A 72,089-nucleotide genomic window follows, 5' to 3' on the forward strand; every position below is an offset into this window, starting at 1 on the left:
ACAAATAAAACAAAGAAGCACATGGAGAAGAATGTAGAAGAAAAAACAATAACAGCGCAAACAATTATTTTGCATATACACAAGTTTTTAAGGATGCTTGCTAAAGAGGAAGTAGAAGAAGATAGTGCAAATGAAGAAAGCCCATGATAGTACCTTTGTATTAAAGTCTTTCAACACCATTCAAGCATCAATAAAGACAAGAGATGACATTGGTCAGATGAGAAACAATGTGTTATCCAAGAGTCGATATAAAATTTGATACAATCACCAACAATGATTTGTAAAAAATCGTGGTTTTGGAAATAAAGAATACCCCCTTTCCTCCCTCACATGTCCCCACCCCCACCATCAAGCATTTCACCCCATTTCACCCTCTCACTACAAATTTCTATTCACATCTCCATCTACAAAATCCTTGTTGCAAGGGTCTCCCTCAATCTTTCCTAAATAATGTACCCTTTAGCACAAGTGGGATTGTGCCCACTAGGTCTCCATCATATAGGGTGGGTAAAGGCCTTAGAGAGGCTCTTTAAATATTAAATATTTTTCCCTATTCGAATTAATAAGACCACGGATGGTCTTATTTCACATTTTCTATGCCTTTGGAGTATGTATGTATGTGCACGTGCATGCATGTGTGTGTATAGGCACATCCAAGTGTGTGTGTGTGTGTGTGTGTGTGTGTGTGTGTGTGTGTGTGTGTGTGTGTGTGTGTGTGTGTGTGTGTGTGTGTGTGTGTGTGTGTGTGTGAGAGAGAGAGAGAGAGGGAGGGAGAGGGAGTGTGTGTGTGTGTGTGTGTGTGTGCATGCACGTGCACTTGTGCATATACATAGTTGGTCAGTCCTCCACTCCCAATCCCTTTTTCATAACTAACCTATCAATGCTCAGTCCTCCACTCCCAATGCCTTTTTCATTATATAGTATAAACACTCCGAGTGTACAATGATACCTCCTAATCAAGCACGATCCGCCCTCATATTGAAGTGTTTTAAGACCATACTAAGTGCAAACAAGATTAGTGTATGCTAGCAGCCAAGATTAATGCAAGCCCAATCTCTCTTCATGAAGGGATGTTTGTCTACCTAGCAATTACATATCAAAGTATTATATCCATATTTCAAAATTACACTACATAGGGTGCCCAATGCTCTTAACCCTATGTGATGTACATTAATTTAAAAAATGCAAGGGGTAATCAAGTCAATTCCATAAAACAACGTCACAATGGTTAAGTAATCCCAAAGTAAAGGTAGATCCCAAATTTTTATAAAATGTAGGAATACTGCATTATAAGAGTTACAAGCTTTCCTACAAGCTACCCATAGTACTAGGACTATAAGAAGCAATAAGCGAGTACTTGTCCATATCATAAATTCAAAATCAAGCCACAAAAGACTATCAAGGCCTATGTATTGGAACTAGGGTATTCCTTTCCTTTCCCCCCTGTAGTTCCAAGACAAGAGCTTTCAGCAAGAGTATCACAATTCTCCTTTCATTCCACCAAAGATTCCATAGGTATATTTATGAAAATCTTATAGAGAAGTGCATCAGCTCACTTGCCACCATCCAAAACAACCAACCACAATTAGCTTGTAATGGGAAGGCAGGCTTCAGTACTAGTGCATAGTTTTTATCCATGTCATCCTAAAATATAATCAAAATAAAGTCTTAGAAGCTTTAGATTAGATTACAAAAAAAGGTTAAGTCAAGTTACAACCATAATGAATCCAATGATCCATCGTCTTAGTCAGTGTAATGTGCCTCCTTGCTGCAGAGTCAAGTGCCAAATTCTTCATGAAGATAGCAATTTTATTTGTTTTAAGCATGGATATTTCGTGCTACTTCCAAGGCTCAAGTACATCACATTTATAAGATAAAAAAGGCCTACTTATACAATTCATAACATGCCCTATACTTGCATGGAATGCTTAGAGGGTAATAGTAAACCAAGTAAGTATGTGAAACCAAAGACCCCTTATCAAAAAGTACCAGTTGACAATAGTAAATGCAATATTTTTAGAAAACCTCTTTTCATTGAAAACTCTGATACGTAAATAATATAGAATCATGTACAAGGGAATAACAATATGATTAAGGTGGGGGAAAGTAAATCTTTATCCCTTACTATTTGGTATTAGCCACAACATAAAGGGTGTTGGATAGCTGGCCTCGACCGTTAAGGCTATATCCAAACATTGTTATCAGTTTAGGACTAAAACATTGTAGAATTCTTGGATGTGAAGCATAAGTTGGGTTTTTTTTGTCACAAAGTACGTACCTAGGTGATCCAACCACACATGGGTTCATGGTCCACTACCACTAGTGTGTCATGTCCATGAGTCTTTCAAGTCCCAATCTTCATCTTCCCTAGTCTAAGGTGCCTTCTAGATGAGCAAAAGTAAGAACCTAATCCCATGGAGAGGGACTACAAGGAGAACATGTTACATACCTAGTTGTTTGATATGAACATAGGGAGGGTGAATATTATACTCTTTTTCTTGGTTTCATGAATCATATCCAACTGGCCATAAGCTAGCTTATGATATAGGTTTTTGTGCAGGACATGGTGTAGTCTTGAAGGTATATTAAAAGAGAAGGTGAAGATAAGGAAAAGGAGGAGCACAAGGAGGAGAGATTGTGTGCCTATAAGAAGGTAGAGAATTGTAAGAAGGTGGGGGTGAGACTGTGTGAGGATGTTTGCAAGACTATAGGAGACTAGCCATGAGATCTATCATCGGCTTGCTTTAGAGAGGTCAGTGGAATAGTCAGGATTTTAAAATTCCCCTTATATGTGGGTTTTTGACTCAAAGAAGGGCTAGATTTGTTGTTGCCATCTTTGCTTGACTTAGGCTGGATTGGCCTATGAGCAATGTGGTATGGGGACCTTTGGACTTATGTGTGTGGATAATTGATTCAGGGATTGATCTCTCTCTTGGTTGTCTTGGCATGCTAGTACAACTGGTGTGCTGGTTTTGTTAAATGTCAATGGCAAAGGTATGCATCATTTGATTGGCTGAAGATTTGGTCGCTTACATTATCCTAGGTCACGACCACCACACCATTCCTTCAGCTCAATTTCCTTCCTGTGTTGTTGCGAGGGCTCTAAGGCTCTCAAAAATTGTTGATTTTTAATAAATGTAGTCTCTTTTGTTCAATTTTTTCTCCATGAGGCTCTCAACAATTGCTATCTTTGGATGTAGATGTAATCTCTTTTGTTCAGTTTTTGCTCGATGAGGCTCGGAGCAATTGTTAAGTTGTTATAAGTTATCTTTGGATCTAATCTCTTTGTTCAACTTTTTCTCTTAGTAATGGCTGAGTTGTTATACTCGTTAGGTGTAATCTCTTTTAAGTTTCAATTTTAATATAAATAATACTATTATCGTTAGTCATTGCTGGTTGCAGTCATTACACAAGCAATTGGTGCACGAGGAAACACATTTTTCTTGGTTTTAGCATTATTAGCAAGTAGCACTAAAATAGTTTTAAGAACGAGCATGGTGGTTGCAAGGAAATACATTTTCCTCGATTTGGGATTAACTACAACCTGCACTAAAATAGAACCAACACAATTGTTGCACACAAAAATACATTTTCCTTGGTTTTGGGATTAATTGCAAGAAGCATTGAAATAGTTCCAAGAATGATGTGGTGTTTGCAAGGAAATACATTTTCCTTAGCTTAGAATTAACTCCAACCCCCACTAAAATAGAACCAGTATGGTGGTCGCACAGGGAAACACATTTTCCTTTGTTTAGGTTCACCTTTAAAATAAAGGAAAACATATTTCCTTCATTTAGGATTAGCCTTTAAACAAAGTAAAATGTTCAACTTTGTGTAACCATTGCAATAAAATAGAACCAGCATAGTTGTTGTGAGGAAATACATTTTCCTTGGTTTAGGATTAATTGCAACCCACACAAAAATAGAACCAACGTGGTGGTTGCACAAGGAAATACATTTTCCTTCATTTAGGATTAAATTTTAACCACTTGTTTTAAATTTTATGTGAAATATATGGACAATTAAGGGACTCTAATGTGGGTTTCATTTGACCAAACCAATTAACGTAAATAAATTCTCTTTAGTTTAATTAGGAGTAGCTATAGCCACCTCCAAGAACCAATGTAGTGGTGGTCACACCAAGCCAATGTCAGCACAGTGGTTGCAAATCTAGATCAAGATGGGAGAGCTATGCGTAGATGATAGGTGGTGAGCTATGGGTAGATGACAAGTGGCAAGCTGTGGGGGTAGATGGCAAGTGCGAGTAGTAGGTAGATGATAGGAATGTAGTATAAAATAGAGGGGTTACTTTCATTATCAAAGGCGCATAACCTACCGGGTTTATTGCTTGTTATAGAAGTACTTCTCAAAGTAGACAGTTCAAAATAGAGGTAGCTACTCTTGTTTGGGGCTAGATGTCGGTCCTAGGGTCTTTGAGGTGTTTTTATTGTCCTTTGGGGTCTTGGAGGCAAGAGCATGTGCCCCTCCTTTTTAATCATATCCTGTAAATCTTCAATAACCATCTCCAATAGCTTTACCTCATGCATCACCAAGTATTCAGGATCGAAGTACCTTTCAAATTGGGAAGGAGCTATGCTCCCGGCAGAAGCAGAAGCATGGGATCAACTTCATACTTCATTATCTTGAAACACTGGCAGAACAAAGACTCCAAGGTCGCCACCTATTTTTGGTTTATGCTTGCCATGTGTTGATGTGAGTTTTGCCTATTTTTTGGTGAGGAGAGTTTTGAGGTAGGCAATGGGGAGGAGGATATGCTTGTGATGAACGGCTTCGATGAGCCGCTATTTAATGACATGCTACTAGTAATTAACTTCATTAAAAATAATCAAAAAAAACCTCGGGGATATATAATCTCATACAAGCCCAAGAAGTTGCCATGCTAGTGATGGTTGGTCATTAACTAGGTTGAGGAGAAGCTCATGAATGTAGTTTATTACTTGGTTGCATATATGTGCATAATAAAATTTTGATGTTTTTTAATAAATTGTCATATCCTATACTCTTTAGGATGCATTCTTCACATGTAACATAGCATTTGTAATGCTTTAACAGTTTCATTCTAAATCTTTATTTCTTTTTTTTGTCTCATGTTCAAGATTAGAATTTGTACTACAACTTGAAGACAATTTTTTTTAAATTCCATTGAGCAATGCATAAGTTATGGGTCAAGCAAGATACCTGTATACAAAAAATTCCCTGAACCTTAGCAAAAATGGCTACACCCAAGCAAACAATGAACCTGTCTTTAACAACTTAAAAAGATAAACTCTAAACATATCTAAAATTCAACTCAGATGATAACACACAATTGTTGAGGCAATTGGGTGCCAGCCTTGGTCTTAACAAACTTAAAACACAAATGACATTTAACATTTGAAAACTATGGGAACACATTCAAAATTCAGCTCATATTATAACACAACTATGGAAATATGTTCAAATTTTAACTCAAACTATGGAAACACATTAGAAATTTAACTTGCTCGATGTGTGTGTGTGTGTGTGTGTGTGTGTGTGTGTGTGTGTGTGTGAGAGGAAGAGAGAGTTGAGTGTCAAATTAATTTTTTAAGAACTTAAAATGCAAATAAAATAACATTAAATAAATATATGAACACATCTAAAATTTAACTTAGACTACAACACACAACACAAGAGAGAGTTAAGTGCTAGTTTGAGTTTAAGAACAAGGAAAATGGTTAAAATAGAATCACCTAAGAAAGTCGGAAGTAGTAGGATATGCAATGGAGGGAGTGTATTCTCACAGGAGAGAAAAGATAGCTACAAAGTTGGAGGGTTGTATTTGTGAGAATAAGAAAAATAGTTTTTCCCAATATATACTTTGCTTTATTTGTATGACTAAAAGTTTATCCATACAAGTAAGGGGAAGCCATTCGCTAGAATAGATACTCCTCTAGAATCTACCTCACATACCTAGGTTTTTAAGTTTGGAAGTCTTTTAAAATGACAATTTATGCTTAGAAGCTAAGTTGCATTAATTTGTAGAATTTTTTTAAATTAAAAAAATACAAAACGTTCCTTTTTTAATTAAAAACTATTCAAAAAATTATTCTCTTTTACTAGGATGGTGGAGGATAAAATAGGGCTCCTGTTAGTTCAGCTACCAAAGGCAATAGAACTTGTCACAGGGATCTAGGCAAACAAGGAAACGGAAAGGCTTGTTAGCCCGAGAGGAAATCCATAGGTCTGTGTCCTAATGGACCATAGCCGTAGACTTGCCCAATGCCATTCGAGTCCTAGATGGAGAAGAATGTAAGCTAATACAAAAAGTCTTTTTAAAGAACATCCTGAACTTCTATTTCCTTTGTGGGCTCAGGGGACATTAAATATTTCTCAGCTACAACAAATGGAAGGGAGGAAAAAGAGAACAAAGAGGAGCTTCAACAGGACCAAGGACCAGTTATGAGGGAAGAGAAGGTTGAAACACAATGTGAAAAACAGGTTGCATCAGTGACTCCCAAAAAGGAGGACGTTATAAACGAGAAGGGAAAAGACAAAGTCATTACGGGGGTTGATGAGAAGATGGAGGAGAGTTCAAAAGAGGAGGAAGAATTTGTTGCCAATAGTCAAGAATTTGAAAAACAACTAGCTTAGATAGAACATCGGATTCAGATGCGTCGACAAAGATAGATGGGAATGGGTTGTAGACAAGATCAAGGGCAAGATAGGAAGATGGCAAGTTCTACAACTGTCTCTGTCAAGAAGAAAATTCGTCCTCAATCACTATGTTTACCCTTCGATAATTTGCTTTATTTCATGTTGGTACCCATCAAAAAAACGTTTTCATCAGATCAATGCCCCTTTCAAAAATTTCCTTTGGGGGGGATATGTGGGACCAAAAATTTTGGCTAAGGTCAGGTGGCAAAGTGTGTACACTTCCCAAAGCAGTGGGAGGGTTGGGCATAGTGGATGTAGAAAAGTCTTCAGCTAGATTCCTGGCCCAATGGATCTTAAAAGCATATCAAGAACCAAAATTGAGTTGGGCATTCATCATACGCAAAAATTTTCTAAAGTCAAACTCCTTGGACGTCAACATTGGAGGCATCTTCCGATAAAACTATTTATTTTTGGGAAGGAAACTTGTGTAGCTAAAGTATTGGAGCTATGGAAGGCTTGGGAATCTTTGAAGCCCTACCTTGTCGGGAAAGGTTTTCCTAATAAGACTAGCACATTCTACAGTTTGGATTCCATCTAGTTTTTAATAATCTAAGGGATAGATAGCTAAGGCATGCCTCTCTAAAAATAACTATTAGACTTAATAAAAAAGGCATTAGAGTATGGGGGTACCTATGGGATAAGTGGACAGAAAATGGGACCCTTCGGGTAAGATATAGGTTAAACAGATTTGACCTAATGTTAATACAAGAAAGAAGAAATATTTGGGAGAGAAAGAAGGTTAAACAAATTTGACCTAATGTAATACAAGAAAAAATGAATTTTTGGGAGAGAGAGAGAGAGACTCTTCCCTAGATGGGAGGTCGTCCATCACCCTTCCTCAAAGAATTTAGGTGGGCAAGTAGGAGTAAAATTTTCCCTATACCCACTTGGGCTAATGGCAAGAAGATTTAGTGGGACAACTCAATCAGAAGTGGCACAAGAAAGACTCTGAGAAGGTGTGGGTTACAAGGTGTGAAAGAATCTCAGATAGAGAGATTCCTGGGAAACAATCTTGTCTACTATGCTAATTTTACATAAGGCAATGTGGACTGCGAGCAAGGCAAGAAGGATAGGATAGGGAGACGGGTGGTGCCAGAGGTGTCACAGAGCTCAGGAGGTGACACAAGGATATCCCACATCGTTTTTAAAACTTTTCCTTCTCTAGATGAGTGTGGGACACAATTTAAAAATGTGTAGCCCCTATTGTGCTCAAATTTTCATACATGTTGCTTGGAGACTCTCCTTCACAGGTGCCCCCAAACTAGAATAGTGTGATATCTGGAATCAAAGATGTGCTAAAGTTTTAAGTGATGAAAGGTTAGATGGTAATGCAAGATTTTTAAAGTGGTAGTTGCCTATCGCCGAAGACAATCTGCACCTCTTGGAATAATTCTCCTAGCAAATCCATGACTATGTTAAAAAAGAGGAGGACTATGCTAAAAAACAAGCAAATTTCCTTGCTCAAGCATGGGCCTTCCTAGAAGCAACAAACAAAGAAGAACCTACACAAGCTGAGAACGAGGGCGAAGCTACGAGATTGGGATCATAGAGCCCCTCTTGCCTACAAAAAGGACAAAAAGATATCAATCAACAGATGGACCCTAGGACTGAAGCTCCGACCACTCTTGCCAACAATCCATCAGGAGCCCCCCTAGCCTTTTTCTCTCCCAGTTGCTTTTGTTTGGTGTAGCAGGTCTACACCTATGGCTTTATCTACATCTTCCAAAGGTATTAATTTCTTGACTACATAGACCATGGCAAGATCCTCTCTCTCAGTGGTGGTGTAATTAACTTCGGCCTCATTTAGTTGACACCTTGTAAAGTATACCGGATAATACAAATTATGCTCCCCGGGCTGAGCTAACACACATCCAATGGCGAAGTTAGAGGCATCAATGTGGACATGGAATATTAAATTCCAGTCGGGAGACCTGAGTACTAGGGCGGTGGCTAGAGCTAGCTTGAGAGTTTCAAAGGATGTTTGGCATTCTTCGGTCCACTCAAAGGATACTAGTAGTTTGCTAACAAAGAACCTGTCTCTAGCAAAGACAAATCTAGTGTGTCATACAAAGTGTGGCTTGAAACACAAAAGACATTCGAATCCCAACCTCTAAGCCATCCGCCCAGAACCCGAGGGGAGTGGTCAATTTGCCTTCTACTTCAACTGCTATCCCACAAGATCCTAGTCAAGCAAGGGGCAAACAGAATCTTAGGCTCCCTCCTCCTATTCCAGGGAGAGTTTTTCTTAGGGTGGTTTGTTATCTTGATATGCTGGCACCAAAGGAGGAAGAGTAATCCTGTTTTTTTGTTAAGAGTTTCTATAGCAACGGCGACAATCTTGTTGTCATCGACTAATCATAATTTTTTGGAATTCTTCCCATTTTGTCTTTTTGGGGAAGAGATATCTCCTTCTTTCATCATCTTACACTCCTTTTCAGTTAATACCTGGGGAGGAAGATCCTAGTACCATATATGCACCATCTTTTCATGGTTTCGGAGGTAAGGCAAAAGACCTCTAAACATCTTAGCACATTTTCATCTTTCGATATAATGTAAACCTGCATTTTTTTTTTAAATCCAAATCTCCTCTCTATAAGAAGACATGATAGCATAGCCAAACATTTCATAGCACAGCAATACTCACACTTGTGCATTCAAGGGATATTTAAAAACCCCTTATCTGTCAATTTTGCATGGATGAAAAGACCTCTTTTTCTATCCAAATTTATAGCCTTTTCCCGAAATTCAAAACCTCATGTGTAAATAAAATTCTATAAATCTACTTTAAATTTTTTAATTAAAAAGCCCCTCCCTTTGAACCCATATGATATTCTTATTGATTTCTAGGTGACGTTGTCGATTTGTTTATCACTATGTTAGTAGCTTATGGAGTGTAGAAAAAGGGACGCACCTTGCATAGCAAGAGACAATTGGGAACAACCCAAGTCTTGTACAATAAGACCTAAGTTGCTTAGATTGGTGGACTTCTAAACGAGATTTTTCTTGAAGACAAAACAAAATTAGCTTAATATCTCTCTCTCTCTCTCTCTCTCTCTCTCTCTCTCTCTCTCTCTCTCTCTCTCTCTCTCTCTCTCTCTCACACACACACACACACACACACACACACACACAAAAGTCACAGGTTTACATGTCACACTGCAGTTCAGTTCGATTGCCATAGTTCAATCTGCTTCTGCAGGCCCTCTCTTTTGGTTCTCTTTTAATTTTACTTTAGTTAGATCACTCCATGCAAGGCTAAACCCTTGGCCCAACCTAGAAGTTAGTTCCGACATTGGGGTAGTTAGATATATGTTATCCAACACAAAGCCTCCTAAGCTTCCCAAGCTGAAATCATTTTCTAATACTTAGCCATTGCAACATTATCGACACCCACTCCCTATGCAAAGATTTCTTCATTGAGACAAAGGATCATCTTAGACCCACAAGAGAAAATTTATTATTTGTAGAAGAAGTCAGAGATCTCAAGCTTTAGCTTGCAGCCCTTGGGAGAAAAGTGTAAGATATCGAAAGCAGAAAATTATTGCAAGGGTCATTCACAAATATAATACATCCCCAGTAGCACCGATACTTGTGTCCACGTTAAGGATATGATCACCAATCAAGTGAGCTTCATCAAGTAAGAAAGGGTTGATGATGCTAGCAACAAATGCAATAGAGCAGAGCTTTATGTGGAAGTAAAAGACCAAGAAACTAGAGCATGCAATAAGATGATCTTACGTATTGGGGTATTAAAAGATGGCTACCATCATGATGATAAGGGGAAGACATAGATGACATAATTGTATGCATTAATAAGGAAGTCCACAAGTTGAATTGGACAAAAATTACATATGCAATATTAGTCAAAATGGCACACAAGAACAGGTCTACATAGATGGAAGGTAGCAAGAGTTAAGATCCTCAGACAAACACATAAGTTGAAGGGTACAAAGATTTGGATATCTGAGGAGCTCACTCCAATCCAACTCAAACAAAGAAACAACACAACTCACCAAGAAAAGGAACAGGCAAATGGGTGGTTTATCAAGGTGTCAAACCTTGATTAGGGACTTTAAATCCAAACCTGAAGACCCTCAGCATTAAATGGATTTTATAGAGGCCATATAGAATGTAGCTATGCCCTATAATAACATGGGAGGAGCTAGCTTTAGGCATCCCCCAGATTCTCTGGTTCTCCAAATGTAGTAAGTCACTTTTTTGTGTTTGTACTTTGTCTCATAGATCCATGAGGTCATTTGCAGATCTCTCTCTCTCTCTCTCTCCCTCTCTCTCTCCTCTCTCTCTCTCTCTCTCTCTCTCTCTCTCTCACACACACACACATGATGATGAGAAGAAAGACATAGATGACATAATCATATGCCTTAAGAAGGAAGTACCACAAGTTGAAAGGGACGAGAATGACATACACAATATCAATCAAAATGGTACGCAAGCACAAGTCTACTTCAAAGGGAGGGTAGCAAGAGTTGAGATCCTCAGACAAACACATAAGATGAGGGGTACAAAGATATAGATATATGAGGAGCTCACGTTAATCGAGCTCAAACAAAGAAATAGTGAACTCACCAAAGTAAAGGAAGCACGCAAGCTAGGAAAATGGGCGGTTTATCGAGATGGGCAAATTCAAACCTAAAGACTCTCAATCTTAAACTGATGTTATAAAGGTCACCTTATGATAGTATTAGAATGTAGATATTCCCTATAATAACTTGGGAAAAATTGAGCTTTGTGCACTCCCTCGATTCTTTGGTTATCCAAACGTAGTATGTCCCTTTTTGGTTGTACTTTGTCTCATAGACTTGTGAGGTCTTCTGTAGACGTTAATAGATCTCTCTCTCTCTCTCTCTCTCTCTCTCTCTCTCGTGCGCGCATATGCGCATGCACACACAGCATGCACACATGTGCATGCATGAACAAAAAGGCTTCATGCCATCACATGCTTCTCTCTTGGGATGTCTACTCTAATATCATGTTTGTGAAATGATAACAATAAGGATATCATAACACACGAGAAGACATGAGACATCAATTTTTATATTATTTGGCATGACCCTTTTGTGCAATTCCCCTCTACCTCTAGTTTTACACCTTATCGCCCATTAGTTTTCTTTATGTGCCTATGGTAAATATTGTATTACCATCTATGGTGATTGAATTTATATTCCTTTTAACTATTTGAACCCCCACCCCTTGATCCCCCTTTTTCTCCTTCCTCCTTAGGTGGCCTATAGGCAAACATTAAGCATTTTTAAGGGCTTATTCAAGTGGGAGGGAAATGAAGGCACTCTAGGTAGTCCCTTTTAAGATGAATCGTAAGCGAAAGAGCAAGGGGGCGAAATTGCATGTATAATCCTAAAATGTGTGACTAAGGCTAACTTAATAGTGGTTGGATTAGGTTAATTCAAAAAGCGCTAAAACAGTGAATCTAGGTTGTGGTAATCATGGTTAGGCTAAGTTCATCCAAGATCAAGGTACAATAGTGGCGTAAGTTACATAATCTGTAATATAACTTAATGTCCCCTTAAAAGTTGATAATTACACTGACATGTCCATACAAGCAAACCAAAAGGCTTTCGATTTTTGTGATTGATCTTTTGTGTAGAACTTTTTGTGTCATGCTACTCATATGCTTTTGTATGAATTGGAGGGCTTCAAGTTATTGTGTTGCTTTGCGACCTAAAGAATATATAAAGAAACTAGTTCGATTCATAGCACGGCTTTTTCCATACGACTTTCATATGTGAATAAGCAGCACATTCCACAAAACTCATTGTTTTGATTTTTTTAGATTTGGAATGCACACATTTCATACCGTCATATCCAAAATAGTACAACCCCTCATTATTCATTTATATGATCTCAAGTATAGTTATATTGTATGTAGCTTCGTGTGTAATGCTCTCTTTTATAATTTATATCTATTCAAAATGGTCATCCTTCTTTCATTTGGTTTTCAAGAGACTTTGTAAACTTTTTATCAACCACTTTCTCCCAAAAATACCAATTTAAAAAACTTGGTAACATAAGGTGGTTTATGCTACTTTTTGTCACTCTCCATAAGGCACCCATGAAGTGTGTCAAATTGCATTATCATATAGCATATTTTACGATCTCTGGTTACATTTTTCAAGAGAAGTAGATGATTAGCTGTTCTTCAGGATAACATGCAATAATACTAATGGAACAACCAAATCTTGATGTACGAAGACAATAGAAATAAAATTAAAATAAGAATTCAAAAAAAACACAAGATTATCATTGAATCCTAATGCATAGAAGCCATCATATAGGATTTCTTTACAAAAAATGTGAGAAGGAAGAGTAGTACAATTTGTGAATCAAATGTCAATTTCACTTAGTAAGGAGCATTGTTCATAAGAACACCAAGTCATGAAAGAAATGTTTAGAAAGCAAGCCTTGGGATAGGACAATGTAGAGAAACAATCCCCAACACCATATTAAGGAGAGGTTCACATGATAGGAATTTACATTCGTTTCAAATCATAACTATGACATAAATGCTAATGCAACCACATAATGTTCTAATTATGGGATCTCAAACCTTCAAACTGTTGCTCTCTTTCATCTATATGCACTAGTTCCCACATTAAAATAAAAAGGAAAATACATCATGAAAAAATGAGCTCTTGGTATAGATGAGGGCCTCGCTAGAGTATCTAAGAGCATTCTAAACAAGGAAGTAGCTTCAAGTTAGCACAACCACATCACTCTTCAATAGTATGTATCTTTGCAAGCATCTAAAAAGTAGATGGTGAATAGATTATAAATGGAGGCTGTACTATTATGAATCAACAATAGATAATCAAAAATATGCATGAGTTCTCTTTTAAAGAGTAAGACCCTCTTCAAAACTAGACCTCTTGTTAAATTTGAGAGGGACTTATACATATAGCACTCTAGTGTGTTGATTTGATTTGAAATGATAGAACAATACTTGTATGGATGTATTCGAATGATACTAAGGCATCCAAATTTTGATTGCGGGAACCAATTCTTCAAATGGTAGGCAATGAAGAGAGATGAGAGTGCCCTTACTCCTAAGCAATCCAAATGAATTGAGACACCTGATGTCCCTAAAGGAAGACCCTAGATTGCACAATAAAACAAATGCAACTTTAGGATTCACACTATGTTTAATGATTCCTACCATTATGATAGAATTAAGAAATTGTACATTACGTGAGGTGGAGCCAGAGGAGCATGAAATGATGAGATGCCCCAAGCAATATAAGATCCAAGGCCAATGCCATTGTTTGTTTAGGTGAATAATGTAACAATCCTCCCCAGGTCTGGTCAACCCTAGACCCTAGTGGGGTATCCACGTCAACTTCATAACTAGATACCCTAATTAGAACACAAGCCAAGCCTGCAAGCAACCCATTCAAGTCGAGGCATCCACCCTAGACTCAACCCATAAGGGTTGGTGCTAGCAACTCACCTCCCAACCCTAGGCTCATCCAAGCCACCCTCGAGCTAGAGCTCTAAACCAATTATGCCCACAACTGGAGAAGGACCTTAACCCTAACCCTAAACAATCACAAACTTCTTCATAGATGAGTTCAAGACATTGCAAGAAGCAAAATGTAGATCCCTCTCTCTAAAGATGCCACACTTGCAGGAGGCTGGGCCCATGACGTCGAGCCCTCACCCCATCCAACGTGCCCTCATGCCTCATAGAGCATCAAAGTGCCAGCCAACTCATAACCTCACGGGTTCAGCAGACGACACCAGCAATAGATTTCTGATATATTTCAGACACGGGATTCCCAAAAAGATCTTGATCGAGCCCATACAAAGTTCACTTACGAAAATACATGACCATCTACCTTCGAGGCAGACGCACTCTCACTGTGGGGTGCAATTTCAATTATAGATCCTCTAGGATGTGCTAGACACATCTAGCTCCCCCACAAGAGGATTTCAATCTTGGCCTTTTGCAGCCATCTCTCTCTCTCTCTCTCTCTCTCTCTCTCTCTCACACACACACACACACACGTGAAATCCTGTCTTTACTTACTCTTTATGATTGGCTGGTCTATCTCCCTTAAGAACTCCTAAGAATGGACTACATAAACTCCATTTAAGTAAAGGTGAATCCATCAGTAGCCTTGCATCTCAAGCATATATCTAATGTCATGCTGATAATATACAAAACATCAGAGCTCATTAAACCACTCAACCTAACAACCTCCTAAATTCAGTGTCGCTTCAATTTATATAATGTAGATTCCCTAGTCAAATGAAGGAGTATATACATGAGCCAAATATCCCAGGTACTATGTATTTATACTTTATCGTCATGAAACCACCAGCGTGTCTCCTTGGGAGATCTTCCATTCCTGCAATTCCTGACATAGCGATCATTGTCTGGTGGCCTCGCCTGCAATCACAATTAAAAGCAGAAACTTTATTTGATGTAATCATGGTCATAGAATGTAGAAACATAAAATGTTTGCCACAGCGAGGATACCTTAACAGTAGAACTGGAAAGCATTGAGAGTATGCTGATACAAATGGAGCTGACAGTCATTGCTGGTGACCAAGAATCGTACAAAATATCTGTTTCATCAAAGTAGCAGATGGATTAAACCCAAAAAAACCCTTGCTTGCTTAAAAACCTATCATCCACCCAATATAAAAATAGTTAATGTAGAAATGTTTTCCAATATGAAATGTGCAAAAACAGTGATTTTAGGAAATGTTCCAAACAACAGTAACTAATGAAAAATTTCAGGCAAAACAACACATTCATTCATCAATTTGCTAAATAGGCTGTCTGCATATTTCACGTTCAACCTTTTTTTGAACACATTACAACCACTCTCCCTATATTTATACACGCATGCATGCATACATACATATATCTGTATCTTTATGTATGAACTCATCCACTGAACACAAAAATTGTGCAGTTTTAACCTCATACCAGTCACCCCACAAGATCTAAAAGCATAGCAGGTACTAGCTACTAAGGCATCCCAACTTTAACGATCACTATACTTGAACCTGCTTCATATTGCCAATTCAACGATCAATCACGGGACAGGCACTCAGATTTTCCTCCCAGCCAATCTCAGTGGTAGCAAACTCTCAGAACAGCACCCTACGTGAAAGCTCCAGCTTGCATATTCCACCAAGCCCCAATTCCCTAGATGGATCCAGTATGCCACGTGTCTTCATTCTAGGGTACCTCTTAAATGCATATTTACTACCCCTCTCTTGGGATATCAATTTATTCACTTGCCCCTAGGTACATTTTCCACTCAATGCATTTAAGACCCATAGCCTTAGACCCATCTAGTCAGTGCCTTGTCACCCTCATCAAGGACCTTGACATTAACCCCTTTGACCATTTACATGAAGCCCAAATAAATATAATACAAACATTGATCCTTTACAAAGAAAAATGTCGATTGACCCTTCCAAGGTCATGTTGCCTCAACTTGAGCATAACATTCCTTCCCTCTTCAGGCATCAGCGTCCTTGATCATAAAGTCTGGAAACACTCTCTGTAACTGGTATACGGATTCCCAGGTAGCTTCTGATAGAGGTAAATCATGCCATGCAACCAACACCGTGGGTATCTTCGATTGCATACTTGCATTGTTCCTCGGTCCAGGATTCTTGTTGGTTTGTGTCCTGCATTATCCTCTATCTCCTAAAACAAAACAATACCCTCGATTAGTGAGTCACATGTATGCAAAATTTTCTTTAAACGAGAAACATGAAACACTGAGTATACCTTACAACCCTGTGGTAATTCTAATTTATAGGCCACCTTGCCTATTCTTTTTAGAATTAACCACGGCCCACAATATCCGGGTTATAACTTAGCACACTCTCCTACAGTCAAAGACTTATAGTGCGAAAGAACTCTGAGAAAAACTTCTCCTTCCTTAAATTCTCTAACGGATCTGTTTTCATCCGCGTACGCCTTAGCTCTATCCATAGCTTGGCGGATGTTAGCTCTCGCAAGTGCTAGCATCTCCCGCATCTGAACCACAAAGTTCGAGGCACTAGACACTTTCTGAGGTACTCCAACTGTAATTGGATTCGCTAGTCTATAACCATAGTTCAGCTCAAACGGACTGAACCCTGTAAAGAAATGTTTTCTATCATTGTAGGCAAATTCTAATAGTGGCAACCACTTGTCCCATGTATGTTGCCTCAATGACACATATGCTCTAAAATTTGGTTAATTCTTTCTATCTGACCATCCGTTTCTGGATGATCCCCACTACTCATTCCCAACTCAGTCCTTAGTGTCTCAAACACTGGAGTCCAAAAATGACTGGTAAATTTGACATCCCTGTCTGACGCTATGGATTTGGGTAATCCATGCAAACACAATATATGTTTAATAAACAAATCCACCACTTGCGGGGCACTAACAAACTCTCTAGTTGGAATCAAGTGAGCCATCTTGATACAACGATCAACTACCACAAGGATAGAATCATATCCACCTTGTATCGTAGGCAGACCTACAATAAAGTCCATGGAAATGCTCTCCCACCTACCTACTGGTATTTCCAAAGGTTGTAAAAGTCCGAGTGGCTTCACCTACTCTGCCTTACTTACCTGACATGAAAAAAAACGTGTCACATATTCATGAATATGTTTTTTCATTTTTTGCCAAAAGAAATCTCGCTTCACGAGATCATATGTTTTCTCGACTCCTGAATGTCCCGCACATGGGCTATCATGGCATTGTTGAATGACTCTCTGCCTGAGATCATTCTGATTAGGTACTACTACCTTGCCATTTCTTTTCAGCATACCATCTCTTATGGTATATCTTACATAAGTCTAGCCTTTTCTGAATGCCAGGTCACCCTTTTCTGAATGCCAGGTCACCCTTTTTCCCGAGTTTAAATACATGAGCCTTAGGCCAAAGGCTCTAGACGAACTCGTCCACCTTTTGAGTTTCTCTAATCTCGGTCATTAGAGCACTCTCTAATATTGTGAAACTCATATTATGCATAATGCGTGACAACGCATCAGCAACTTTATTATCCTTCCCTCTTCGGTACCGAATCGTCAAGTTAAACTCCTGCATGAGTTCTACCCACCTAGCTTGGCGGCCTCTCAAGTCAGGTTGTTTATAAAAATGTTTCAGAGTATCATGATCAACATAAACATAAAGCTCCGATCCATATAAATAATGTCTCCATGTTTTCAGAGCATGGATAACAGCATACAACTCTAATTCATGAGTTGGCCAATTTCGTTGAGAGAGAGAAAGCTTCTTGCTTTCAAAGGCTACTGGCCTTCCCTCTTGGAAAAGAACTGCTCCTACCGCAATGCCACTAGCATCGGTTTCAAGGAAAAACGGTTTCTGGGGGTCAACTATTTTTAACACCGGTCCTAAGACCACAGCTTGTTTTATAATGTTAAAACTTTCATGTTGATTCTGTCCCCATATAAAAGGTACTTTATCTGAGGTCAGATCAATCAATGGCGATACTATCTCGGAATATCCTTTGATATGCCTTCGATAAAATTGAACAAATCCCAAGAATGATCGCAAAGCGGTTAAACTCTAAGGGATAGGCCAAGTCAATATCGCAGCCACTTTCTTTGGATCCATTTCTATCCCCTCAGGAGTAATAATGAATCCTAAATATTCAAGTCTTCCCATACACAATACAATTTTCTTTTTATTTACATAAAGACTGGCTTTCCTCAAAGTATTGAACACTATTCTTAAGTGTTCGTGATGCTCAGCAATACTTTTGTTGAACACAAGAATATCATCAATAAAATGTACTACAAACTTCCTGATATACGGGCATAGTAAAGCGTTCATAAGCATGACGAATGTAGCTGGAGCATTGGTAAGTCCAAACGGCATTACCAAAAACCCATAATATTCAAACATGCTTTCTAAAAGCGGTTTTATGTACATCCTCGGCTCTAATACGGATCTGATGGTAGCCACATTTAAGATCTATCTTACTGGAAATTACGGCCCCATGTAACGCATCTAGCAAATCATCAATCCGAGCCATCGGATACCTGTGCTTAATAGTGATATTATTCAATGCTCTATAATCTATACAGAGGCGAAAAGTATCATCTTTCTTTTTTTTTAATATCACTCGCGAAACAAAAGGTAAGAAACTGGGTTAAATCTGCCCCAACTTGAGGTATTCTTCCAATTGTCTTCGTACCTCCGCTTCTTCGGTAAAACTTAATCGATAGGAAGGTCTATTTACAGGTTCTACCCCCGGGATTATTTCAATCTTATGCTGAACATTCCGCTCTGGAGGTAACCCATAAGATAACTCATCCCTAAAACAATCAGAGAACTCCTTTGCTATTTGATCAGCCAGCTTGGCCATCTCTCCATTTTGGGTAACATTAGCGCTAGCCGAAGAACCATCAATCAGCTCTACCGATACTGTACAAAGAAACAAAAACTCTTCTTAAGCTTTTCAAACTTCCATTACGAAAACCAACGGTCCTTGAGGTATATCTTTTTCACCTCGTAAGACATACAGCACATCATTCATCTTGAATTGATAAATGTGCTTTTTCCAATCTATGGCTGGATTCTTCCTAGAATGCCAAGCCTTACTTAGGGCTATATCTGGTGAGCAAGCTTTGTCAAAATCAAACTTCTCTATATAATATAGTCCTGAATTCAAAGTTCCAACTGGGTAACCCTTTAGTCCCATACTTCAGTTGAACTTCCGTCCGCCATTCTGACTGTATATGCATAGTCAGATAGACTAGTCTTTAATTTCAGCCTCTTGTAAGTTGAACTTCCGTCCGCCATTCTGACTATATATGCATAGTCAGATAGACTAGTCTTTAATTTCAGCCTCTTTACAAGCTTGGAGTTAATTACATTGTGTGTTGACGTTGAGTCAAACAACACAATGACATCATGATTGGCTACTTGCCCTTTCATCTTAATTAACTCCGTATCGTTAAAGGTTGTATACCCCGTTGCTGCAGGCTTTAATAGGACATTATCAGGTGCATTAGTTATTAGCTTAGCAACAGATACACATAACAAAACAGGTACTAACCTTTGAGAAGATCCTGCTAGCTGAATCTGCATCTGTTCTGCTCTGAGACTTTCCTTCGTTTCCACGTCGCATTCTGAGATCAACATCTCAGCCATCCAACGATCTTTGTTTCATAGACAATCTTTCCATTGATAAGGCTGAAGGCATCCAAAACACAAGTCTTCTCTCCTCGCTTTTTCTCTTTGCTCTGAGTTCAAAGAAGACTTCGACCAAGCCCGAGCTGCCATTGGTGTTACTTTTCTTTTCACTCCAATGGTGGTACTTGGTTTAGGAGTCTCAACTGGCTTCGCCTACTTGGCTTGACCACTAGGCTGTGAGGCATTCCCTTTGGTAATCCACTTCTTCTTAAACCCCGTTTTCTTTAGGTACTCATACCGAGTCCCAACCTGCACAAACCCACTTAGTCTGTTCCCTTTGGCATCCTCATAGTTCAAGGCTATGGCAATTGCTTCATCTAGCGTGTTCCCATACTTAGCCCGAACTTCCATCTTGATCCGATCATTCAATCCAAAGATGAAATCTTTTACCTGGACTCATTGAGGTAGAGGTTCATAAACTTTCATTACACTTTCTCTGAACTTATCAGTGTATTCTGCCACTGATAAATTTCTCTGACGAAGGTTTCGATACTGATCCCAAGCTCGAGATGCTTCGTCAAGAGGTAAGAAGTGTTTTCTAAATTCTTTTTTAAACCCCTCCCAAGTAGTGGATGCCACTTCATCTTTATGCTGTCTTATCCACCACTTATCTGCTGCCTCATTAAACATATGGGTGGCCTCGCGGATTTTCTTCATATCATTCCTAATTTCACAAATGGCGAAGGCCTCGTCCCATTTGTATAACCAGGTCTCTGTGATATCGGAACTACGGTCAGACATCCGACCAGAATACTTTCTTGGCCTACAATTGGCAATATTAGGCACCTTAGCCCTCCTAGGCTCGACTGTACGAACACTGGATTCAGGCTCCATTGGAGCTTTACCCTTCTCTTCACGAGATGGTCTAGCAGACATACTATGATACCAAATCTAACGATCACTATACTTGAACTTGCTTCATATTGCCAATTCAACGTTCAATCATGGGACAGGCACTCAGATTTTCCTCCCAGTCAATCTCGGTGGTAGCAAACTCTCAGAACAACACCCTACGTGAAAGCTCCAGCTTGCATATTCCACCAAGCCCCAATTCCCTAGATGGATCTAGTATGCCACGTCTTCATTCTAGGATACCTCTTAAATGCATATTTACTACCCCTCTCTTGGAATATCAATTTATTCACTTGCCCCTAGGCACATTTCCCACTTAATGCATTTAAGACCCATAGCCTTAGACCCATCTAGTCAGTGCCTTGTCACCCTCATCAAGGACCTTGACATTAACCCCTTTGACCATTTACATGAAGCCCAAATAAATATAATACAAACATTGATCCTTTACAAAGGAAAATGTCGACTAACCCTTCCGAGGTCATGTTGCCTCAACTTGAGCGTAACACCAACTGAAGTCTATTTCACCTTTTATGGACTTCCAAACGCCGCTGCTTTGTGAGATTTCTATAGATTTTGGAAAAGGCATTACTTTTCTCCCAGTAAATCAGATTGTTGTATACTTGGATAAAGTCATCTAGGAGCCTCTATGGACTAGGCATAGAAGGTGACAAGCAGCTTATGGTATAATGCACTCTCATTATTTGAAGATGGCAAATCTTAAGGAAATCATGCTTAATGAATCCAATCAAATTAGACAGAGCCAATTGTAGCATGTGAAAATTACATCTAGGACCATTCTAATGGCTCCCGATCTTAGGACAAAGTCATTGGTATGGAAATATAGACCCAAGATGAGAGGGAGTCCTAACATTAAAGTGTCTTGAGTGGTGTGAACCAGGCATATATCAACATCTTAGTAAAAGAGAAATGAATAACTCACTTCACGAACCAAAGAGGCACAGGGCATAACGAGTCCAACATTTCTCCCCCGACATGGAAGCTCAGGATTCATTGGTTTCCTATCCTTCAGCACCCAGATTAGAGAGTTTTGGCAATATTGATATTGAGAAGATTAACCACAAATAGTCCCTCCTTAAGCCTCTAGAAATAATCAATTGTAGCTGACAAACCCTCTATAAGCTTGAGGAGCGAAGCTCGAAGTAAAATTCTATTTACAGCTCTAAACTTCGTATGTAAACTAAATTTCACAAGGAATCTCATGTAAACTGATTTTCAAAAGCAATCTCTATCTCACCATACCGATATACCACTCAACGAGGAAAAAACAGGTGTATATAATCCAAAACACAGCAAGTATAAACAACTGGTTTGCCATTGGAATCAATGCTTGAACACAGCTAACTGTCTTTGACAGCAACACATAATCTTAAATAATCGGAAGGCACCCTTTCTGGTTGTGTTAAGTCTCAGACCACCCTCAGAGTGCCAAAAGAGGACAACATTTCAGCTATGGCTTGCTCATTGTGCATGCAATAAAACAGTCATAGCCACAGTACATGTAATAAGTGCAAAGCCCAGGAGGTCACAGCCATTAGCAAGACAAAGAAAGGCATTATTTCAAAGAAGATATGCAGCCGACATATAGATGGTCTGCAATAGCAGCAAGGGTATGTGGGACACCACCCTCAAAAAAGACCTGTAGTAGCCTAAAGAAGATCTGCAGCAGCAAGAGAGAGTGCTGCAGCTTGTAGAGGTAGCAGCCCTTGGCTATAGTGTAGCAGCTCATGGAGGGAGGAGACAGCTCATTGGAAGTATGTAGGCTCTATACAACCCAGGAGAGCTCATGAACAAGCTGTGTGTTACGTTGCATGCCTAATTTGAGTAGGAATCTGTCAACTCCATGTCATCACCTGCACAAGAGAAGAAAGCACAATATCGATGTTCCAAAGTTGAAAGCACGGATGCCAACAAAGAACACTTTGGATAAGATCTAGATCTCTTGAACATATCACCAGTAGAGGGGTCACGATACAGTGTCATGAGTGGAGGGATTCCACCAAAGGAGAACATACCACCAGTAGAAGGGTCACAAGACAAGCACTTGCAAGAAAGCTTCATTTTGTATAGAACAAACAAAAGAACAAAGGAAAGACAAGGAAAAAGGACTTAGTAAGCATAGCTACGCTTATATTCTCATCAGTACCCAAGCATAAGCTGCCATCTGGGTTTTCAAAGATTCCGGAAATCTCTCGAGTAAACCCAGTGCTTACTGAGCTTTGAATCGCCACAACCAAAAACAAAATTCAAAGAGAGAGCTTCATTTTTATGCTTTTCTTCACTTTAGCTTTTCTTGCTGCTTTCTTCATATTCTAGTCTCCCTCCCTCATTCGGTTCTCTCCATAAGAGAAATGCTATTTGATCTGGTGCTAGATCATGCGCTTGCACCACTTGCACGGTACATAATCTCTATTGCTTCTGAATGCCTACTCCCTGCACTAGGACCTCCTGCAGCTAAGCTAGGGAGCGGGGACCTCCCCCCCAGAGTGTGGGTGTAAGGAGGGGCAATTCTATCCACAACTTTATTTATAAGGGGGTTCAGACCAGTTAGAAAAGCGGCCACTACATATGGCCACGCTGTACACTGCAAAAGCAATAGAAGTAACCCCTCATACCATGCCTTATGCTGCCCTAAAAATAATCTCTTTAAAGAGCTCACCAAAACTACCCCTGCTTGATAATCAGAGGACAGCAAGGCTGCTGTCAACAAAAGCTGAGTGTTCTCCTCTCCTTGCGCGCTTGCCGGTGCAAGGCTGGTCAGTGCAAGTGATGAGAAATGAGGGGGGAGTGGGGGGCTTTTTATAGGAGGGCCTGGAGCCCTCAAACTGGCCGACCTGGCCAGTCGGCTTCAGCTTACTGCACCAACCAGGTCAGGGCCCCTTTTGGGGCTGAATATGGGCCGACCAGACCAGGCTGGTCTGGCCTATAAATAGGCCCCTTCTGTGGGCCTTTTGGGTTGCTGATGCCAGGCCCCCAAGTGTACTCCATGCTGCTCCAGCCTCTCCCGTGTCTGCTGGCACAATTCCACGCAGGATACTGCCTCCTGAAAGTCAGGTACTCTCAGCCCCATCCCTCTATAGTCTCCTGCCCGGGGCTCACAGGTGGGGCAGTGACATTTCTAACACCCCCTCTCAATGGCACAACTGTGGGCTGATCCCCATGCGTCGAATGAGGTGTTCCATCTGCTCCCTGGGAAGCGCCTTCGGGAAGACATCCGAGATGTTGTCGTTGGTTGGGCAGTACATCAACTCTATGACATCTTCGTCGATGAGTTCATGAACAAAGTGGTAGTGGACCTCGATGTGCTTCATCCGTGCGTGAAACACGGGTTGTTGGCAATTGCTATGCAACTCTAGTTGTCGCAAATAACCACCGCCGCATCTTCTTGGGTCACATTCCTCCAAGATCCACCTGAGCCACAATGCTTTGCATGCCACTGTACAAGCAGCCCTATACTCCGTCTCTGTAGATGAAAGGGCGATAGTAGGTTGTTTCTTACTCAATCATGACATAGCTCCTGCTGAGAGTAAGAAACAATATCCAAAAGTCGATCTCCGGGTATCAATATCACTTGCCCAATCACTATCGCAGAAACCTCCCAACTCAATGCCTCTCGTATAAGTGATGCGATAGGTGTAGGTACCTTTCAAGTACCTTAGCACCCTCATACCTACGTCCCAATGGGCCTTCTTGAGTGTGGCAGAGAACTGACAGAGCAATCCAACTGAGTAGGAAATATCCGGTCTAGTATTGGTGAGGTAAAGCAAACTCCCCACCATGCGTCGATTCAGAGATGAATCAACCGGTTGAGATGGATCACACACACTCAACTTTAGACCAGTTTCCATGAGAGTCACTGCTGCTTTGCAATTTTCCATCTGAAGGCGTTTGAGCAGCTCCTTGCAATATTTCTCTTGTGAAATAAAGATACAGCTCTTTCCTTGCTTCACCTCAATCCCAAAAAAGTAGTGAAGTATGCCCAAGTTAGTCATCTCGAACTCCTCCATGAGAAGTCTCTTGACCTGATCAATCTTCTTCGTATGATCCTCTGTAATGATGAGGTCATCCACATATAGAATCAATACCAGCCGCCATAAATCCCCCTCTGTGTCGAGATAAAGATTTGCTTCTGAAGGACTCCGTTGGGCCCGATCTTCTAAAAGAAAACATCTATCCGCTAGTACCAAGCTCTGGGGGCCAGTTTCAGCCCGTATAAGGCCTTCTTCAATTTGCATACTTTTGATGGGGATCTTGGAATCTGAAATCCCGGTGGCTGTGCCACATATACCTCCTCCTCCAAGGTTCCATTAAAAAATGCAGACTTGACATCCCTCTAAAAAATAGGCGAACTGTGATGATCAGCCAAGGCAATGACTGTCCGAATGGTCACCGTCTTGGATGTGGGCACGAAGGTCTCGTCGAAGTCAAGTCCTTTTGATTGTGCATAGCCTTTCGCCACCAATCTCGCTTTGTACTTGTCCAAGCCCCCATCTGACTTGAACTTAAGCTTGTATACCCATTTAGTCCCAATGACCTTCCACTTGGTTGGTTTGGACACTAAATCCCAGGTGTCATTTTTCAAAATGACATCCATCTCTGCCTGCATGGCTTCCTACCATTCTGGAAGATCCTTCGCTTCCTCGAAGGAAGGGGGCTCCTCAAGCTGAGCCACCATAGCGTAGTTCACTGAGGGAGTCTTCATGTTGCGTTGTGACCGCCGTACTCCGAAACTGCTCTCGGGAATGTCCGTGACCCGTGAGTCTACTAAAGTCTTCAAATACCACTGAGGTAGCTTCTTCTCTTATGGAAGTGCCTCTGCTGGAGTCGCCTTGGGAGCCGGTTCTGGAATAGCCTGCTCCTCCTCCTCCTCCTCGGGGTCTTCAGTCGTCTCCACCTCTTGGATGGTGACCTTGGGTGGGGGTAATGACAAAAGTTCATGAACCTCTGTTGTAGGCTGTGGCTCTGACTCCTCAAAGATCACGTCCCTGATGATAAGGATCTTCTTCTTTTTCGGATAAAAAAGACGATAGGCCTTGGATTCTTCACTGTATCCCACAAAGATACATCTTCGGCTATGGGAATCAAGCTTCGTCCGCTTATCTTTATGCACATGAACAAATGCATTAGAGCCAAAAATCCTTAAATGAGATATTGTTGGCTTCTTACCATTGTAAGCTTCATATGGAGTCTTATCATCAACAGCCTTGGTCTTGGTTCTGTTGAGGATGTGAACGGCAGTGTTCACGGCTTCACCCCAATAAGCTTTCGAGAGATTCCTCCCTCGCAACATGGTCAAACCTGTCTCTGTGACAGTCCTGTGCTTTCTCTCACCAACTCCGTTCTGTTGAGATGTGTGAGCTGTAGTGAGCTATCTCTTAATCCCGTGCTTCTTGCAAAATCCACCTCTACCTGGGCCTTCCAGTCCTTGAATTTCTCATAAGCCTGAGACTTCTTGGCCAGGCAAAATACCCACGTCATGCGACTAAAATCATCCACAAATAAAAGAGAATACCGCCAATTTGTGAATGAATTTGTTGACATTGGGCCGCAGCTGCCGGAATGAACCAACTCGAGCGGCTTCTTGGCCCATGATGAGGTCTCCTGTGAAAAATTGTCCCTGTGTTGCTTGCCCTCGAAGCAAGCCCTACAAACACGATCATTGCTTGCAATCCGTGAAAGTCCATCTGCCATCTTTAACTTTTGCATCTCGACGAGAGTGCCATAATTGACGTGACCAAACCACTCATGCCACAATTTGAATCTGCCATAGTCCTCGCGCACCAATAGAGCGTTGAGCCGATATAGCCCATGCTCCTCGACTCCTTGGGCCACCACCTTTCCATTTGCCTTGGATGTGACAGTGACTTTGCCGTTGTCGAATAAGATCGGCATATTGTGCTTGTCCATCTGACTGACTGACTGACCAAAGGTTCTTGCACAAATTCGGTACATACAATACACCAAAAATCAGCTCCTCATTTCCTGCAGTCGTGATGAATGGAATACTACCAACACCCTTCACAGGGCATGTCCGGTTATCCCCCACAGTGACCTTGGAATCGGGATGCCTACCTTCCATGGATTTGTACCACTCCTTGTCCTTGTTGGACATGTGTTTTGAAGCTTCACTGTCCACGTACCAACCTTCCTTTCTTGCACTGACTGCATAGGCGGAGCAATACTCATTGATGATGAAGAGAACGCCAGTCGTGACGTTTGCCGATTCGATCTTTGGCTCCTCCTTGGATTTGGACTCCTCCTTTCGCTTGAGGTCCGCCTTCTTCTTGCGGCACTCCTTAGCAAAACGACCAAGCTTCTCACAAGTAGAAGCACTTCATCTACCTCTTTTTCTCAGCATCCTCGATCTTGTTGTTCTTGGAGTCTTTGAACTTACCCTTGCCGGGCTTGTCCCTTGCCACGAGAGCCTTCTCGTCCGATTGAGTAAATAGCTTTTCCCGAGCCTCTTCCTGCAATAGTAAAGGGCCAAGCTCCTCGTAGGTGAGAGGCTTGGTCCTCTGTCTTGCAGTGGCCATAGTCACGAAACTCTTGAAACTGCGAGGTAGCTACTAGATGCCTTAAGTCACTTTCTCACCAACTACAGTGACCTAGTCCCTTACCACCTTAACTTTTGTCAGATGATCATGAACTTTGTCCCCCTCATTCATGTCCAGATTGTACAGTTGATGTTGAAGAAGCAAGATACGAGATGTGTTATCTGTTTCATACAAATCCTTCATAATAGCCCACGCCTCTACAAACGTCCCAGCCATCTGGATGTGCAGAAGAACAGAGTCCGCCGTGGTCCCTATGATTAATACTAGGAAGTGGGCATCTCTAACTTCCCAATTTTCAAGCTCCTCTCCATCTACTGGAATGAGAATCTTCACCTTGTTGTCCAACATATCTTCCGGCTTTGCCTCCACCCCCGTTGTCAACGTCCACAACTTCCGAGCCACTAAATGACTCCGGATTTTCACCTTCCAGATTGGGTAGTTCGACCCATCTAATTTCCTTGACTCTCCAAATTTCGGGATGGTGAATGAGAGAAATCTGGAGGGGCTGAAGAGGCAACAATTGAATCCTTGTCCTCCATCCTTGCTGTAATAGCGAACAGCAAACTGAAAAATGAATTTGCAGTAGAGAACTTGACCGCGCAGCAAACCTGAGTGTTGATTGGAGTCGCCTTCTTGCTGAGGAACTCCGTTCTAGAGCTGGAAACCTTGCTCTGATACCATGTTGGAAAGTAGAGGATAGAATCACTCACTCCTCACACTCCCGATCGCATCTCAAACAACACTTAAAGAGATAGAGAGAGATTGAGACAAAACTCAGATATTTATTCTTCCACAGATGTGGGCAGACAAAAGCTCAAAGATGAGCATAGAGGACAGCAAGGCTGCTGTCAACAAAAGCTGAGTGTTCTCCTCTCCCTGCGTGCTTGCCGGTGCAAGGCTGGTCAGCGCAAGTGATGAGAATTGAGGGGGGAGTGGGGGCTTTTTATAGGAGGGCCTGGAGCCCTCAAACTGGCCGACCTGGCCAGTCGGCTTCAGCCAACTGCACCGACCAGGTCAGGGCCCCTTTTGGGGCTGAATATGGGCCAACCAGACCAGGCTGGTCTGGCCTATAAATAGGCCCCCTCTGTGGGCCTTTTGGGTTGCTGATGCCAGGCCCCCAAGTGTACTCCATGCTGCTCCAGCCTCTCCCCTGTCTGCTGGCGCAATTCCACGCCGCGTACTGCCTCCTGAAAGTCAGGTACTCTCAGCCCCATCCCCCTATAGTCTCCTGCCCCCTTGTCCCCTCGAATTGGGGGCTCACAGGTGGGGCAGCAACATTTCTAACACACACACTAGCACGTGTGTCATGCATGCACATATATTCATCCTTGCAGAGATGTGGAAATGGGCCGGAGGGGTGGTGGTGAACAAGGGAGTAGAAGAAGGTTTCCCAAAGGAGTTACAAACGATAGCAAAGATGCAAGGAATCACAGAACAAGCAAGGTTTGCAATCTAATGGTGAAGTTGTATGGTACAATTCTAGAATTTTATCTTGACAAGAGAAGTAGCAAAAGGGACACGGTTCAACCAATGCACTCTATTGTTGCCCCATAGATTTGAGGAAACCATTTGGCATAGTAAAAGCTGGGACCGAAAGAAGATGCATTGAGGTTGTATTGGCTGAAGTAGTGAGGATGTTAGTAGATGATTCAAATTCAAATGAAAGACCTTCTATATGCAGTGAAATTGGTGTCAAACAAGGATGCCCCCTCTCCATGTTTTGGCTTGTTTATTGATGTGGTTCTATTTACGAGAGCTGAGAGTGACTTGCAAAGCACTTGGACACCGCAAGTAAGTTTTGTCAGTTTTCCAGCATTGCCAAGACAAAAGCCTTGCTCATTGAGACACGATACAAACAGTGAGATTCACATTTCAAGGCCAAGGTTTGAAGACAGTCCCCTATCTTCTCCATTAGAGATAATAGGGCAGCAAACACCTCACTACCCTTGCATCAGAATAGGGTTCTCACGGATCACACTGCTCTCAGATCGCACTCACACAAGTAGACAGAGACAATCTCAGATCTGGAAGAATACAGAGCAGATTATACAGCAAGAGAATGCCAGTATCATGCTCCAGAGAATTTAGACAGATCAACGTAAAAAACTGTCCCAAACAGTACTCCACGTAGCCAGCCTAAGTGCTGGAATGCTAGGATCTACAATCATTTTCTCAGCATAGGTTTTCAACCATCAAGTTTAGATTCTTCTCTATATCATCATTGCACATTTTGGTCATTGTTCTTTACGTGGATGACTTGATCATCACAGGATCCGATGACAAGCTTGATAGCTGACATTTAACTTTGGCATGGACATGAGAGACCTCCAATATTCTTTGGCATAGAAATAGGGAGAGATACATATTGCATTATGCTGACTCAAGGCAAGTATACTCAAGAAGTTTTGAAGCAGTTCTGCGTGCATGATTGTAAACCTCACCAACTTTCACCATAAAGCTTTCAAATTATGATAGCATCAAATAAAAATCCTTAACAGTACAAGACAACTCATTGAAAATTACTATTATCAGGCCTGATATCTCTACTCAGCTGATGTTCCGAGTCACTTTATGTAGAATTCAAGAAGACATCATCTAGATGTAGTTATACAAGTTCTGGTATCTCAGAGGTACACGGAATTATGGACTCAAATATGATAGATCCACAAATGTAGACTTTTATGGTTTCATAATGCAGATTGGGTTGGTAGTATGGAGGACAGAAGGTGTACCATTGGTCCCTTCAGTCTTGGCTCAGTATCCTTTCATGGCAAAGCAAGACGTACCCGATAATAGCTTTATGATCAATTGGAGTAGAAGAGAATCTACTAATGTTAATATGTGAAATAGTTTGGTTCAGAAGGTTACTAAATTGACATTTTATTAGGTGATCTACTTTGACAACACAAGCAGCATTGCATCCGCAAAGAACCTAGTTTTTCATGTCAAAACAAAACATATTAAAGCATATACATCAGCTTGATATTTGTCAAAACGAGCAATCTATGCACTGGTGATTTTTCGTCTTTATCACCTTTGTCACAATCTGTGCCGTATTCCTTTCTCTATTTCTAGACTTATGGATGGTTTGATGAATGGACACTTGTGGAAGGGTATGCCCTTTCGACGGGACACTTCCTAAGAGGCACAACCCTTGCCCTTTCGACGGGACACTTCCTAATGAGGCACAACCCTTCACAAGGGACATCCTATTGAAGAGACATTCCTATTGTAATGTACCCTCTCATCAAGGGTCACACCCTTCACAAGGGGTACACACCTCTTCATGCACAAACCCTTTGGAGTACACACCTTTTCATGTGTGACTCTTCACTCTCTATATAAGAGAGGCCCAATTGTATGGATGACAACTACATCCACCCTACAGACATTCAAGCAATACAATTATTCCTTGTTCTCTACTATCTCAGTCTTCTTTCTGTTCCTTAGCACATTTCTAAATATAGTAAATCTAGGATTTCTTACAGTGGTATCAGAGCAAAATTCGCTCCTGCCTGTAGGAAATGCCCCCCACCTTCTAGCGCCGATCTGATACATCTTTTCCGCTAGAAGGATATCCGTGCACATTGTGCATGGAAGAGATGGAGAGGATGAGCGTAAAAATTTTTAGCGCCAACCCTGCCTAAAGTCATCTATGGCCTCTCCATCTCCCACACATCACGAGATGATGTGAATGGACACGACAAAAATCGTGTCTTTTCAGATGCTTGGGCTGTCCCAAAACCAAGGGACACACCTTTTCCACCATCGGACACACCTTTTGATGAAGAGTCTCGACTCCTCACTCAAGGGACACACCCCATCGTGGACAAAAGGACATACATATTCATGTAGGGACACCCCTTTTAAAAACAGGGACACACCCTTTCATGAACAGGTGCACCTATTCCAAGGGTTACACCCCTTCGAATAGGCACACCTTTTAGGCACCAAGCACCTATAAAAGGGTTATTGGGGTAAAGGCACATTGCCACCCTTTATTAAAGATATGACACCTATGACTGTCTTAAGACAGTCATAGGGTGAAAAACCTAATCCTAATAAAACCTATGAGTTTGTGGTGTGGCTCAACACTTCACACCCACATCTTTTGTGTCACCCCTCTCTCTCACTCTCTCCCCCTTGTTCTTCTCCCTCATTCTTTCCCTCTCAACTGGTATCAGAGCCTTCACCTCTCCCTCTCCTTCTCCACTCCTGTCTACCTCTCCCCCTACCCCTCCCTATCCCCTCGGGCCTCGTGCCCTCAGCAACGGCAGCAGTGAGCTCACAGCGGGGCAACGCAGCGGGTAGAGCAGGCAGCGCGTGCGGGTAGAGCTAGGCAGCGCACCGGCAGCGCACGCGGGTAGAGCAGGGCAGCGCGCGAAAGCGCGCGGAGTCAGCAGCAGGGCATCGAGCAAGGCGGCGCGCAGGCGCGCGTGCAGGCAGCGCGGGGGGGAGCTCGCATACGGACTCCGTACCGCCGTATGGACACCGTACAGGCGGCCGTACTGTACGGACGCCGCCGTACGGTCGTTGCGTCAAATCGTGTTAGAAAGGGAAGAGAGGTACAGTTCGTTTTTTGGTTTTGGGATTTGTACCCTGCACAGGTACAGCAGGTACAGCAGGCATTTTTCTTTTGGGGGAAGAAGAAAAAGAGAGAGCACTCTGCTCTTCACATTCCCGGTTGTTCAGTTCTCAAAACTGTGTGTTGAAGGTACAGCAAGTACCCTCGTGTCCCTCGTGCTTGAGGTGACTAGTACCACAGTGTGTGGTGGTTGCACAGTTATCTTGTTTCGGGAAGGTCAAATGCCTTGATTTTGCAGAGGGCTTTTATGCTTTTGCTGAGTGCAAATCTCAGCTTTTGGGTGACATTTTCAAAAGGCTTTTGCCTGGAAGCTTATGCAGTGTATGCCTTGAGGCAGTGTGGAGCCAGGGTGCCCACATTGGTCTTGTTTCCGCAGTGTATTCAGTGACATTTCTTGCAGGTCACATTCTGTGTACGACACTTTGAAAATCTCAGTTGAGCCACGCTTGGCCAGGGCGCATCGAGTTTACTCGGTCCCTAACTGTCCATCGTTGACAGTGCTCAAAAGATTTCCTCTTCAGTGTTTGTACTTTGGGATCTGTATTGTTACTGTGTACACAGGGCCGTTTATGCATTGCATTGTCAGGTGAAAGTGCCAGGAGAGCGCTGTATTTTGTATGCTACCTCAGTGTTGAGGTGTTTTTTTTCACTTGGTACAGGTGTCAAATCAAGGGGCTTTTGCCCAGATTTTGCTTGAGAGCACTTGAGTTACTGTTTGAGACCTTCAGATGCCTTTTATCCCCTTGGCAGAAGGGTGATTGCTTGGGATTTGTCCCATTCTCTGTTGCAGGTTTGTGACAGGCTGAAGTGTCTGGAGCCTCTTTTCAGTGAACAAAACAGTGTATGACAAGTGGTTTATGCATATAAAATCAGTGCAATACCTCATCTGAGGTGGGAGAAGTGTCCAGGACAGCAGTGTTTTGTGCTTCGTCAGCTGATGATGCACTGATACAGCACTTGTGGAACAGCTGCAGCATTCTGAAATTACTGTTTTATGCCTATTTGAGCACGGTACAGTGTGTCAGAAGGTACAGTAACTGGAGGGAAATTTTTTGTTTTGCTGCAAATTTCTTTTTGACAATAAAAACAGCGCTCCTGGCTCTTGATAGAGCAGGTTTTTCTGAGAAATCAGAATTTTATTCAGTCATTTTTTTGACTTACAGGGAGTCAGGTACTTTCCTTATCTCATATGGCATCAGGGGGAAGTGAATCATCAATTCTGAACATAAAGAAATTGGAAGGGGCACACAATTATGCATTATGGGCAGAACAGTGTTTGAATGTACTTCTGCTAAAGAAGATTTCTAAGCCCATAAGGGTGAAGGGTGTCAAGCCATCTGGGATGTCAGATGATGAGTGGGAGGAGCTAGATTTGTTCGCGAGGGCTGCTATCATGCTTACTCTCAGTGATTCTCTTGTGTTCAATGTTCAGGCTGAAAAGACCTCTTATGGCCTATGGCAGAGGCTAGAAGAGTTGTATGCCCAAAAGAGTTCAGCCAGTAAGGTTTATTGGTTGAAGAAGCTGGTTGATCTTCGCATGAAGGAAGGTACAGCTATGACCTCACACTTGAGTGAGTTCAATGCCATCTTTACACAGCTGATTGCACAGGGGTTGAACCTTGATGAGGAGTTCAAGGCCACTTTCTTGTTGTGTACCCTCCCTGAGAGTTGGGACACTTTCAAGACCACCCTGTCTAATTCAAATGTCACTCTTATGTATGCTGATGTAGAGAGCTCTCTCCTTATGGAGGAGATGAGCAGGAAGAATAATGCGGGCAGCAAGTCTTCAAATGCTTTGCAGGTACAGGAAAGAGGCAGGACTCAGCAGAAGGGGAGATCTGCTAGTAAGTCCAAATCCCGCAGTCAGTCCCGTGGCAAAAAGGATATTGAATGCTTTTACTGTGGCAAGAAGGGACATGTGAAGTCTAAGTGCTTCAAGTTTATACGGGATCAGAAAGCCAAGAAGGCTGAGACAAAGGATGCAGGCAGTGGAAGCAAAGGCAAAGGCAAGGCCAAAACAGATGACTTGGATGCAGTGAATGTTGCAGCAGAGGACAGTGACAGTGACAGACATGATGTATTATGTTCTTCTGCTGTAATTGCACATACATTGGTTGTTGATGGCCATGACATGCACACCTGGCTCTTGGATTCAGGTGCTTCTTTTCATGTTACGCCTCATAGGGAGTGGTTTACTTCCTACACAGGTACTCATGGAGTTGTTCACCTTGGGAACAACTATGCATGTCAGATTGCAGGGATTGGCAGTATACAGATAGTATTCCCTGACGGACGCATATTTATGCTTGATGGTGTTCGCCATGTGCCGCAAATCAAGAAAAATCTGATTAGCACTGGCTTGTTGGATGACAGTGGTTATCACACCACATTTGGGGATTCCAAATGGGTAATTACTGATGGCCAGGTTGTAGTGGCTGAGGGTTATAAGAGTGATACCTTGTACCCTCTTTATGTTTCCAGTGTAGGTAATCATGTTGTTGCCATAACCGAGCTGCCAAAGGTTTCATTGTGGCATAGCCGGTTGGGACACATGTCCGTTAAAGGAATGCAAGAACTGTCACGTTTGGGTTATCTGCCATCTCTTTCATTTTCAGATTTGCCTACTTGTGATCATTGCATATTTGGCAAGCATTCTATGACTCCTCATAAGAGGAGAACTCCCCAAAATAGAGCACCGCTTGATCTAGTGCACACTGATTTGTGTGAGATGCCACAGCTATCACTAGGGGGTGCAAAGTATTTCATTACTTTTATTGATGATGCCACACGCAGAGTGTGGGTCTATTTCTTGAAGCATAGGAGCGATGCCTTAGATGCTTTCAAGAAGTTTGTCGCTCAGGTTGAGAATCGGACAGGTCGCAGGCTGAAATGCCTCAGATCCGATAATGGGGGTGAGTATGTGTCACATGCTTTTGTACAGTTTTGTGAAGCTAAGGGCATTAAACAGGAACTCACAGCCCCTCATAATGCATCTCAAAATGGTGTGAGTGAGCGGATGAATCGAACTATTCAGGAGAAGGTTCGATGTATGTTGTCTTATGCTGCATTGGGCAGAAGCCGTGCAAACAGCAGTTCACATAATTAACAGATCGCCGAACAAGGCTTTGGAGTTGAAAGTGCCAGAGGAGGTGTGGTCTGGCAAGCCACCTTCATATAAGCACTTACGTGTGTTTGGCTGCGAGTGCTTTGCTCATATACGCAAAGAACTGCGCACCAAACTGGAGCCAAAGTCTTCCAGATGCATCTTTATGGGTTATGGTGACGAAGGTGAAATGGGGTACAGGTTATGGGATCCCGTTAAACACAAGATTATACGCAGCAATGATGTCATCTTTAAAGAGGATAGTGTACACAAAGAACCCGTGCCACCTGTGGAATACAGGAGGGTTATTTATGATGATGTCGGACAGCAAAGAATGCCCATTTATCTGCAGCAGCAGGCTGCTGCAGATAACCCTGTTCAAGAGGGTATACAGGCTGAAAATCAGCCAGACAATTTTGCCAATGATGCACCACTGGATATGCCAGCAAATGGGGCTGTAGAACAGCCAAATATGGTGGTACAGCCACCCGTCATGCATGACGAACAGGCTAGACAGCAGCCTAATCCGGAACATTTTGTTAGGAGGAGCACCCGTGTACAACGGCCTCCTGACAGGTTTGTTCCAGGAGCCAATAATGTGGCTGATTTTATCATGCTGACAGATTGTGGTGAGCCTTCCAGCTTCAAGGAAGCTATGGGAAGAACAGAGAAAAGGAAGTGGGAGAAAGCCATGCAGTCAGAAATGGACTCCCTACTTCAAAATGATACATGGGACTTGGTGCAGCTACCTGCAGGCAGAAAGGTTTTGCCATGCAAGTGGGTTTACAAAGTCAAAGTGGATTCAAATGCTTTACCGAGGTATAAGGCCAGATTGGTTGCCAAGGGATTTAAGCAGGAGAAGGGCATTGACTTTGATGAGATATTTTCCCCTGTAGTCAAGATGACTACTTTGAGAGCAGTGTTAGCTCTTGTTGCTCATGAGGACATGGATTTATGTCAGATGGATGTGAAGACTGCTTTTCTTCACGGAGATCTCCATGATGAGATCTATATGAGTCAGCCAGAGGGATATGCTGTTAAAGGGAAAGAGCAGCTTGTGTGTAAGCTCAAGAGGAGCTTGTATGGACTCAAGCAGGCGCCAAGAGAATGGTACAAGAAGTTTGATGCCTTCATGCAGTCCCAAGGGTATCATAGGTGTGAGACCGATCATTGCTTGTACACCAAACGGGCAAAGGATGGCAGTTTGATGCTACTCATTCTATATGTGGATGACATGCTAATTGCCAGTAAATCTCAACAGGAGATTAGTGCTTTGAAGAAGCAACTGCATAAGTCTTTTGACATGAAAGACTTGGGTGATGCAAACCATATTCTTGGCATGCGGATTACTCGTGACAGGTCCAAGGGAATTTTGTTTCTGTCACAGAAGGAGTACATTGACAAAGTACTGCAGAGGTTTAAAATGGAGGGGGGGAAGTCTACTAGTATCCCGTTGCCTCCACATTTAAAACTCAGCAGTATGGACAGCCCCAGATCAGATGATGATAAGGCTGAAATGGCCAAGGTTCCGTATGCATCTGCAGTTGGTTCTCTGATGTATGCCATGGTTGCCACTCGTCCAGATATTGCTTTTGCGGTGGGAGTCATCAGCAGGTATATGGCAAATCCAGGCAAGCGGCACTGGGAAGCAGTGAAAGGTGTCTTGAGGTATCTCAAGGGTACCAAAGACTTGTGCATATGCTATGGTAGGCAGGATGCATTGGTGCATGGTTTTACAGATTCAGACTATGCAGTGAATGCAGATAACCGGAAGTCTACTACCGGTTATATTTTCACATTTGCAGGAGGTGTTATATCATGGGTGTCTCGGTTGCAGAAATGCATTGCACTGTCAACCACTGAAGCTGAATATGTTGCAGCCACTGAGGCTTGCAAGGAAGCAATATGGCTTACTCGGCTGGTGGGAGATTTGGGCATTACAGGAGATATGCCAGTTTTGCATTGTGATAGTCAGAGTGCTATCATGTTGGCAAAGAATCCGGTCTTTCATCAAAAGACCAAGCACATAGATGTGAAATACCATTTCATCAGGGAGGTACTAGAAGACAAGCGACTTGAGCTTGTGAAGGTGCATACTGATGATAATCCTGCAGATTTGCTCACTAAGAGCTTGCCTACAGAGCGGTTTGCACATTGCCGCCACATCATGGGATTAGGATGAGACCATTCTTATTTTATGGTCTTGTATACAGTAACTGTATATTGCTGTAATTTTTATTCTTTTCTCCCCTTTAGGCACATTGGCCTTTAGGTGGGAGGTTGTTGGGGTAAAGGCACATTGCCACCCTTTATTAAAGATATGACACCTATGACTGTCTTAAGACAGTCATAGGGTGAAAAACCTAATCCTAATAAAACCTATGAGTTTGTGGTGTGGCTCAACACTTCACACCCACATCTTTTGTGTCACCCCTCTCTCTCACTCTCTCCCCGTTGTTCTTCTCCCTCATTCTTTCCCTCTCAAGGGTACCTAGAGGGGTAAAAAGGAAAAAAAAAAAAATAAACCCATCCCCTACCCTTAGGTTTACCCTAGCTACCTAGGGTTAACTAAACCCCCAAATTAATTTTTGGGGCAACTAACCACCTTAGGCAGCCTCAACGAAAAGTCGCAGCCCCTCCTTTTCTATTCCGTACGGCCTGCACCGTACGGAATTACCTGCAGCCCTGCGCAAGCCCTCGCCCTAGCTGTACTGCACGCCAGCCCTGCGCCGTACTGCACGCCAGCCCTGCGCCATACTGCACGCCAGCCCTGCGCCGATCTGCACGCCAGCCCTGCGCAGCCCTGCGCAGATCTGCACGCCAGCCCCTTGCGCAGCCTCGCCTCGCCAACACGCCAGCCCTGCGCATTCACTGGCCTCTCCAGCACGCAGCCCCTCCCCCCCTCCTGCGCAGTCCTTGCCAGCCAAGCCCTGCCTTTTCCTGCACAGTCCAGCCTTGGGAACTGCCACGTGCTTCGCCATTGACAGCCTGCAGCCCCCCCCCCTTGTTTCGCCATCTTTGTCCTGCCAAATCAGCACCAGTTGCAGCCTCCTCGCGCGATGAAGACCGCCTGTTAACAGCCCGGACCAGACAAGCCTCGATCTCTCCTCGCAAACCACTGCAACATGGATCTCCGGACAGCGATTTGCAGCCTTCTTCTACGCAACAATTTGGCAGATTAAATTATTGCCAGGTGGAGTCTTTCCAATCTGCTTTTAAGGATTCTCTTCCCATTAACAAATTACAGCAAATGAAGGAATCTACCTTAAAGCATGGAAACCCCTGGTAATTCACCCGGCATTTCAAGGACACCTCAGGCATCAGCTACCACACAATATCGTGTTCAAATTGCACAGCCAGCCCATTTCGGAGCCTTTGCATCTTGGGTCTTCTGTGTCACGTGCCCTCCTAATGATTTGGAACACATCCTCTACCTTCTGCGTGAGGCACCTCAGTTACATTACTTCCTCAGCACAGTACAGGTTGTGTTCCACGAGACACGAAGATATCCTGAACCCGATATCCCTCAAGAGTTTGCTGTCCATTTTTGGAGAGAATTTTACCCTTCGCCTTCGGCATCTCCAGGGTACTCTCCACCTCCTTCAGCTCCCAGATATCCTCCTCTATAGGTTGTACCTTCTCCAAGACAGTATTTACACTCCGAAGGCACTCCTTCTCCTGGATATCCTCCACTTCCGACAGCTGCTCCTTATCCCTTCTCAGATCCGTGGACTCTGCTACCTACTCCTATCCTCTCACGAGCAGTAACACCACTTTCGGCATCACCAGTGTTACCTCAGACAAGACCTCCTTTACCAAATTTCCACGGGTGGTTCCATCCTGCCTCGCCTGCCCCCTCCAACATGAGTAACCTCAGGGAGCAGCCCGAATCCTCTTCCAGGAATGGTACAAACTAGAAAGCAAGTTCGCGCTTTTCTCACACGGATCTCCAATATGTCGCAACGCTCGCGTGAAGCCTCTCCAGAGATCAAAGTATCAAGTCCAAAAAAGAGCCCTAAAGTCAACGTACAAGGCGAATCACTATTGCAACTTCAAATATCCCAGCTTCAGGACAGCATCTCCGACTTGGTCCAGAAAGTTCAACAACTTCAAGATTCTCGAAGTACCACACATACAGAGGATGACGTGACGCAACCAGATGACTATGTGGATTCATTCCCACCAGAGGTAGAAAACACTGAACTACGTGCCCTCTACCGTTTACTTCAAGCTTCCAAAACTAAAAGACTTGACATCAAACTTCCGGAAGCCTACACTGGTCAACGCAATCGCCGAACAGTTGACCAATGGCTCGCAAAAATGCGCATGTATTTTGATACTGTTGACCTCACTGAAGGCAAAAAGATCGCCTTGGCAAAGTGTGTTAACATGGGAACGTTTTGAACACATGCTCCGTAAGCAGTTCATACCTGCCAATGCGGACTTCCAAGCACGCTCAAAACTCCGACAGTTGGAGCAAACGGGTTCCCTGTCTTCCTACATCTCTCAGTTCACCACATTGGTGCTGGAGATTGATGGTTTAACTGAGGATGATCGCCTTCATGCTTTCATCTCAGGCCTAAATCCCTCGTTACGCATTGATGTCCTTAAAGCAAACATCACCACCACAGCTGGCGCTATTGCTTACACAGAGCGCATTACAGATTTCCAAAACACAGGGAAGCAGAGTGCTAATCGCACACAGAACTCTACTATGGCCAAAGGTGCTCGCCCTCAAGATAACACCAGGTTTCGAAAAAACTTCGGTAATCAAGGTCAGCGACAGTCTCAAGATCCCCAGAAGCCTCAGAAATCATTTGCTGGATTCCAACAGAAGCACTCCTCCAAGGATCGCGCTTTTTCTTCTTCACAAAGTCATTACCGACATCCCCAACATAAAGGTGCGGCCACTGACAAGAAGAACAACTCCAGCACAAAAGGACTTTGTACCATCTGTACAGGCCATAGATGGTTCGATTGTCCCAAGCGACCAAAGCAAAATTCCAATATGGAACCTAGCACTTCCCAAAGAGAAGATGCTACCCCAGCACAAGACAAGAAAGGCAAAGCTGTTCGAATGGCGAATACCATCCACCTGAGCCTTGCCAGCAACCCCGAACCTTCCCTGACCACTCAAGTACTTTGTGTTCAAGGATCGATTCGAGGAACAACGGTCACCATCCTCATCGACAGTGGCTGTTCTCATAACTTCCTAGCTAGTTCTATGGTCGACAAACTTCGGTTGACCACCAGTCCTAGTCTCATGGACTATCAGATTGAACTCGCAAATGGAACTACTTTCTTGTGCAACACCAGGATAAAAAACTTGTCTTTTCACATCCAACACTATACGGACAAGTTGAACTTCGACATCATGCCTCTTTCTCGGTACAATGTCATACTTGGACAACAGTGGCTATACGACTATGATCCATCAATCAGTTTTCGCAGCCATACTATCCAGTTTGTCCACCAGGGAAAACTTATTGAGCTAACTGGTTCTAGGGACTCTCCTTCAATCCCAGTTGCTTCTGCCCTACAAGTAAAGAAGTGGGTTCGTAAACGTCAAGTAAAGACTTCACTTCTGTTGGTTACGACAGTCGAGGAGACACCAACAAAGGATCCTCCTGAATACCTCAACCAACCTTTTTTCCAGCCTTACCTGGATATTTTTCCACAGGAATTGCCAAAGCAGTTACCACCTCGACGACCAGTGGATCACCCAATCGAACTTATTCCCGGCAGTAATCCACCGTCGAAACCTCCTTATCGGGTTTCTTACACTCAGAATGAAGAAATCCAAAGATAGGTGACCGAGCTACTCGACAAAGGTCATATTCGGCCCAGTCGCAGCCCTTTTGGATCTCCTGTACTACTTGTGGAAAAAAAGAATAAGTCAATGCGCCTCTGCATCGACTATCGAACCCTCAACAAGCTCACTATCAAAAACAAGTATCCATTGCCTCGCATCGATGACCTCTTTGATCAACTTCTACATGCAACACAATTCTCAAAGATTGATCTACGTGTTAGCATTATATGCATCTCCTGTCTACAGTGTACTTGTGTGCACACTGCTCTGAGTGAGGGCTTCTTTGTGGGTGTGCCCACCCCTCGTGAGGTTCTTTCATTCCCGGTTCTACACTTGTATCTGACACTATTTTCCATCGGTTGGAGGCTATTCCTACACTCAGAGGGGGCACCCAGGAGACAGGGCCGAGGCTGGCCGACCAGCTCCCACGCAGTAGGGGGGCCAGAGGGGGTAGGCTGGCCGACCAGCCCCTGGCCGACCAGGCTCTGGCCGACCAGCTGGTCGGCCCAGTTGGCTGACTGACCAGGCTGGTCGGTCTAGGCCATCTGGCCGACCCTCCTGGCCTTCCCTATAAAAGGGTCTTCCCCCTTCCTCATCTCTGCACTTCTTCCAGCAGCTCCTCAAGGCTCTTGTCTTCAGCCTGCTCCTGGCCATCCCCACCGGAGCCTCCCCTCAGCTGTTCTGTTGGCTGCCCACGCTCCCTCTGCAGATCTTCTGGTGCAGCTCCTCTAGCCTCCTCGCTCCAGGCTCCTCCTGCCTCCTCGCTGCAGGCTCATCCAGCCTCCTTGCTCCACGCTCATTCAGCCTCCTCGCTCCAGGCTCCTTCAGCCTCCTCGTTCCTAGGCTCCAGCCTCCTCGCCTCAGGCTTCTGCCTCCTCGCTCCAGGCTCATCCAGGCTCCTCGCTCCAGGCTCTTCCAGCCTCCATGCTCTCAGGCTCCAGCCTCCTTGTGCCCCTATCCGCTGCTCCAGTTCAGCCCCTTCTACAGCTCCTGTTCAGGACTCCTTGTATTACAGTTGCTGCCCTGGTTTATGGGCTAAGTTACAGCAGATCTGTTTGTGGCACATCTTGTTGTCTCTAGTGTTCTCTGTGTGAATCTGTAGCTTCAGTTTGCTTACATCTTCCGCTGCCACTCTTGACACTACGTTCAGGTTATCATCAAATTCGCATACGAGAAGGTGATGAGTACAAGACAGCTTTTCGAACAAAGTATGGACACTATGAATGTTTGGTCATGCCCTTTGGGTTAAACAATGCCCCGGCCACATTCATGACACTCATGAACGACATCTTCAAGCCTTTCCTCGATAAGTTCGTCATCGTTTACCTCGATGACATCCTCGTTTACCTCGATGACATCCTCGTTTTCAGCAGATCCCTACATGAGCACAAACAACATCTTCACCAAGTTTTTGAAGTTCTCCGCGCAAATTCTCTCTACATCAACATTGAGAAGAGTGAGTTCTTCAAGACCCAACTCGAATATTTGGGACATGTTATTTCAGCTCAAGGCATCTCTGTGGATCCCAAGAAGGTCGAGGTAATCCGAAACTGGCCTACTCCTAAGAATGTTCATGATGTCCGCTCTTTTCTCGGATTGGCAAACTTCTACCATACAAAGGTCTATCAGTTTTCCAAAATCGCAGCTCCTATGTCCGAATTATTGAAAAGCACAGCAGTTTTTCAGTGGCTTCCCGAAACAGAGTATAGTTTCCAACAACTCAAGCAAGCACTCACTACCACACCAGTTATGGCTATTGCTGACCCAAACCTTCCATTTGAGGTCATGACCAACGCTTCCGACATCGCTACAGGAGCAGTCTTGATGCAAGAAGGCAGAGTTATTGCTTTTGACAGCCATAAACATTCTGATATCCAAACCCGATACCCGGTTTATGATAAGGAGTTCCTTGCCGTTGTACATGCTTATCGCTCTTGGAAACATTATCTCATGGGAGCCGACTCTGTGGTCAAGACAGACCATCACTCTTTAAAGTATATCTTTACTCAGCCAGTCATGAACGCTCGACAAACACGCTGGGTTGAGTTTCTAGCCAACTTTCACATGACCATTGAGTACATTCCAGGACTACGCAATGTGGTTGCAGATGCTCTCAGCAGGTTACCTCTAGCATCAGCCATGGTAATCTCTACATTATCTGTGGGTGTTCCGAATTCATTCAAAGGAAAGTATTTCAATGATAAAGACTTCGGCACAGCAGTACAGGTTCTTTCAAAAGATTAACCTTCGACTTCCGAACAAAAGATTTTCTCATCCTATTCTTATACGGACGACCTTCTGTACTATCAAGATCGCGTCTGTGTACCACATGACAAGGATGTTCGACGACTTTTGTTAAAAGAGCATCATGTAGTTCCTTATGCTGCCCATCCAGGCATCAACAAGACTTATCGGTTACTCAGTGCCACATACTACTGGCCTCAGATGAAAAGCGACGTCATCAAAATGGTTACATCTTGCTTATCTTGTCAACAAATGAAAGCAAGCCGACGACTTCCAACAGGACTTCTTCAGCCTCTTCCAGTTCCAACTGAAAGGTGGGAAAGTATTTCCATGGATTTCATTACAACACTACCACGATCCTCCAGAGGTAACACTCAGATTATGGTAATTGTTGATCGATTGTCCAAAATGGCACACTTTGTTGCTTGCAAAAGCAGTGCACAGGCTCCGGACATCGCCAAACTCTTCATACAACACATCTTCCGACACCATGGATTGCCCAAGAATATCATATCCGACAGAGATCCTAAGTTTACCAGTCACTTTTGGATTTCACTGTTCGAATCTTTGGGTACAACTCTACTGTTCAGTTCAGCCTACCACCCAGAATCAGATGGCCAGACTGAAAGAGTCAACCAAGTTCTGGAAGAAATGCTTCGACATTATGTTCAGTCACGCCTAGCAGCTTGGGAAGAGTATCTACCACTCCTTGAGTTTGCTTATAATAACTCTTTCCATAGTGCCATCAGCATGACTCCATTCCAAGCAGCTTATGGACACACTCCGATTGTACCAACGAATTTTGTACTTCAACATCGAGTGGCCCTAGCTGATCAACTGGTTCAAGAAATGCAAGACATTTTACTCCAAGTCAAGGATCATATGCAAAAAGCACAAGAGCGGTATCAACGGTCTGCTAACAAACATAGACGTCACCTGGAATTTGACACTGGTGACATGGTGCTATTATTTGTAGCCCCACATCGTTATAAGACGGTTAAGTCTGTGTTTCCTAAGTTGCGACCAAGATACTATGGACCTTTCCGGATCGTCAAGAAAAATTCACCTTTAAGTTACAAATTGGAATTACCACCATCATGGGGTAAAATCCATCCAACATTTCATATTTCTTGGCTAAAGACGTACATTCCAGGCGATGAAGCAGTTCCTCCTGCAGGTGATTATGTCCCAGAAATCGAAGACGATTATGTTCTCCTTATTCCTGAGCGTATTCTGGACCATTGACAGCGAGAGACTCGACATCGACTTATCACGGAATTCCTTGTTCTTTGGCGAGATATGGATGACTCCGACGCTACTTGGCAATCTGATGAAGACTTACAGCAGTACCCTGACATTTTACAGCAGTATTTTCAGAATTTACAGTGATATTTTCTACATCAGTTCATTATCTCCACCAGGGTCTTCTTTTGAGTGGGAGGGGATGTCACGATCTGTGACGTATTCCTTTCTCTACTTCTAGACTTATGGATGGTTTGATGAATGGACACTTGTGGAAGGGTATGCCCTTTCGACGGGACACTTCCTAAGAGGCACAACCCTTGCCCTTTCGACGGGACACTTCCTAATGAGACACAACCCTTCACAAGGGACATCCTATTGAAGAGACATTCCTATTGTAATGTACCCTCTCATCAAGGGTCACACCCTTCACAAGGGGTACACACCTCTTCATGCACATACCCTTTGGAGTACACACCTTTTCATGTGTGACTCTTCACTCTCTATATAAGAGAGGCCCAATTGTATGGATGACAACTACATCCACCCTACAAACATTCAAGCAATACAATTATTCCTTGTTCTCTACTATCTCAGTCTTCTTTCTGTTCCTTAGCACATTTCTAAATATAGTAAATCTAGGATTTCTTACAACCTTTGTTGCCATATGTCACTTTTTATTTTCACCACAAAACAAAGGGAAAAAAGGAAGAAAAAAGAAAAATTCTTTCAATCTATCCTGTGCAATGTAAGAGGTGTTAGAACATGTACATTGCAGTTCTATGGTCCAGTAGTCCTATATGGACGCAATCATCGTAAGGGTACTAACTAAGGGGACCAACCCTATCCACAAGCTTGTATAAACTCTCATTTCTAATATGGTTACAACCAGCCAAGTTGTGTGTGTTCTCACTCTCTCCCTATCTTCTAATGCAGCCTCGAGGGATTAATATTGGATCTGGTGGATTGGAGGGGGCAAGTAGCTTGATATTTGGGAGCTCCATTAGAGGATGGGGGTGTCCTCAAAGCAAAGGTTTGAATGCTTTTGGATTAAATTTTAAGAGAAACTAAAGCCTGGTATCATAAAGTAATGGGTTGGAATGCTAGGTCCTGGTGATGCATCATGTCCTCTCTTGTGTCACAGGAAATACCACTACCTTCCTGGGGAGACTTTGTCGGTTTCTAAATTGAAAAGTGGACCCATTGTCCCTGATCTAAAGAAGTGACAAACAGCTTTGTTATTACGAAGTGATTGCCAAGGGTGTTTGAATATAATGCTCCTTTGATGAAGATGATGAGGTGATTTGTGGAAAGAGCAGGTGGTAAGGCTATAGGCACCTGGAAGGTTATGACACGTATGATAAGTTTTTGACATTTTTTCTAGTTAAGATTAAAAGGTTAGAGTTGATTGCAAGGCTAGATGAGTGTGGAAAGATTTGGGTGCTTACTTGGTTTGGAGAGGCCGGAGAATGGCTGAGAGGTGATAGTAGCTTAAAGCACAACATCTGGTGGGGTCGTGCAAGTTCCATAAATGGTTTGTTGAATGCATAAGGAAATATTCCTAAAGCTTGAAGACTACAAAACAATGGTATATTGGGATGATCCGTCCCCTGCTCTTCTCTTCATGATCAACAAGGCTTGGGAATCCCGGTGTCTACCTGCTAGCTTGAAAAGAGGGCTACTCAAATTATTTCATAAAAAACACTTGTGTGAAACTTTTGTGGATTGGAGGCCGATCAATCTTATGCCAGTCATTTACAAATTGGTTGCAAAGATGCCAGTTGCTCGCATTAAGAATTTCTTGCATGAAGGATTGCATCCTGCTCAGTATGGTTTCGTACCACATCGGCATAATACATATGTGGGAATTGAATATGCAAAATGCACGCAGCAAGATGTCCTTATAATGCAGGTGGATTTTTCTAAAGCATTTGAGACAGTCCATGCAGGCTCTGGGTTTTGGGGATAAGATGCAACATGTCGTATACTAGCTGTATCAAGACAGCAAGGCTGCAGGCATCATTGCGGGAGATCTTACTAATAAATGGACCGTCTTTTCTTCTGTGGGGCAAGGTTCCTCTCATGCATTGTTGTATGACCATTGCTACTCACCCCATGCTTCTCTACATGGATCATCTAGTGGATGTGGGTGATTTGCATGCTCTGGAAATCCCTGATGCGAGAATGTTTGTGGCACAAGCCTATGCGGATGATTCTTTCTTGAGGAGTCGATTGCATCAAGTCTGGAATTGCAAACTTCCTCTTCGCCAACAGTTTTTCTTTGGAGGATAGTTGTGGGTGTTTTTCCTTCTGGTATACTTCTAGCTTGAAGACATATTGGGCAGGCTACATGTCATCGATGCTTGGCTTCTCAGGAATGCATGGCTCATATATTTTGGCATTGTCAGGATTCACGAAATTTTCTTATACTTTATGGAAGGATCTTGCAAGCCCGCTTTTCGATAACTGTCTTTGACACGCTATTTTGGCTGTTTGGGTTGCGGGGCTATGATCTTTTCTCAAAAGCAATATAAAATCTGTAAGTAGTGATGGCATTGTCTCAAACACTTGGATGGTGGCCTAGCTAGACATAATTTGATGCTTGAATCAATGATTGAATTATTTTCATAATGACACCAAAATGGATAATGAGGAACTAATTGATGGTCTCACATTGAACAATAATTGGGTAAAATTAGACTTCTAGAAGGAGTACCTTCAATATCCTAATGACAATAACCTAGCAATTGAATAAGTTGCAAGGTCAAGATTAGTGGTGGCTTTGCAAAAGCAATATGAATTATAGTAGTGACAACATTGTCACTGGTGGCCTAGTCAAACATAATTTCATACTTAAAATTAACAATTGAATTATTTTCATAACACGACCAATGGAAAACTGCCGAATAGGCCACAAAATGCATGAACCTTCTTAAAACCATTGGCCCAAAAGTGAAGATCTACATTTGACAACGCACACTGTGTTTTGGCGAATTCTATCCTTGAAAGAATGGCTAAAGTACCTAGAAGAGTTGCCTTCTAACATGTGATGATGGTTGATTAATGGCATCACTTCTTATGAAGTGGTTTCATAAATTAGTGCTCCCACTTTGTAAAAAGTATGTCTTTTGAGATAGTCTACAAGTCCGAAGTCCTTGAAACAATTGCAACTATAATTTCATTATGTTGCTCTAGCCTACTACGTCGTTTCATCCTCAACTAAGTAATGGCATTCACATGTTGTACTCTTTGGTTCTTCCATGGTTTTAAAGTTGGGAATTCTTGTGTTAAGAACAGCTGGGGATTCTTGTGTTAAGAACAGCTGCCAAAGGGCAGGCACATAGAAAACCATGCCCTAAAGCTCATTACCCTCATTGTCATGACCCACACGAGGCTTATTACCCTGGAGTCACGGCACCATGTAACGACTGCACATCATAGCAGCAACTATACTGTGTAACAAACACAAAAGAAAAACATCATGGCTGCATTTCTACAGCCCTCGAATGTTCTGACTTGCGGAGCAGTTTTGCAAAAATGAACAGGAGCCAAAGGGCAGGCACATCTTAAAATATGCCTCAAAGCTTATTACTCTCATTATCATACCCACACAGGGCTCATGACACTGTATTCACAGCACTATATCCCAAACACAATGACTAAAGATCAGATAGCAACTATGCTGTATGATAAACAGCCAAAAAAGAGGTATCGTGGCCCTTTGAAAAAGAATACACGTAGATTGGAGAAAGGAAAACTCGTCGACCAGGCTTATGCCAGACAAGCACTTCAATATATCCAAAGCCCTCCTTACTTACCAAGGCAAATGTGTCCGTTGCTATAAATGTGTGGGTGCAATGGAGGAGGCTGCAAAAATATAACCTGCATAATTTCCAAAATCCTCAGATTCATAAGTGTAAGGATGACATGAACTAGACTTTGTTTTGTGTCTCGTATGTAGAACATAGACAGGAGGAGCAAATGAAAACATCCAAACACCGTTGTTCCGAAAGGCCACCCCGAACAATGTTCAGTTAATCATCTGACTTGAAAGTTGCCCCCATATTTAAAAAAATCACAAGACTTTCAGACGGGGATCCGTGACTTGCTTGAGGGGCTTCCATCGGGTAGTTCTCAGGAAAGTCGACTTGCAGCTGATATAACTCATGAGCATAAAGAGTACCAGGGGCCCCAGAAGCCTCTATTACCCACCTGCGACAAGAGAATGAGATCTCGTGAACACAGCATCGAGGCAAAACCAGAATCGTAAACCAGCCAAAATAGGCATGTCCAGAGAAACCAAAATCCATTGATAAATCTTTTTACAGGATGTCTCTGAGAGAGTAGTGGATGGCACAATCAAAGTGGCTACAACTAACTTCGAACCTGTACCTTTGAAGATTATCCGTAACTCTGTGCTTGAATCCTGACGGGGGATTGACCTGCCACTCAATCAATTCTTTTTGAAGACGATGGGCAGCGATTCTACTAAGGCCCTGTATTTTCAGAGGCAGTCGTCAAATATGCCATCTTCCCGCCCGATATTCTTAGTCCGTAATGCCGATGAGAAAAAATACAGGGTCAAGGTTGAGAAACTAAGCACCTTTTGGGACGAAGACGTGCTCATGTCGGCAGCAAGCGCAGAAGAAGCAACCGAAAGGCGCTATGGAAAGGAATGCAATGCGGAGTAGGCAAAAATTGGATGAATTTCGAATACGAAGAGGGCGGGATAATGTGAAAGTATGAAAACGGCGAATTAGAGCAAAGAAGCGAGCGAGCGATGGGGATGGAGAATTCCAGGCAACAACAAGAATGTTAGGGATGAGAAGAGCTTGAGAGAGATGCAAAAGGGGAGACAGGTGACAAAATGAAGTATAGAAATATAAGGATTGAGGAAGAAGATGGCCCGAGCCTTTTGCTTCGGACTCCGAGCCTCCCTCTTCTGCCTCGGACTACCGAGCCTCCCGCTTCGGCCCTCCCGAGCCTTGCGTGAGGCTTTTGACTCGCCTTTGCTTTGGATATGTTTCATTTCACCACACCTCAGCATTCTTACTTATGAGGGCCTCCTTCCACGCCCCCTCCGTGCCCTTGCTCGCAAGGAGAGGCTCGTTTGGCCACCGCCTTGCCTGTCGTTTTCAGGTGGCGTCAAAACCGGCCCTCAGACATGCTTCACACACTTCCTCTTCACACACTTCCTCTTCACAATTACCGTGCATCCATTTGAGTGGATAATGTGGTGGTTGTGGATGATGGACATCCATGCTTTTTGCCTGAAAACTTGCAACTGCAACTCGACTATTTGTGCATCGGAGAACAAAAAATGCTATTTGTTTGCATTTTTGTCGCTCTTGATAGCTTTATGATGGTCTTCTTCATCGTAAGTCTATACATGATGATATTCATGCCATCTTTAGCAAGCTGCATCATTATCAAACCAATCCAAGTGCAAACCTGCAAGCGATAGCTTTCACAAGCGGTAGTGGATGAATAGACTCTGAATTTCAATGCGGTATAGCTGATTGGCGGACAAGCGCAGCTCCATTTTCGTCAAGCTGCCTCCCCTCGCCTAAGAAGGTGTTCGAAGCATCCTGGCCTATGGGATCGTAGGAACCTGGGACCCTCAAGGCAACTACAGCAAGAGCAAGCATCCACCCTTTGTGAATGCTACGCGGACACTTGAATTTTCACTCGACGGACATGTTCACCTAGGTTTCAAGCATCCGACAAACAATTGTGAAACTGTCCTAACTGAACTTCCCTAGTCTTATCATCAAAAATGCACTTGGCACGCCTATGTGGATTGATTGGGTGAGCCAAGTACAATGACCCCTCTGTCCTTATCTATTCATCTGATTGAATATCTCCAATAATCCACTACGATAATGCTAAAGGTATGATCCTCCAAGCCAAGCACACATTCCTTCACCTATATCTTCAAGGCCTATCATGGATTGTTTAGCTTGTTTTGTCTTGCTTCTAAAAGTCCTTATGCCTTTCCTAGGTGTATCCATTACCAATCTAGGAATGTTTTGACATAAGAAATTGGCACCAATGGCACAAGCACAGAAGAGAAGAGGAATCGGAGGGTAACTACAACAAGGGAAGGTGCCAAGGAGTAGCATCAAGAAGTCTTGATTGAACAAAGAGTGATGTAGGAGGGGTGGCAAGAGCTCAAAAGCAATGCAAGGAGGAGAGAGAGAGAGGTCTCATACTGAATTAAGACATAACAAAGCATCAACACTTGTTGGGTAAGGTCACTAAGCATTACATGTTAAAAGGGAAAAGAGGAGGACGGTGTTTCCAAAACCGGGTTTGCAAGAGTGGTCATGCAGTAGTGCAAGATTTGATATAATGCACAAAATCGTGTAAAACATTGAGATCACCACCCTTTAATTAATTGTTAGGAAAATTGACCATTAGGATAAACCTCTAAGCATTTAGAAGCACATTCACACATATTCTTAAGGTATTATATCCTAAACTTCTTGGAGCATGTTCTCATTACATATTTTGCTTTTCATAAATTGTATGGCCACAATGGGGCCACAACACTCCAAAGTTGATGTGATAGCATTTATCACTTATGAGATAGTGCTATTAAAGAGATAGCATTGTAGTAGTGTTTCTTCCTTTATTAGCACTACCTCTTTGCACTATCTTCATAGAGGTAGTGCTATAGTGGAGGATTGAAACTCCTTTTGTGGATTTTCACATGTTATTTTCAGTTAAGTTGTGTGTTTCAAATTGCCATTTATGAAGATCATCCTACAAAAATTGCCTTTTAATAGCCTATCGCCCTTTAAAAATTGTTTGCTTTCTATTTTGCATTGAAAAGTGCTTATCACTATACTAGGAGGCAGTGCCCACGCGCACTTGTGCACACTTTATTGAACTTAAGCAATGCTTACCATTATTGTTCATTTTTGTCATGTCTAAATGATAGTCTATCTCGCTAGTCTATTTTGCTACTTTATCCTCGTCACTTTTTACTTTAAATTGATCCTTTAGGCCTTTGCCCATAGCCAATAGAATTTCCTTCCCTTGCCTCCCACTTTGGAGCTTTTGATCCCAACTATGGACCAATATAGCCATCTGAACAAGATCACAATCCATGCACTTGATTAGTCTAAGATTTGATTTCATGGTGATTTTGGTTATATGTTTCTTATTTATAATGTCAATGTTCTTACCCTTCAATAGTGGCCTACTTCAATAAACAAGGTGCATTAGTCCTAGATGGTAGTAAGAGTCTATAATACATTGAATGGCAAGATTTCACTCTATTATAGTCAGAGAAATGATATGGCTATCTTCGTATGTAGCCATCCATTGGTTTCCACATCAATGTGGACTCAAAGAGATTACAAGGTAGAATATATAATATATAGGTGAGGAATATATAAGACGTAGTGTAAGGTCTTGTTACTGGATTATGACAAATATTGCCACAATAATGGATCATTTCATCAAATTTGTCTAGGTGTTTCATTCTGCAACTATATCAGCCAAACCACACTATTATCCTAAAAGTTAGGGATAGCATCCTAAAAGGTAGGTGATGGCATCCTAATAACATTGAAACTCACATTTGTAACAAATAATGCTCTCATTAAACTTCTCTTGAATCAAGGCTTCGAGGCTTTGTCATTGTAGCTATGTAGTACAAGCTCCGGTGTATAGTCACATGCTTACAATAGAAAGACATGGTTTGAAGCACATCTAAACTTGGAACATGAGGCAATGGAATGTAGAGGGCACAAATGTCACAAAAGGGATTAATAAATAGAGTACCAATAGTGTGGGCAAGTCCACCTGGAATTGAGAAATATTCCCTTTTGCTCTCCACAATCTCTTGTTACCCCTCAACATCACTCCCCGTCCCTTGGTAGCATTATTTCAAAAGTTAAAATCTCCACAATTTTAATTGATCCATTGCTGTGCTTCATAAGTTAGCCTACATACAAGCATTTTCTTTGTGCTTTCTAACTTGAAATTGCTACTCATAATGCAAAACCCTTTATTAAGATGCTTTTGTAGTACATGCTTTCAACACATTGATTAAAGGAGATGTGTGTATTATCTTTAAACAAATAGAAACTATGGTTTTTTTCATGATTAAAATTATATAAAACAAGTGTTGGGTTTCCAATACTATATCAAGTTGTTTATTTGGGATCTAGCTTTAACTAGAAATCATTTTTACTGACTTAGAGCCCTTCAAAAGGACCCAAATGTCTATTTATTTTTGGAATTTAGTTCTTATCAAACCCTCTACCATGGATTGATAAAAGAGCAACTAAACCTCTCATGAGAAGTTCTAGTAAGAAAGCACCATCTCATTTTAGGGAGTTTCTTGTAGGAAAATAATGTGGTAAATTTATTCAAGATTCCAAACTTTATTGCCTAAAAAATTATTGCAAGAATCTTGTAATGGACTAAACATTCACCCTTAATGTTTATCAATTATTGTGTACACTTCACAAGAATCTTATAGGGGGGAATGATGCCTTTTTATATGACATTCACCCTTGGATCTAAAAGACAAATTGATAAAAAATCCATGTGCTAAAGGTAAGATTTGTGAAATTTGTATGCTAGTTAAGCAAATGTGATATTAAACCATATGGCATGTACCACACTTACAATGTATAACCTCGTGTATATTGATATAATGTATAAAATCAATCTATAAAATGTATACCACACCTAAAATGTATAACATAAATCCATACAATGTATGAAATCAATTTGATACAAGCAAGTTTCAATGTTGAGGTTATAATTACCCTTGAATATTGTTGAGATTATATTTTATAGTTTATGCTTAAAATGAACTAAATCTTCATGCCAGATAAGCTTGATTTGTACCCTCTACATGTAAGGATAGCAGTTCCTTAAAATATTTACTCCTTTAAAAAGGGATGGCAACTCTTTGACTTTATATGTATATATAGCATAAACACTTTTAGGCTATATTGCTTTGTATTTCATGTGCTCATTTATTTACCATGAAACATCCAAATTTTCATCAATCAAAAACAAATATAACCAATGAGAATTCACGCTCAACATCATGTGATCATGTGTGCATAGCACCATCATGTGATCATATGTGCATAGCACTAACCCAATAGAGTGCTATAAAGGAAAGGGTTAGATCCCCTAACCTTAACCCTAAATGGGTTTGTATATATTCTATTTTTTCAACTAAATCTAGTGTACAGTTTGTCATTTGTGGTGTGGTCTCTAGCTATGCCCTCTCTCCTCATCTCCACTCTTCTCCTCTCCCCTCTTCATATTTTGTCATGGTATCAGAGCATGGTTCTGCCTTTCGCTGAGGCACCATCCTTCTTGTGAGAGTGATTGTCAGATTGAGAGTTCTCTTGAGTGATCGTGAGTTGCTTCCGTTCACTTCCGTTGAGAGAATTTCCGTTGATTCATTTGAAAGAATTTCCATTCATTCTTATTGTGAGAGAGAGATTTCATTGAGATAGGAATCCATTGCTTGTGAGTGAGAGAGAGAGAGAGAGAGTTGTCTGTCATTGCATGTGAGTAATAGAGAGGAAGAGAGAGCCCGAAGCCTATCTACAACCATTTCTGCTTTGATGTGAGAGAAAGAGAGCTTTGTTTTGAGAGCTTTGTCTTGATTTATCAGCATCTCGACTGCATACAAGCCAACAAGATAAAAAGAACTTTGCATCCAAGTCTCTACTCCTAACTAAGCAACAATGAGTATCTACAAGTCTATAAGGTGAATAACTCGACTGCAGCAGTGGCTTCAATAGCCCACAACGTCATCTACAAGCACTTCTTCAACGATTACATGCAATTGACACTACGGTGATCGGCTTCGACGTGCTCCTAGCCACTTATGTGACTCCATCAACGCATGCAACCCGACTAAGGGTTAGCCTACAACACCGATACTAGGCTCCATAGCTCTCAGTGCCAACCGCCATAGCTCCAACTACAGCGAGCCAGTGAACATCAAAGCCTTTCGAACCTTCAACGGGGAGACCGCTCTGCCCACAACTTCCACAACGCCCGCTCTAATGACGCTCTAGCGACGGCTCCAAAGCTCATCGATGAGCTTCAACTTTGCAAGCATACTCAAGGACCACTACCATTGGCTACTCCATACACAACCTTGGCACTATGGTTCCCTCCTCCATTGACAAAATGAGCACCAGCACCCATGCAATAGGCTCCAAAATCTCCGACACGACCACCTCACGACACCTCCAACAACCTTACGGCTTGGTAGTAGCTCCAGCCAGCCACCTCCATTTGCCCCAGTGCCAACATCGATGACAGACTCCATATCTCAGCCCTTCTACAAAGGCAGCCACGGAGAAGACGACGGAATCTTCAAGATTATGTCAGAATCATAAAGATTCTAGTGCCTCACCTCGTGACACGTGGCACAAGAGCCAACCCAAACAGGATCACCTTATCCTCACCAGGATCACAAAGGGTTGGTCACCCTTCTGCCATGTGGCATTTCATCCTCAATATGCCATGTCACCCAACTGACACGTGGAAGTTAACTGCCACATCAACAACCTTATCGTGCCATGTCATTAGGGCAGTCACCAACTGCCACATCACTCAAGCCATGTCAGCCTACCAACTCATCAACCACATCATCAGTGACACGTCAGCTACCACATCACCCCTGCCAGCTCAATTGCCATGTCACCTACCACATCATTTGCCACGTCAGCATTACCACATCCTTTGCTAACATCATCATCTGTGCCACCTCAGCTGTCCAGTCAGCACACTGGCCTCTACAAGCACACATAGTGCTTCACAATCACTGCATGTGACCACTCCTGCCACCTCAGCACAGGGCTCCACAAGCACACCTCTTGCTAGGCACAATGCCACATCATCACTGCATGTGACCCATAGTGACACCATCATTGAGCACCATTGCACTCCTAGATCAAGTCGTATCTCTTGATCTAGGAAGAATTTGAGGGCACTCCAAAAAGGAATGTCGCTCGATTTTTTGTGCTCTACGCACTCGTCACATCACCTGCACATTTTGGTGCAAGTTACACTCACATTTGAGCCTCGTCGTCAAAACCACTTCCTACACGCACATCAGCCTCTACATTGATGCATCTGACCTAGCACTTAAAAAGAACAAAAGAAAAAGAATTATTTGTTGTTCTTTCATCACTTGATGGTTGGTATAGATCTAGATCAGAGTAGACTAGATCACCATAGAGGGGACGCTTTGAATTTCCCCAAGTTGCCAATCTAAGCCATGCTCGAAATTCTCGACTACTATCTACTCGCAGTCCATACGCTCACATACGGTTTCACATCATTACATTACCTGAAACCTGACGTTCATCAGTTGAGTAAGCACACTTCAGAGTTCAGAAGCATTGCAGATTGTTTCAATGGACAGATAGCATTTGATTTCACAGACACATGCCACCATTGTAAAGCCTATACAGCTATTTCACGGCATTGTGGACATCATTTCAGCCTTGTAAAGCCTCTTGGCTATTCCCTACATCATTTTCCACAAGCCTTGTAACACAGATCAGATTTTATATATTACAGTTCTTCACCGATAGTTCAGATTCCACTTGGCACAGTCAGTGTATTTGCAGTTGATTCATACAGAGATTTTCACTACACTTTTGAGTACATTTCTTGCACCATGTCTACGACTAGCAACCTCAATCTGGAGGCATCTGCTAAGTTAGACAACTCCAATTACGGTACATGGAAATACCGAATGGAGACCATTCTTATACTTCAGGACAAATGCGAGTATGTTGATGGGTCTACACCTAGACCATTGGACGATCCAGCCACCAGTAGCTCTACTCCACCTGTTGTCATAGCACTAGCAACGGGATCTACAGCTACACAAATAGTTTCTGCACCTGTAGTAGATCCTGCTATTACCCAAGCTCAGGCAGAATGGGATAAGAAAGACAAGGACACCTATCATCTGATCAAGCAGAATGTGCAAGATGTCATGCTAGGATGGCTCAACACAATCAAGACATCGAAAGAAGCATGGGATATGTTCATAGCACTCTATGAGTCCAAGAACACATCTAGGATTCTCACCCTGAGAAAACAAATCAACCAGAGTTTTCGCAACAGCAGCGAAATCGATCATGCTTATGTACTCTAGATAAAAGACTACAACAATCAACTTGCAGCAGGAGGAGAGACTATGAACCCCGCAGAAATGGTTCAAGTCATCCTAAATGGACTAGGAGAGGGATATGAGAATCTAGTCCAAAGTATTGCCATCCAACGACAAATTTCAACATTGGAAGAGCTCTAGTCAGTCCTACATGGTGAAGAACTCAAGACTCAAGCAATTCAAGAACGAAAAGGTCATTCTAATGATCATGCATTCACAGCTTCAGACAGAAGCAGAGGCAGAGGCAGAGGTAGAGGTAGATCATACCAGAAAAGTGGTAATCATCAGCAACAACATCATCAGCAAAGTCAGAATCAGCATTAGCAACATCAGAATCAACAAAGAGGAAATCATTCCAACCAACGAAGATTCCAAGGACAAGGGAATGCATCCACCAACGTGTCAAACATTCAGTGCAACTACTGTCGCAAGTTTGGACACTATGAAAGAGATTGCTGCAAGAAGCAGTATGACTAAGGCGGTCGTCCAGCAACAATCGAGGCAATTTCTGAGGCAGAGGAAATCATCGTGGTGGACACTCTAGTCACAGTCATTTTGCGAATGAACATGGGAATATGTTTCTTGCAAGCGAGGAAATGCAAAAGACTGATACAGTGTATCTAGACTCTAATTTTAATCCCAAAGAGGATTACAGCTATCAAGTTGACCAAGTGGAACAGGATCCTTGTTGGTATATCGACAACGGTGCATCATCTCACATGACAAATCATCAGGAATGGTTCACAGAGATGAAACCATTAGAAGGTCAGAAAAAAGTCATCTACACAGTAGACAATACACCGAATCTAGTTCAAGGGATAGGTATTATCCCTATGAACAATTTCACTGGTACAAAAGGATTGGTGAAAGATGTGCTCTATGTTCCGAAGCTCAGCAAGAACCTTTTGTCAATAGGTCAAATGATGGAACACAACTACAGAGTCATCTTCGATGGAGATGAATGCACAATCAAAGATAATAAATCCAAAAGATGTAAGCTAGTAGCAAAAGGTGTCAAGGAATGATGCTTATATGGAATGCTAGCTACAGTACCAGATAAGCATGCCATGTCGGCTCAACCGCAACAGATGCCACTATCTGCAAAATGGCACAAGAGATATGGTCATGTCAACTTCAAGTACTTATTAGATCTCAAGAATCTAAATATGGCAATTGGGATTCCAAAGCTATAGTTTCTTGGAAAAGTTTGTGAAGCATGTTGCTTCGGCAAACAAAAGTGAACCAAATTTGGTAGAAGTACCTCTTGTGCACGAGGTATTCTTGATTTGATACATACAGATGTATGGGGTTATGCCCAGACCCGCAGCATCAATGGTTCACTTTACTACTTGACTTTCATCGACAACTATAGCAGATATTATTGGGTCTACTTTCTAAAAGAGAAATCTGAAGTGTTTTCCAGATTTCAAGAATTCAAAGCCATGGTAGAAAACCAGACAGGCAAAAAGATCAAGGTCATGAGATCAGATAGACGAGGTGAATACATGTCTTTAGCATTCATGAACTTTGCAAAAATCACAGCATTCGAAGACAATTCACTTGTGCAGATACTCCTCAACAAAATGCAAGAGCTGAAAGGAAGAATGGGACTTTAGCAGACAGTGCTAGAGCAATGCTTAGTGAGAAGCATCTTTCAAATCAATATTGGGCAGTAGCAATAGCCACTGCAAACTATTTGCTTAATCAATTTCCTACCAAACCGATTCAGGGTATGACTCCTTATGAAGCATTCACTGGACATAAGCCACACATTGGGCATCTCCACATATTTGGTTGCATAGCATATGCCCACATACATGATGATCATCGTAGGAAATTGGATGCGAAGTCACGCAAATGCATCATGGTTGGCTACAGTGAAGAAAGCAAAGCATAAAAATTGTATGATCCCATCAACCACAAGGTCATTATCTCCAAAGATGTAATCTTTGATGAGGAATCAGAATGGAAAAACCTCACCTACACAGGAGATAGAAGCATCGACTTCACAGTCATCTACAAAACAGGTTGATGAAGAAGAGCAAGAATTGCTAGAAACACCCCAAGCAGAGCCACAGCAGCTCAGACGGTCTACTAGGGAAAGTAGACCTCCAGCCAGATTAACATATGCTCAGAAAGGCAAAGCAATTCAAGTGGAAACCACCAACTATGCTCTTATGACTACCATCATGGCTACAGAAGAGCCAGTGTACTTCAAAGACGTAGTAGACAAGCCAGAATGGCAAACTGCTACTATGAATGAAGAAATGGATGCTTTGTATAAGAATACTACTTGGGAATTATGCAACCTTCTACCAAGAAAGAAGGCCATAGCAAACAAATGGGTATACAAAGTGAAGTACAATCTAGATGGCAATATTCAAAGATACAAAGCCAAACTAGTTGCAAAAGGATTTGCACAACAATATGGTCAGGACTATGATGAGACTTATGCTCCACTAGCAAAGATGGATTCCATATGATTCTTGATATTACTAGCGACACTCAGCAGATGGAATGTGTATCAGCTCGATGTCAAGAATGCATTTCTCAATGGTTATCTAGATGAGGAAGTCTACATGCAACAACCAACAGGTTATGTTGAACCAGGAAAGGAGTTTAGCATCTCAAGAAGAGTCTCTACAGCTTAAAGCAAGCACCCAAAAGTTGGTACAACAGAATCGACAAGTATTTGGATGATCTGGGATACATGAAATCCAATGCAGATCATACTCTCTACTACAAAGTTCAAGGGGAAGACATTACTATTGCACTTTTGTACGTAGATGATTTGATTGTGACTGGAAGCAAGGATAGCTTCATCAAAAAACTGAAACAAGACTTATCTACGGAGTCGACATGAAAGATCTTGGACTTATGCACTATTGTCTTGGAATTGAGTTATGGAGAGATTCAGGTAGCACATTCATGAGTCAGCTCAAGTATGTTGACAGTTTCCTGAAGAAGTTTCATATGGCAGATTGCAAGATTGCAGCCACTCCCATGGAGCGGAGTTTGAAACTTACTAAAGATTCAGAAAAGCTACAGTCAATGACAGTTACTACAGACAGCTCATTGGATCTCTTATATATCTTACTATCACACGGCCAGATATTTGTTATGCAGTAAGCTCACTAGCACAGTTTATGGCAAATCCAAAACAGTCTCATTGGAATGCAGCCAAAAGAGTTGAGATACATCAGAGGTACAAGATAGTTTGGGATAGAATAACAGTCAATGAGTACAAAAGGGTAGTCAATGTGTGGGGGGTTTCGCAGGCAGTAGAGTCTGAGGAGGTGGTGGCAGCAGGGAGAGTAGTGCATGTAGAGGGCTAGAGTGTATAGTGAGAAGTAGGTGAGGGGAGGGATTTAATATATAGGGGATGGTAGGGTAGTCGAGGAGTCGGGGGAGCTAAGGGGATCGCGTTTAAATGAGGATTAGGACCATAGTTCAAGGAGAATAGGAATAGGTAGGGCCACGTAGCAGGGGAGAGAAAAAGGGGGTTAAAGGAGAAAAAATGAAGGATTTAATTTAGGAAAAAGGGGGGGGTTGAAATCAATAGTACAAAATTAAGAAAGAATAGAAAAAAGGGTTATGAAACTAGGAAAAAGTGGAAAATTAGGGAGACTGGTAAAAAGGAAAAAAGAAAAAGGGTTTTAGAAAAAATAGGAAATTAGGGACACATGAAATTTAGAAAAAAATAGGAAAATAGGAAATTAGGAAATGAGAAAGGATAGGAAAATAAGGAAGAGAGGAAAAATTAAAGAGAAATAGGGGGTGGGGGTGGGGGGAATTAGGGAAAATTTAGGGGAACATAGGAAAAAAGAATTTAGGAAATAAGGGAATTTAGGAAAGTAGAAAAATTAGGAAATATAAGGGGGGTTTGGGGGAAATTAGGGGAATATAAGGGGGAGAAAAAGGGAAAAATAGAAAATAGGAAATTTGGGAAAATAAGAAAAAAGGTTTAGAAAAAAAATTGGAAATTAGGGAGATTAGGGAAATGAGAAAAAAGGAAAATTAGGAACGTGGGGTAAATTAAAAAATAGGAGAATAGGGAGATAATAGGAAAAGAGAGAGGGGGGGGGGGAGGGGAAAAAATAAAGTAAATGTTAACGAAGAAATGAATTGGAAGTGTGTGTGTGTGTTTAGAAAAAGAAATCTATAAACAACATAGCACACGATGCTCAAATAAAGGTGGAAAAAACTTTTATTAATGTTTGACATATGGATTCTCATGAGTATAGTAAAAAAGTGTTGAATCCATCTGGTAGTCTAGGCTCCGAGGTCGGGGTCCACTTACCTGCCACCATCCAAGAGAAACTAGGTGTTAGAACATCATAGTTTCAATTGGGTAGATAGGTAATGCCTGCTTACCCTGGCTTGTTATCACTTTTACCAAAGAACCAAACAACCTTCAAGATTCAAAAGTTGAAAGTGAAATGTGTATGACGTAATAAGTGTATTTGGGTAGGGATTACAATCCGTGTGAAAGTTTATCCTTGGGAAGGTACTCCCTGCTACACTTATTATCATGCACACTTGAGCTTAGCATCCCTATGTTAGAAAAAAAGACTTGCAGTTATCTTTAAGAATTTGAACTGTATGAAGGCATACAAACCATTTAGAACTATTGGAAGAAAAAATCCTATTATTAACAAGAGCTTTAAAAGATGCCATTACCACATTAGTTACATCTACATAAAGGAAATGTCTCAAGGGACTACAAAAAAATTATAATGAAGAAATAAAGGTCATTGTTAATTCCTAAATCAGAATTTAGAGTGCATTTTAATATGCCAAGTTTTTTTTTAGAGCCTGAATAGTGATGAAAAGAAGAACCCATATTATTGACTAACAGTGTAGGCATTACCATGGAAGTGTATATATTCATACCTTTTATAGAAAGAGGGAGAGATAAAGTGTGAGAATATTAATGTCAAAAATTACTACATGTTAACTATTAATTATGCAAGGTAAAAAGGAACTTTAAAAATAATTATTAGGGCACCTATATCCATATGCATAACCAAAACGAAGAAAACATAACTCTAAAAGAAGTAAAAAACATTTAAGCACAACTAATTAGCAATAAAACTAAGAAAACCATATGCCTTAAGAGAAATTTGTTTAAGGGATATGTAGTGCTATATAGAGCTAGATATCGGATATCCATGGGCGACTTAGGACAACCTATGGGTAACATAAAGCTATTATGTGTATTCTAAAAGAAACATTACTCATAGTACGTGGCATGGAAGAAATATTACTCATAGCTCGAGATCTAAAATGAACAAGGTTGCAAAAATGGAGCGTGTGTGACCTTTTGAAGTATGGTACCATTGAGTTCATGTCTTTAAGGCACAATGGTGCTCAAGACCTTACTCTCGTGCAAAAAACGAAGCCCAGTAGCCGAGGTGAAGTACTGCAGGTCTACTATAGCCACACAATCGTACACAATAGTCCAAGTGAGGCCGTGTAGGCAAGGTGTGCAGGCTACTTAGCCGCTACTAGACTGCACTGTGCAATGCCAGCATGCAAGGGCCATGGAGTCCAAGCCTCTAGAAACCCACATAGGAGGGTTTAGGCTCACTAGTATGCTCACAGTCTGCAAGAGGTACTAGTAGTACACAGAGAATAGGGAGGTAGGGAGACACCTAGTAAAACTAGGCATAGTTATAGTTACTTATATAGGCTAGGAGTATAAAGTCGGAGGGGGGTTGGTCCAAAAAGTCGAGAGAGGGTAGTTAGACTACCGTGACAGGGAAGTACTACAATGTCGGGTCAATGATGTTTGACTGGCAGGATCCAACTAATGTGTCGGTCTACAGGAAATCTGGTCGATTTGATACGCTACAGTACCAACTCGATGGGATAGTCAGACACCATTGCACCGACTGAGATTGGGTGATTTTTGAAGATTTTGCAGTTTCTATTCCTATTTTGTGATGAGGGGGGTGCTACACTACCTAATCTACCTGCTCAATGAAAAAAAAACACTTTTTGGGAGTCAAAATGCAAAAACTCAAAAAAGGCAAGTTCTAGAACATGAAACTACTTCAAAACTTGACAAAAATCCTTAGTTTTATTGTTTTTTGAGGTGATTAGACTACACATACACCTTAGCAATCAAGTTTACTATGTTCATATCAACTTGAAGCACCAAAAAGTAACCAAAACAAGCTTTTCCAGGTCAAAAATGGCATTCCTTCATGAAAAAATAGATTTCCATCCTCTTCTCTCCTCTCTCTCTCTCTCTCTTCTCTCCTACAACTCCACTAACAAGCTCCAAGTTAAGTTTGAGAACTTGCGCAATGGGAATATAATGAAGGGAGACAAGTGCAAATGCAAAAGCATACCTTTTCTCCTCGATAGCAGCGGTGCCAAAAATAAAGTGTGGGTCTCAGCGGTGACTCACGTGTCATGGGGTAGTTGAAGATATGCCGACGGAGCTTCCACTCCCGACTACTCCTTGTGGGAGCAATGCATAGCACGAGCCATCCACAAGTGTCACTCAAGCGGCCTTCGGCGGATTGTTGCAATGTGGTTTCATGTGAGAAAGAGGGAAGGGAAAGAGGGGAGGGGAGAAGGGAGGAGGAGGAAGGGAAGAAGGAGAAGGGAGTGAAGGGGGATAGAGTGACAACCACAAAGGCACTACAATGGAAACAAGAGAACACCCAAAACACTCTCTTGGAAGAAAAGAGGGAGCTTGTATTGAAACTTGTGCAAACAACAATGAATACCAAAGTCAAACTTTTGGCCTTTTATACAAGTCACCTTTTGAAGGGAGGGCCAACCATTTTCCTTTTTAGCACTCTCCCTCACTTTACAACCATGGGCTCTTGGGCTTGTAGGGCGCCATCTACGTTGAGCATTATTTTGAAGATGTAATGAGAGGGTAATGAGAGAGAGAGAGAAGTGATGAGCATTTGACTAAGCATATAGAGTTTAGTTCTTGAGCCAATATAAGAACTATACTTAGGCACAAAAGAACAACCACATAGAATGAAGGTAAGTGAGAATCTAACAGCATCTTAGCATAAGAAGATCAAAGCCTTAGTCCTTATATTCAAGGTTTTATTTGCATGGACATACACTAAATTAAGAGGTTTTCCTTTCAAGATCTACTACAACATCCCAACATAAGAAGATCAAATCCTTAGTCCTTATATTCAAGGATGTCTTTGCATGGAGCTACAATGACTTAAGAGGTGCCCCTTTCAAGATTTGCTAGTATAGAATTCCCTTGGTACCATATGCCAAGATAGAATTCTACCAGAGGTATAGGAGCAGCCCAACTATGCCAAGTAGGTGACGGCCAAGCTAGACCAACTGGTAAGAGTAGGTTCATCTATGCAATCAATAGGAGTGATTGGATCTTCCCAATTGTGGTGGTTCCATAAAAAATGGGAAGCTCTAAGTATGCATGGACCATTGGAAGCTCAAAACATACCACTCACTCCACAATCTTTTCATAGATAGCTTCTTGTACTAGGTAGCAAGCCACAAAATGTACACATTCATTGGATAGATACAGAGAGTAAAATCAAATCTCCTTAGCACCTCTAAAGGTCAAAAAATTATGTCCTTCACCATTGAGTGGGGTGCATACACATGTAAATCCATGCCCTTTGGACTAAGAAATGCACCATCAACTCTCCAAAGATTCATGGTGGAAACATTTATGGAGTAGTTAACCATTTTTTCCTAACTATTTATATAATTTTGGTGGCTACATGATAGAAATAAGCATCTCTTCTACCTCAAAAGTCTTCAAGAAATGCATAGAGGTAGAAATATCCTAAAATCTAGCCACGTGCATCTTTTGCATTGGAGCTAGCATCCTACTCAGACACATTGCCTATAAAGAGGGGATAGTGACTAAGCCATCCAAGATTGAGGCCATAGAGAAAATTCTAGAACCATTATGCTCACTCATTGGTTTCATAAATTCATAATGAGTTTCATCAAGGACTTTGCCAGCTTTCTCACATACACAATGGGGGAATACACACAAAGGTGGAGGCTGAAAAATAGTTTTCGTCTTTTTAGTTGTAAAAGCCAAAATAACTCTAGTACAAAGAAATAGAAGAACCCTATATGTGGGTCTCAAACCAAACTCAGCTAACTAAGGTGGCATACTAACCGAGCCACAAACTAGAGTACATAAGGATAGCTGTCATCTAGCTATTATTCATGGGCGGTGTACCAACCACATTTGTAGCTAACAAGTCGGTGACATAAATGCACAATGGTCACCCTAGCATATCACAAGTGGAGCTCGATATCTCAACAACGACTTCATTCTTCTCATATAACACCACCTCTAAACCCCTTGTTAGGGTAAATACTTGTAACAATTTCAGAAAAAAAGCATTAGCAACTGTAAAAAAGGCCAACAAATCTCACACTTAGAATAAAAAAACAAAATATATTGATGTGCACCCCAACCTAAACACTCAACCCTAAATCCTAAACCCTAAGACCTAAACCTAAACCCTAAACATAAACTCTAAAACCGAAATAAAAAACGTACCTATGACGTGAAGTTGGGGGTAATAAACTTCACGCACCTCTTCACTTTCTACTGCTTTCGAACTGAGTGATAGAGATATTTATCACTGGGAAAGGGACAATAAAAAGAAGCTTTGATACCAAGAGACCACACCATACTATCCTCCCTTAGATGAGAATGAAGATGGTAACATCCCAAGTGATGTTGTACTCAAGCATAGGGAGAAGGAAAGGATCAGTAGAGGCCATAATCTCAGCAAGCCAGTAAGAGGGAGCGGAAGCTCCAAGACTACTCATAGAGAGAGAATGAACTAGAGAGAGATGGACTCAAGAGTCTACATAAGAGAATATCTACAAGAGGGAGAGAAGGCTCGTGGAAGAGGCTTGAGGAGACTAGAGCTCTAGCAACATGAGGCCTAATGGTGGAAGAGATGATGAACAAGGGAGAGGAGGGCTCCTTTTATAGAGATTTTGTCACCCTCCTTCACCCATTTACAATTGCTGCATGTAGATTCCTTTCCCCATCAATCACATAAGCCCATATGTCACCATCCATGTCCTTTTTGGCTACTCTTGCCATGTGTCCCATCAAAAGATGCTCAAGACTCTTAAAATATTGAGAAAGTCAAGAGTCTCCCCACATGGAGCCCACAGGGACCCTCTCTTTTCCATATGTCCACATCCTCCTTATTCCACAAAGGAATTCTAGAAGGATTCCTCTTAACTCCACACTCCTCCACATGCCTTCCACACACTTGGCATGTGATCTCTCTTATATTATTGGAACACATGGACATGAGCCCACCTCTTTATATGACTCTGGGGTTTTTCGAAAATACCCTTTATCATTCTTACACATGGTATTTACAATGATCCATTCCACTCATCCTCTCAATCCCATACAATATCTTAGAAAATAGAAATAAGTGAGAGCCGCTAGGCTATCACTTAATACTCAAACTCTTATCTAGAAGAAAACAATACCAATGCCAAATAAAAAATATCAATTTTTGGTGTCACATTTTTCCCCCCCAAGCAGATCCTCTCTAGTGAGACAGAGAGGGTCTGCTGGCCCTCAAGGTGGTCGAGCATAGAAGAATTTAAGGTGATACTCATTGGTGCATCCGAGTATCACCATGCCATCAACATCCTCAAGCTGATAGGTTCCATTCATGAACTTCTTTTTGACTCAATATGGTCCCTCCCACCAGCCGATAAACTTTTTGTCTAGCCGCTTGTCTAGACAGCTATCAAATCTCATGACCAAATCTCCTTCTACAATATCTTTCTTCTTGCGTAATTTGGTGTCAAAACGGGCCTTGCCCTTTTTTGAGAAGCTTCCAAGTTTTGTAAGGCTTGTAATCTGCATTCATCCAAGGCTTCTAGCTGTACCAAGTGTTGAGCATAGGCATCCTCCTGTCCTTCTTTTCTTGCAACAGTAGTGCAAAGACTATGTATGTCCAATTCAATGCACTCGTTCTTCTGCCTTCTCTTGTTCCTTCTCTATGGCTCGTCAAACTTGATTGTATATAGATCTTTCCAAGCCTTTTTTGGGCTTAGCTAGCTTACAGAGCGACTCTTCTAATTTATGTCGCTCCAAGTCCAATGCTTTGGCTTTATCATGAAGATCCTGGTTCTTCCTTTGAAGATCTTGCATAGAGTTATGCATTGCAACAATGGTGCTATTTCCTAAATGTGCTAGCATCTCTGCTTGGGCTCTACGCATCTCGCTTGCTTGCATAGCCATTGACTAAGCATTGTTTAACCGATTGTAATAACCAAGCAACCCCGCATGTCCATTTCCAACAAACCGAACTAGCTCATGCATTGTATGGAAAGGAGGGCTCTTTTGGTTGGCAGGATCTAAAGGATACAAGGATCCTTCTACCCAAAGGTCGAGATGCTTCTTTCCTTGTGAATGAAGACTATGGATTTTGGAAGCTCCGCTCAATCCTAGACTACGTGTGCTTGCATATTCAGCCTCCAACTCTAAGTGAACCTAGTACTTGTTGGAGACATCCTCGAATGGTGCCATGACTAAAGGAGTGTAGAGAAGGAGAAGGTGTGGAGATGTAGGCTTGAAGGAGTAGCACGCACCACCACCCGCTTCCCCCCCCTTCTCCCTCCAACACCACCCTTTCTTCCCCCCCCCAACCCCCTCCCTCCCTCCATTTCCGCCCCCACCACCCCTGAGAGTGCTCTCAACGGAAGCAAGAACAGAAGAGGGAGAGAGAGAAACAGAGAGCCACACAAGTTTTGGTGGGTGCAGAACCATCCTAACCTTCTTTTTCATTCAATTATATATGTGTTTGAGTATTGTACATAATCGGGGTAAAGGCACAGTGACCTTTAACCCCCACAACCTCCCACTTAAAGGACAATGTGCCTTTAAGGGAGAACAACCAGTGAGCATACTATCCAATGCCCATCAATACTCGACAATACTCAAACCGCTGACTAGGTAGACTCTTCATCAGCATATCTGCAGGGTTATCATCTGTATGAACCTTGACAAGCTCTATGTGCTTGTCCTCAAGTACCTCCCTGATGAAATGGTACCTGACCTCAATGTGTTTGGTCTTTGCATGAAAGACCGGATTCCGTGCTAGCTGAATAGCACTCATGGAATCACTATGCAATGTCAGTACACCTGTATGAATCCCCAAATCTCCCACTAGCCGATCAAGCCATATAGCCTCCTTGCAACCCTCTGTGGCTGCAACATACTCAGCCTCTGTGGTAGACAAAGCAGCGCACTTCTGTGCGCGAGACATCCACGACACTGCACCACCTGCAAAGGTGAACACATAACCAGAAGTGGGGATCTCCTACTATCCACATGCCCTGCATAGTTTGAATATGTGTACCCAAGTACATGCATGTCTCCTTTACCAAAGCAGATGCACATCTCCTTGGTACCCTTCATGTACCTCATGATGCACTTAACTACCTCCTAATGCCTCTTTCCTGGATTAGCCATATACCGGCTAACAACTCCCACTGCAAATGCAATGTCTGGTCTAGTAGCTATCATAGCATACATAAGACTCCCAACTACTAATGCATAAGGAACCTTGGCCATCATGGCCCTTTCCTCATCTGATTTGGGACTATCTGTATGACTCAGTTTCACATATGGAGGCAATGGAGTACTCACTGCCTTCCCCCCCTCCATATTGAAACGCTATAATACTTTTGTAACATACTCTTTTTGTGAAAGCCAAAGGAGATTCCTACTCTGATCACACGTGATGCGCATACCAAGAATATGACCTGCAAGTCCCAAATCCTTCATATCAAAGGCCTCATGCAACTTGGCCTTTAATGCATCTAGCTCATAAGTATTCTTGCTAGCCAATAGCATATCATCCACATATAGTGCCAAGATTATCAGGCTATTATCCTTAGCCCTTTTAGTGTAGAGGCAGTGATCAATTTCACTCCTTCTAAAACCCTGGGACCGAATGAAAGCATCAAACTTCTGATACCATTCTCTAGGCGCTTGCTTAAGACCATAGAGACTCTTCTTCAGCTTGCAAACTAAATGCTCTTTGCCCTTTTCTTCAAAGCCTTCTGGCTGTACCATGTAAATTTCCTCATGCAAATCCCCATGCAAGAAAGCTATCTTGACATCCATCTACATAAGCTCCATATCCTCTGATGCCACTAGTCCAAGCATGCATCTAAGTGTGTTCATCTTCACAACCGGAGAGAATATCTCATCAAAGTCCACACCCTTCTCTTGCTTGAACCCTTTAGCAACCAAACAGGCCTTGTACCTAGGCACATCATTACCTGTGACCTTCATTTTGTAGACCCATTTACATGGCAATGCTTTCTTTCCACGTGGCAAAGAAACCAAGTCCCAAGTCTTATTCTTCATAAGTGAACGCATCTCTGATTGCATAGCATACTCCCACTTGCGTTGATCCTCGCGCATCAGAGCCTCTCTGTAGCAAGAAGGCTCCCCGCAATCAGTAAGCATCACATAGTCTACCCCTGGAACAAACCTATCAGGTGGTCTAGACACTTTAGATGATCTTCTCAAGGGTATTTTAGCTTGCTGTCCCAGCTGTATATCAGCCATATTTGGCTCATCATTTCCACCAATAAATGATCCATCATCTACCCTTGATTGTATACCTGTGGGAGTACTTGGTGGTACCATTTCTTGCACATTTGGTGCATGGACAGCTTGCTGTCTATCAACATATGCAGGTGGATTCACATCCTAGAAAGTGATTCTCCTGATTTCCACATCCCTCATGGGTGCCTTATGCATCTTCTTCTCATTGAAGACTACATCATGGCTGCGTATGATCTTCTTTGCTTCTAGATCCCAGAGACGATAGCCCATCTCTCCACTTTCACCATAACCCAAAAAGATGCATTTCCTAGACTTAGGATCTAGCTTCTTTCGAAGCTCTTTTGGCACATGTGCATATGAATCACACCCAAATATACGCAAATGAGAGTAAGAGGGCTTCTTGCCACTCCATGCCTCTTCAGGAATATCACCATCCAAACTCTTACTAGGTGATCTATTGATCACATGCACTGCAGTCTTCATTGCCTCAACCCAAAAACCACCAGAAAGACTTGCATTGGAAAGCATGCATTGCAACCTTTCTTGAATAGTACGGTTCATCTTTTCTGCAACTGGATTTTGCTCTGGAGTACGACGGGATGTGAGCTCCCTCTTAATCCCACGTGTATCACAGAAATGCTGAAAGTCATGAGAGAGATACTCTCCACCATTGTCAGTCCATAGGCATTTAAGCGTTCTACCTGACTGATTCTCAACCAAGGCCAGCCATTTCTGAAATACCTGCAACACATCTCTCTTTTGAGCTATAGCATAAGCCCACCCTTTCCTAGTTGCATCATCAATGAATGTCACATAGTATTCAGCCCTGCCTAATGACCGTGTAGGCATGGGACCACATACGTCTTAATGCACCAAATCAAGCTTTTCAAACTCTTTCTTTCCCCTTATTTATGGGCTGATTTAGTCTGCTTCCCATAGAGACAATCCTTACAAAATTCAAAATCAGAGAAACTCAAATGCGGTACATAACCCAAACGGCATAAGAGTTTCATTCCATTCTGGCTCATGTGCCCCAACCTGCAATGCCACAAAGAAGTGCTTGGCTGCTCGGTTATTGCAACAACATGATCAAATACCCCTGATACATGTAAGGGATACAAAGTCCCACACTTGGCACCCCTGGCCAAAAGCATAGAGCCCTTCTGAATGTTCCAACTCTGAAAGCCAAAAGTGGTGTGAAAACTAGCATCATCTAGCTGACCCACTGAAATAAGACTCTTGGTCAACTTAGGCACATGTCTCACATGTTTCAAAATAAATGCAAACCCATTTGCAAAAGAAAACTTTATGTCACCTACTCCGACTATGTCATATGCATAGTCATTTCCAAGATGCACACAACCTGTCTTTCCGTATAGATATTGGTGATGATATACCTGTGGTTGATGTGATCATTGATGGTCAAGTGATTTCTATTGTGTACATTGATGGAGGTGCATCGATTAATGTCATGAGTGAGAAGACCATGATAGATGTTGATTTAAAATACTCTAGTACTACCTCTCCTTATCGCATCAAATTGGCTGACAACACTAGGGTAAAGACCTTGGGAGTTGTGAAGAATCTAGAAGTGGATGTATGTGGAATTTTTGTGCCGACTACTTCTCACGTGATCCCTACCAAGCCAGATGCACATGCCTATCCATTGATTTTGAGAAAGCCTTGGCTACATAAGGTGAAGGCTATTTAAAAGTGGGATACTAGAGAATTGATTTTGCAGGGAAATGATAAGAAGGTGCGCTACAACATCAGAAGTCGCAAAAAGGAAGTTGTCAAGGAGGAGTCTTCAACATCAGAGAGTTCGAGCTCTGACTTAACCGAACTCGAACTCTCAAATGTTGAAGACTCCTCCTTAACAACTTCCTTTTGAAGAATACCCATCACATACCCACCTCACCCTCTGAGCTGGGTATTCTGGGTACTTTCAAATTCATATTCAGGAGGAAGATCAAAAGAAAACATCATTTGTCACACCTTGGGGAGTTTTTGCTTATAGAGTGGTGCCTTTTGGGTTGACCAATGGACCAGTTACATTTCAAAGGTTCATGAGTCAAGTGCTTGAGCCTTACTTGGGAAAGTTCATAAGGGTGTTTTTGGATGATTTTTGCATTTATTCTCAGTGCATAGATCACATGGAGAAGATAAATATGGCCTTAGCTAGGATTGATGAAGCAAAAGGGTGTCTAAATCCTAGCAAGTGTCATTTGGCTCAAACAAAAGTAGTCTTATTGGGGCATATTGTGTTTGAAGAAGGCTTGCAAATGGATCCTGATAGGGTTCAAGCAATCATGGCATGGCCAAGTCCTGAGAGTGTCACTAGTGTTCGCAGAATTCTAGGAAAAGCCAAGTATTATCAATGCTTTTGTGATGATTTCATATAGATAGTGCATCCCATGAACTTGTTGACAAGAAAGGGATTTTCTTTCCAATGGGGTGTGGAGCAACAAGAGTCTTTTCAGCAACTTAAGGAGGCCATGAGTAAGGGCCCAATATTGAAGCCCCATAATTGGTCTCAAGACTTTTTTATGTAAATCCAAGTGTATCTTTTCATTTAGTTGGTGCTGTATTGCTACAAAAAGGAGAGGCATGTAGAATGCAACCCATCTATTATGCCAGCGATAGCTTACAGAGGTGGAAACAAGGTATGAAGAAAATGGAGCAGTAAGCTCTCTCTTTGGTGTTTTCAGTCAAAAAATTTCACTCCTATTTATTACCTCGACCATTTTTCTTCCTTACCTCTCAGTCTATATTAGCATATCTAGTTTGCAAGCCTAATCCTAGGGGGAGATTTGCAAAATGGTTGTCAGAGCTTCAAGGGTTATCTTTCTCTTTTGTCACTGAAAATACCAGTAGGTCCACTATGGCAGATTTGCTCACAGGATGGCATGATCTAAGAGAAGAAAATAAAATATAAGGAGGACATGAATGATGAAAGGGAGACACCACCAACAACTTTTGTCTTGT

General features: G+C 42.2%; 1 protein-coding gene across 1 annotated transcript; it reads right to left on the bottom strand.

The window, feature by feature from the left end:
• Positions 1–14,851: 14,851 nt before the first annotated feature.
• Positions 14,852–49,205, bottom strand: LOC147881304 (putative ubiquitin-conjugating enzyme E2 16). The gene is made up of 6 exons (XM_087402433.1): positions 48,929–49,205; positions 48,718–48,821; positions 48,435–48,537; positions 48,144–48,207; positions 15,209–15,297; positions 14,852–15,118 (listed from the first exon to the last, which is right to left on the bottom strand). Exons 1-6 carry the CDS (start codon positions 48,950–48,952, stop codon positions 15,023–15,025), a joined length of 480 nt encoding a protein of 159 aa, XP_087258559.1. The 5' UTR covers positions 48,953–49,205; the 3' UTR covers positions 14,852–15,022.
• Between the last annotated feature and the right edge of the window lie 22,884 nt (positions 49,206–72,089).

The sequence above is a fragment of the Dipteris shenzhenensis genome, chromosome 31 (assembly GCF_047967505.1).
Source record: "Dipteris shenzhenensis isolate YYH24624 ecotype China chromosome 31, Dip_SZ_1.0, whole genome shotgun sequence".
Classification (NCBI taxonomy): Eukaryota; Viridiplantae; Streptophyta; class Polypodiopsida; order Gleicheniales; family Dipteridaceae; genus Dipteris; species Dipteris shenzhenensis.

What these genes read in the sequence shown, in the direction of transcription:
- LOC147881304 (XM_087402433.1), bottom strand. Translation starts at nt 48,952, where the DNA reads ATGAGCACGTCTTCGTCCCAAAAG. An exon ending in GTTACGGATAATCTTCAAAG is followed by an intron (nt 48,538 to 48,717) that starts GTACAGGTTCGA and finishes CTCTTGTCGCAG; the next exon opens with GTGGGTAATAGAGGCTTCTG. An exon ending in CAACGGACACATTTGCCTTG is followed by an intron (nt 15,298 to 48,143) that starts GTAAGTAAGGAG and finishes TTGATGAAACAG; the next exon opens with ATATTTTGTACGATTCTTGG.